Source organism: Elephantulus edwardii, unplaced genomic scaffold (assembly GCF_000299155.1).
Source record: "Elephantulus edwardii isolate Elephantulus edwardi_28Jun2011 unplaced genomic scaffold, EleEdw1.0 scaffold00030, whole genome shotgun sequence".
NCBI lineage: Eukaryota > Metazoa > Chordata > Mammalia > Macroscelidea > Macroscelididae > Elephantulus > Elephantulus edwardii.
This window is the reverse complement of record NW_006399780.1, coordinates 5154527-5213045: the sequence shown is the minus strand read 5'-3', so window position 1 is coordinate 5213045 and position 58519 is coordinate 5154527. Positions and strand designations below refer to the sequence as shown.

General features: G+C 39.7%; 2 protein-coding genes across 2 annotated transcripts in view; both read left to right on the top strand.

Moving 5' to 3' along the window:
- The window catches only part of DCUN1D2 (DCN1, defective in cullin neddylation 1, domain containing 2), a 43841-nt gene extending 39234 nt beyond the window's left edge, over nucleotides 1-4607 (top strand). Inside the window, exon 6 of the mRNA XM_006883959.1 lies at nucleotides 4528-4607. Within this exon, the coding sequence (XP_006884021.1) occupies nucleotides 4528-4607 (80 nt within the window). The remainder of the gene's footprint in view (nucleotides 1-4527) is intronic.
- A 4722-nt stretch (nucleotides 4608-9329) lies between these two features.
- ADPRHL1 (ADP-ribosylhydrolase like 1) lies at nucleotides 9330-42487 on the top strand. The gene is made up of 7 exons (XM_006883809.1): nucleotides 9330-9543; nucleotides 19520-19684; nucleotides 22832-22957; nucleotides 29036-29176; nucleotides 33976-34103; nucleotides 35486-35618; nucleotides 42330-42487. The coding sequence occupies exons 1-7, from the start codon at nucleotides 9330-9332 to the stop codon at nucleotides 42485-42487; spliced, it is 1065 nt and encodes a 354-aa protein (XP_006883871.1).
- The last annotated feature ends 16032 nt before the right edge of the window (nucleotides 42488-58519 follow it).

Sequence of the window (58519 nt, the reverse complement as noted above, 5' to 3'; positions counted from 1 at the left end):
CCCCAATCTAATCATAAATTAAGCAAAGGATTTGAATAACATTTCACCAAAGTGAACATTCAAATGGCCACCAGATATATGAAAGAGGATGTTCAACCTCATTACCTATTGGAAAGATGCAAATCAAAACCACAGGGAGACTCAGTATCACTCAAAGTCGCCTGGGGCACGGTGAGCTAGTGGCATAGTCTGTAGGGAATTGCATTGTTAACCCAAACGCTGTGCATCTCTTAACATTTCAAATTTAGTGATTCTTCTAGTGGAAGAAAGATGTATAGTCTTTTCCTGTCGCAGTTTACAGCCTCAGAAACTGGATGGTGGTTTGCTTTGAGTCAGAACAAACTCCAGGTGATGAATTTGAGTTTGAGTTTTGAGACTACATCCTTCAAATGGATTACACTTCAGCATAAAACAGAAAGAAATCAGCACAAGTAGACCAATAAATAACCTCATGATTGATGTTGTCAGTGATTTAATTATACTTGTATCCATAGCCAATACCAGTGGAAGCAGCAGTTGAGAAATAAAAAACCTTACTGCATTGGGAAGATCTGCTGTCGAGAGCCTCTTTAAAATCCTGACGAGCATAGGATGTAATTTTAAAGACTAAGGTGTGCCTGACTTAAGTCATGATCTTTTCAATTTGTTCTTAGCATTTGAGAGTTGGACAATGAATAAAGAAGACCAAAGAAACTCTCCTTACATGAAATTAGGGTTTGATGAGACTGATGGGTGTCATATTCCACCCTTAAAGCTTTTATAACTATTTGGTTTATCAGATCATAGGGAATCATATTCCACATTATATTATTACATACAAATAGTTTTAGAGGACACAATTCAACTGGTAACAATACCAAATGTTTTCAAGAATATGGAAAAATTAGAACCCTTATTTATCGCTGGAGAAATACAAATTAAACACCTATTTTGGAAAACTATGGCAGTTCTTTTAAAAAAACCACAAAAATAAAAATAACAAATGACACAGCCAGCCCATCTGTTCCTGTATGTCTAAAAGACTGGAAACGGAGATTCAAAGACTTGTATTCCAATATCCATTGCAGCACTAGTCACAGTAGTTAAAGTGTGGCAACAACTTAAATGCCCATCAGCAGATGAATGGGTGAACAAAATGTGGTACATATTTACAAGGAAATATTACACAAGAGAAATTAAGTCTTGATACATGTTACGATGTTGTTGTTGTTAATTGCTGTTGAGTCAAGCACAACTAATAGTGACCCTATTAACAAAAGACCTGAAGCCTTTCAGTAACTATTGTTTTTTCTCAAAGTTCATAGAGTTTCCAGAGGCATATGGTTTAGAAACTAGATGCCCCTCCTGCTTCCAAACCTGTCTTAAACTGGGAGCTCCACTAAAGACTGTCCACCATGGGCAACCATTAAGGTATTTGAGACCCCAGTGGCACAAGGTTCAGTGTAACAGCAAACCCAGATGACCTCAGCATGGCAAATTAACAGAACAGTTCTATACAATTTAGAAGAATGTTCCTCTAAAATATAATAACAGGGGATTAAAATATAACCCTAGGGCCCAACCAACTAGAAGAAGAATTCAATCACAAAATGAAAAATAATTATATGATCTCACTTATATAAAAAGACAAGAACAAGCAAGTATATGGAAACCAAAGTTTCTTAGTGGTTATCAAGGATAAAAGGGATTCTTGGGATTAGTTCCTCGCTTTGGAGATTAGGGTCATAGTTCATGGGACATCCTAGGTAATTGTCCTAATAAGGTACTTAGTGCGTTAGTGGCCTAGTGGTAAGAAGCTATGTTGCAATCCAGAAGGCGTAGGGTTCAAATCCACCAGCTCCTCCACAAGAGAAGGATGGACAGTCTCCTCTCATGCAATTAACTGCCTCTGAAAACCCACCGGTGGGTCAGCTATGGGTCGATTCCAACCTGACAGTAACAACAACAATCTGCCACTGGTTTAGTGGATGGTTTCTGGTGTTCAACAACTTGCACAAGGCCATTCAGATGACGTCTGTACACCTGAACAGAAGTGAAATGAGAAATCAGGGATAGGAATAGCATGTGTGACAATGAACAACCAGCTACGCATTCCTTTGAGTCATTACCTCCATGAACATCTTCCTCCTTTGTCATGTGACCAAAAGGACTGCATGGTACTTAATGACTTACTCGGCATTTTGATCGAAGTACTAAAGAAGAAAAGTAATTTTTTGCAATTCATCCTTTCTGGAGCCATGGTGTCTAGATAAACCTTGAAACTATTTCCCAAAGAAACCTTAAACCAAATATAGCCCCTACAGTATTTTAAAATCAAGTAGTTACATTTAACTCATAAAGATTGCCCGCCTTGAGCATTATATCCTTTTAAGATATATATTTATCATATGCGACTTGATGGATCAGGTAATACCCCTAGGGGATTTTATGTTTATGGCAGAAGAACAACAAAGAAGAGTGAAAATGGTTGTTCAGCTCAAATAGAATCAGTGTCACCTGATTTGTGTACAGTTTGTGAATTGTATATGTAGAAACTTGAATTTGGTTTCTCTTTTTACACGTAAATTCTCTATAATAAAAAAAAATATACTTTAAAAAAAGTAGCAAGTGTGTGGTAAGTACCCAACTGGGGAATCTCTATTTCTAGAACAAAGAAAAATGAATATTAAATCAGATCATTGATATCACATGCAAGCAAGATTCTGCTAAAGATTATCAATAATGGCTGGAATAGCACATCAGCAGAGAACTGCCAGAAGTCCAGGCTGGGCTTGGAAGGGGTCTGGTACTAGGGATATTGTACCTAATGTTAATTGGATCTTAGCTGAAAGCAGAGGATACCAGAGGAATATCTGTCTGTGTTTCATTGATTAAGCAAAGGCATTTGACTGTATAGATCATAACAAACTGTGGCTGACTCTGAGGAGAATGGGAATTCCAGAATACTTGCTTGTACTAATGCAAAACCTATACTTAGACCAAGAGGCAGTTGTTAGAACAGAGCAAGGAAACACTGCATGATTCAAAATTGGGAAGGGTGTATGCCAGGGATGCATCCTATCTCCATACCTTTTCAACCTATATGCAGAACCTATATGCAGATCATCCAGGAGGCTGGGCTCTATGAGGAGAAATGTGGCGTCAGGATTGGTGGAAGATCCATCAACAGTATGCATTATGCAGATGACACAACCCTGCTTGCTTAAACTGAGGAGGTCCTGAAGCACTTGTTTCAGAGAGTCAAGGATTGCAGCCTTCAATATGGATTAAGGCTCAACATAAAAATGACAAAGATTCTCACCATTGGGCCACTTGGCAGCATCAGTATGGATGGTTAAGAGATTGAGATTGTTCACAGCTTGAGTTTGCTTGGCTCCACAGTCAACACTCTTGGCACCAGCAGCCAAGAAATTAAAAGATGTATTGTGATGAGAAAGTCTGCTGTTAGGGACCTCTGCTAAGAAAACAAACAGGTTCATCCTAGAGAGGGTTAAACCAGGCTGCTCCTTGGAGGCAAGGATTCTGAGTCTTCATCTGACATACTTTGGACCAGTCCTTGGAGAGGAACATCATGCTTGGGAGGGTAGAGGGACAGCGCAGGAGAGGAAGACCCTCTATGAGGTAGATTGATTCAGAGACTGGGGTAATTGGGGTGGGTGTGTTGGAGACAGTGAGATTGGCATAGGACAGCAGGGTTTAGGGCTGTTGTATATAGGGTCGCTGTGAGTCACAAGCAGCTTGACAGCACATAACAACAACAAGGTGGGGAAGTGGACAGGCTAAGTAAGACATGGCTGTCTAGTAGTAATCTTTAAGTATTTCAAGAGCATAAATGTATCACTGAATTGGTGGGTTCGAATTGAGTCCTTGAGTGTGGCTTAAGAAACAAAAGAAGTGTGCATTCTGAACAAGAAAACAGCATCGACAGGAGCACTATGAAATAGTTCCTCAGATCAAAGAGTCCCCTGCCCCGAGTGGTGTAGTGTTTAAGCACTTGGATGCTACCCAAAAGGTCAGTGATGTGAACCCACCAGCAGCTCTGTGAGAAAAATATCTAGGGGCATGCTTCTATCCACCTGCAGCCTCAGACACTCAGTGGGACAGTACTGCTATGATCTGTCATGTCACTGTGAGTGGCAGTGGGTTTGCTCATCGGTCCAGCCGGGAAGTGTAGCTAGGTTCATTTCTCCCCATTCTTCTGTGATCAGTTGATTCGAAGTGCTCAGAGTTTAGGCTGAGGATTGTTAGGGCCTGTCAGGTCACTGTGAGGAAGAATGGGATCACGTACCGTTGTTACATGAGAAGAGCTTTATCAACACACACTCACGCCAGTATTGGTGACCACAGTTCTGCCAGAATGAAGAAATCAATAACTTCACCTAATTCATGCTGTGAGTCATGAAGTGTATAAACGTGAAATAATTTTGGTTCTTGAAATGTAAATGTTGGATTATCGAGTTAAAACGAAAGTGGATTGAATATGAAAACTCAGTATTAAAACTTTGTATTTTATTTGTTTTTCTTTAGGTGCGTGGCCTGTTCTTATAGATGACTTTGTAGAATATGCACGACCAGTAATCACAGGTGGAAAGCACAGCACTTTCTAAGCAGAAAAATGAAGCTAGATTAGGTTCTAATTGTGTCCTGTAAAGGAGACATTTTGGTCAGTTATTGTGTACATTTCTTGCTGATTCCAGAAGTCATCCTTAACCAGCCATGAAGTTAAAATAACCGTCTGATTCTGCTTAAAGGAAATGGTGACTTTTATGGACACCGTAAATTCCTCAGAAGATAGCTGCTTTGGATATTTGGACGTGAGGGTCATTGTAGCTGCTGTTTCAAGAGATTTCTGCATGATTTTTACGTTTAAGAAAAAAGTAACATAGAGCCCATTTTGCAGGACTACTTATGAGCATGCTATTTATTTTATGAGTTAAGATGAACACCAGCAGTTACCAAAAGTCCTGCTGAACTATGTTGTAATTACATTTAAAAGACAGTGTTTGTGTTCTCAAGTAGGATGTTGTATTTTTATACAAGTCAGAGGTGTTAAAAATGATCTTGTAATGGATTCTCACATTTTTTAAACTTGGTGCCAGGAATTTAAGATTTCTATTTTTCGAATTATCAGATATCTAGATTTGCCAAATCTATTTTTGTTTGTTTTAGTTTTCCTAGCTGCTCATCTGTAAAACATTTTTATAGTTTTTAATAGTCCATTACAGTTTGCACAGATGTGTGGTTTCAGGAAAGTTTTCCTTTAAACTGTTTACAAGTCAGCGAGCCTAATTTACTTTTAATAATGTTATTAGAACTTCCTAAGAAGTTTCTTAAAATGTTTTTTTAAAAAAATATTTTATTACATTTAAGAAAGACATTTTTCCATGGGAAAAATAGTTTCTTTTAATGAATGAATTACAGATTTAAAAATCAAGTGAGTGGGTTCCTCAAATGTCTTTAATAGCTATAATGTCTACCATCCATCCCTTTGAACTAATTGTACTAATTGTACAAATAGGAAGTTAAAATGTACAACATTGTGAAAAAACAAAAAGCAGAAACCTTTATCTTATGTAAGAGCTGAAATTTGTCTTCATATCATGTTATCTGTTTCTTCCAGTCTCTGCCTTGTCAAAGTGAACCCTCTATCTAATACAGGACAAAAATAAAGTATGTGTGAGCCAAAGGCTGAAAAGCTCAAGATGTTACCTTGCTCTTCTTTTGACAAAGCTCTTCTGCAGAGTTTTGAAAATCAGTCTGTATTGACCCTACCTCATATTTGGAAAAAAATCTAACATACTTGTTCTTCACTCTATAGGTTTCCTTTGCTGCCCTATATATATAATACAGTTTATGAAACAAACAAATTGGTAATTAATATACAGGTGAGAGAGAAATCAAAGAGCTTCACTTCATCTCAGTCTCATAGCTCCAGTAGAGTTTTGGAGGCTATAATTTGGCCAGGAGGACATTGGCCATCTTTCTCCTGAGAAGCTGCTTGTGGATTTGAACCACCAGGATTAGCAGCATAAGTGCCTCTTGACTACAACACAGTTCGTACTTCATAACTTTAAAATATAATGTATGCTTAACATTTATAGTTTTCCTTGACTCCTAAAAATATAATTGTTTTAGGAAATATCTACTTAAAATTTTAAGACACATTTTAAGGGTTTGAAGATACTTGCTAGATTCTGAGTTATATATTTATAGGTGTTTGTCTAGAAATATTAAAAGGGCAGCAGGGAATAGAGAAATGAAAATGGTTTCGGAGTTTGAAGACAAGATCTAGGTCTGAGTAGGCCACTGATTTCAGAATCTAGAGCAGGTCACTTAAGCTTCTGTTTCCATATCTACAAAAGGAAGGAATAGACAGCTCTACCTTCAGAAATCTGTGATTCCAAGAGAACATTTATTTCATACGACAAAAGCTCGCTTTAATGAAAACATCAGAAATTTAAAGGCATCCTTCTAGGCTTTATAAATTCTTGCCATGTAGGTATTCTGTTTAGAGAAGTGTGTAGAACTCAGATAATTATGAAGGTCTGCAATAGTTTTTTAAAAAACAAAACATGCAAAACTAAAAACAGAGACCTCTGGTGTTGTTTATCAATAGTTAATCAAAATATTAGTAATTGGACAATGGCTCTTCAAAACTTTGTGGGGGTTTTTTCCATAAATTATACATTTAAATTATGCATGTTATTAAAGTGCTAAAATCTTCAAAAACATTAAAATAAATTCTTTTCTCTGCTGGTTGTGGTGGTATCTTTAAGTTCCACTCGTAGTTACTTACCACTAGATGTCAGTGTCTTCGTCTTGAGTCATGAGGCAAATGGGAAATTTATAAGTAGTAAATATGCTCCAGTAGAAACATGAAACATTTTGTCCTAAAACAAATAATTTAATTTTCTTTTTCAGTATCACAGTGCTATTAAATATGATTTTTTCCATGTGAGAAATCATAGATCTCACATATTTAAGGTGAAAAGAATTTTCAGGAATTGGTAGGAATTATATATCAAAATACACAGTAATACAAATTATAAATTTTTGAAAATACACAAATAATCCACACATGAAAGCAAAAGAAATTCACATTATTGCCCTGTATCCTCATAGAGTACCTACCAAGAGTTTCTGGAATAAATTTCCTCCTCACCCTCAGTGACATGTGTAATTGTGTGTTGTTCTGTTATTTGTTTGGTTTTTACCTTAATAAAAGTTTATAATATTATATATATTCTAGACTTCAGATTCTGTAGAGTCAGTGGTAGCCTTTTTTCCTGTTATTTGTTGCTGTGTCCACAGTGTGACATAGAAACTCAGCAAATATTTGTTGAGTGAACAAATGAATGAATTTAATATTTGTTCTTAGGTCCGATAGTAGTTTCTCACTCGTGTGAAGGATTTTATAGCTCCAGAATCAGCAAGAAATCCCTTTCAAGTAGTATCCACTTGAAATAGGCACAGATAAAAATCAGTCACAAAATGAAGTTGAGGCTATGATAAAAAATTCACTGTATTTGTCAAATTTGGTCATAATATTTTTACTCAACAAATTATTTCTTCCAAAGTATACTGTTAAATCACTACCTAGGACAGTTAAATAAAACGATTGTACTTCATTTCTGACTTTTATTTTTATAGAAGTCCTACATAAATTGCAATGAAAAATCATCTGTAATGGTTTTGAAGGACTACTTGAGAAACTCAGAATTCTGCTTGCTACAGTATTATCTTTAAACCAGTTTGCTGGCATCTTACTACATGAGTATTTAAATTTATCTGACTACCTTGATGTACATTTAAAATGTTATCAGATGTCGTTTTTAAGCTCATGTGTTTCTACTACTCTTTCTGAGAGGACGAGAGGTCCCACTGGGAGACAGGAGAGGGAAGCATAACCTTGGCAGTTTGGATTCTCCAGCACTACGCATTACCGCTGCTCTTCTGGGCCTGAGGCTTAGGGAGATGGATTTCTTTTTATATTTTTTTTAAAGCAAGAGTCCTGGTTTTATATATTCTGTGTCTACTTTTCTCCAACCTTATCTTTGAGCATTCTTTGACAAGTGGTTGAGGATATTTTAAATACCATTCAGTTACTGAGAACAGAATCATACATTCTGGTAGGCTTTGCACATTTTACCACTTTTAAATCGAAAGTGTAGCTATCTGGACAGCCTCTTGCTGAACGTCAATTTGTAAGAAAACAATGTTTACACTGAAATCATATGCCAGTCCCCCTTCCCCTTGCACTTCTCTGTATTTTCCAAGTTTTCTGTCACAGACCCCTAATTTTATTTTTTTGCAGCTAAGACATTGTATATATTTAATAATAAGTGAAAGACCAAAATTAAAAGCCAGATCCACTGCTGCCAGGTGGATGCCAACTCCTGACAAACTGCCATTGGGTTTCCATAGCCATAAATCTCAAAGGGAGCCCACTTCTTTCTCCCACTGAGCAGCCATTGGGTTTGAACTGCTGACTTCTCCTTCAGCGCTCCAACATGCAATCCATTACACGAAGTCAAGTAGAAAAGACTATAATACGAGTTATTTCCTTGACATTTTTTAGAAACAAGTTCTGAGGAGGGAGCTCTGGTGCTCTAGTGGTAGGGAGCTGTGTTGCCCAACCCAAAGGCACACGGTTCGAATCCATCTGCTGCTGTGTGGGAGACCGGCACTGTCCTGAGCGATTCACAGCTTCTGAAAACCTACTAGAGGGTCAGCTGTGAGTCAGTTCCCACTCCATGTCATACAACAGGTCTGGGGGGTCAAATAGGCAAAGGGCTCTTTTAGGGTGATGATTCTACAAGAATACGCATTTACAAAAACTCACCAAAATGTACACCTAAAATGGATAGATTTTATGGTCTTTAACACTTTTCGTTTTAAAATGCACGTCTTTTGCAATTTCTTTTCCAACAAAGATTGGTTACTCAGAAGCTATTGCTTTTTAAAAGAATGGTCTGGATGTTGATTAATTAAAGATAGCAGTCTGCTCATTGAAAAGCTAGAGTCCGTGCGAAGGCTGAGGGAAATCGATACCGCACACTGGTGCCCAGGAGCCCTGCTTAGAGGGAACGTTGTGAGCTGTGGGGATCCAGAGGGGTTTTCTCATTGGTCCTTATATAAGAGGTGCCACCTGCAGGGACAGAAAAGGAGTGCCTGGCCATTTAGAGGAAGGTCCTGACAGTGATACAATGACCAATATAAATGTCAGCAGGGTTGACTGAAGGCAGCGACCAAGCGGAAGCAACAAAGGCTGAGGACTCTGAGCAGCTTTAACAGCAGGAGGAAACCGGCCAGCTGAAGGCCTTCCCAAGATGGAGAAATTTAAGGCTGCTATGCTGTTGGGGAGCGTTGGAGATGCTCTTGGGTACAGAAATGCCAGCAAAGAAAATAGTGCTTTAGGGACAAAGATCCAGGAGGAATTGAAACAGTCTGGAGGACTAGACCAGCTTGTGCTGTCCCCCGAAAAGTGGCCTGTGAGTGACAACACCATTATGCACATAGCAACCGCGGAGGCTCTCACCACAGGTAAGCCTTAGCCTCATGGGGCCGCATCGTTGCGTGTGGTGGTGGGAAAGAAACAGAAAACCGTATGGCAGTGTTTAAAAGTTCTCAAAATAAGTACCCAGAGCTTTGAAAGCAATGCAATCTTTGAACTCATGTTACCTGATGCCACTGCTAAAAGTGGCAATTTAATATTCACCAACGTCCCACAACACATTATATATGTGGTAGATCATATTTCTCTGTAGCATCTCTTGATGACAGTATTACCTTACTTTGTGGATTGCTAAGATTTCCTTTTTAAACAATGAGTTTTCATTTTTATTTAAAAATGTTTATTGGGGCAACTTACAAAAAGTTTAAAAATCTGCTTCTGGCAGAGTTGAAAGCAAAGCAGCCTTCTTGCCCTGGTGGTGTCTGGCAGGGAAAGGGTCACTTTTCACTTTAGAATCTTCTTGCTGTGAATCTACTTAAAAAGTATAAAATAAGCCAGTCTGATGTTCGGACCCATGAATGAAGACAGTCTGCAAGGATTACTTCCAAATTCTAATAAATTGGGAGTGAAATGCCAATCTCCCAAAGCATCGTGCTTGGGTAGTAGCTTATACACAAACACAGTTCTCAGAAATGGCTCTTAAAATTAAGTGGATTTGAGAGTTAGGACTTTTCTTGAAATTCTCTTTTAAGTAACAGGTTGATTTTAGGATGCACTGCTTGTATGTGAATATTCAGAGAAACTGTCAGTATTAATTATGTAGTATTTTCCTCCAAAAGTCATTTGTTTTTAAAAACTTGCACATATTATTAGTGTTTCTTTGTGAAATTGAAATCTGAGGGCAACTATTAAGTCAATAAAATTCTACTTATGCGTTCACATCAGCGTTCCATTTCTCTGCTGTGAAAATGCTAAATTTAGTCCTCTTGGTCATTATATAGGAATGCCATATACTTTGTGACCAGTAACTGAATCACCAGGGAGAGTTAAGGCATCATAGATAAGGCGTCACCGCTTGTTGAAAGTGGTGACACGTTATTCTGGATCTACACAAATCACAAAGTCCTAACACTTCTTGTTTCTAGTATTTTCCAGCAGGTTCTTGATAGTCATTATGTTCAGCAGTAATGAATAGTATCCTATCAGCCCATAACACTTTTAATAGTCACCCTAAGGTACCTGCTGTATTCCTGAGTTGTTACTGGGCCGAGTATATGAAACAAAAGCATAATTAGTTTTATCATACTGTCAAGTCAGACCCGACCCATAGCTGACCTTCTAGCAGGTTTTCAGATTGCACTGAAAAGCTTTTTGTCATATGGTCAAGTCAGACCCGACCCATAGTTGACCTTCCAGCAGGTTTTCAGATTGCACTGAAGGAGATTGCTCATCTTTCAGTTGACTGGTAGATTTGAACCATGTACCTTTGGGTTGCCAGTACAAACCTTTACTACTGGGTCCCCAGAACTCTCTGGTTTAGCTGTACAGATTTGTCGTTTATTTCTAAACTTTACTTAAGTTATAACTTGACTCTGTGCATATTTACACACATTCATCTGTCCTCCTGTTTGTCCTTGTCTTTGTGAGCATTTTGGTAAATTTTTTGTAAATCACCCAAACCAAACAAACAAAACCCAGTGCCATCAAGTTGATCCCACCTCATAGTGACTCTCCTTCAGGTTTCCAGACTGTAAATCTTCACAGATGGGGCTGGGAGTTTGAACTGCCAACTTTTTAATTATTACATGCTGTCGAGTTGGAACCAACTCATAGCTGACTCCAGATGGTTTTCAGAGGCTGTAAATCACAAGGGAGAAAACGACCCATCTTTCTCCCTCAGAGATACTGGTGGATTCGGACTGCCTGCTTTGTGCTGCTAGCACAACCCTTATTCACTAGGGCAGCAGAGTGCCCTTCCTGATAATGTTGCACACCATGCCACCAGAGCTCTTTCTGTATATGATAGAAGTTGATGATAATAATTATCTGTATATGACCAGAATGCACAAATCTGGAGAGGATAAAATTGATGAATGGAACCTTCTAAATATCCAATCCCTGTGCACATCAAAAACTTATTCCAACAGAGTGAAAAGAAAACCTACTGACTGGGAAAAACATTTGTCAATACCATTTCAGACAAGGATCTCATATAAAAAGTTTACAGAACCCTAAGGGCCTCCACAAGAAAAAGACTAAAAACACAATTACAAGATGGGCAAAAGACATTGGAGAACTTTTTGTAGAGGAAGATATTCGGATAGCCAACAGATATATGAAGAAATGTTCAAGATCACTGGCAATAAGAGAGATGCAGATCAAAACCACAATGAGATGCCATCTCACCCCAGTAGCAGTGACAAACTTTAACAGGACAACAAGTAATAAATGTTGGAGAGGATGTGGAGTGATAGGAACTCTTTTACATTATTGGTGGGATTCTAAAATGGTCCAACCACTCTGGAAGGCACTTTGTAATTTCCTCAAAGAGCTGAACATAGAAATTCCATATGACCCAGCTATTTCACCACTTGGAATATACCCCAAGAGAATGAGAACTGATGCACGAATGGAGGCTTGTACACCAATGTTCATAGTAGCATTATTCATCATTTTAAGAACATGGAAACAGTCCAGATGTCCAACCACAATTTAATGGATTGAGAAATTATGGTACATTCACACAATAGAATACTAGGTAGCATGCAGGAGCAAAGATTTTGTAAATTACTACCTAACTTGGCAGGGACTGGAGAGCATTATACTAAAGTGAACTCAGTCCCATAAGGACAAATATTGTATTAGACCATTATTGTAGAATGTGTATGAGGATCCAAGGGGGGTGGAGGGGATCGGAGGAGTAAGGATGAGTTGGGGGAGATTGGTTCACCATAGAGTTGTACAATTTGATGGGTGGAGGTAGGGGTGGGTAAGGAAATGGGAAAGATCTGGTATGAAAAACAATGTATATGAACTTTGTAAGTAAACCAGTATAAAATAAAAATTTTATTTTACATTTTAAAAAATGGAAAAAATATTTGTTATGATAGTATCTAAACAAGTGAGCATTTTCATGGAAGGTAAAACTATATCAGATGGTGGTGATGGTGCTATTGTGTGCCTTTGAGTCAGAACTGAACCACACCTGACTTTCAGTGAGTTTTCAGAGACAGTTAATTACACTAAAGATGGCCCATCTTTCAGTCGACCGGTGGATTTGAACTGCATACCTTTGTATTGCCAGTGCCACTTTACTACTAGGCCACCAGAGCTCCCTTGTCAGATGTTGTTGTTAGGTGCCCTTGAAACCAGTACAACTCATAGTGATGCTGTAAACAATAGATCTGAATCCCGCCTGTGCCAGGCACACATCTCTGACACACTTGAGCCCATTGCTGCAGTCACTATGTCAGTCCACCTGGTTGAGGGTCTTTGTCTTATCAGATACATTTAAATCCTTTTGCAGTAGTAGTGCACATATATATCATTGTTACCTGCCGCCACCTTGGCCCTCAACTCATGACAGTTCTGTGTACAGTGGGTGGAAGTGTGTGGGCCCTGTGCCATCCTGTGATTGGTTTGAAGGAAAAAAATTAGTTTCTGTCTTTTTTTTATATTTAATTTAGCAAAACAGATGGAAAAGATTTATTAAGGTAATGCCACAGAGGCCTGGCTTTTGACAGATTGGCCATGAAAAGAGTTACAGAGCAAAGACAAGAAAAGGAGGGGAGAAACACCCCTGAAAGTCAGAGATTGAGCCAAACCTTGGCTCCCTTCAAGTAGTCAAAGATGGCGACCCTCAGGTGGCTACTGCTTTTCTTGGCTCCCAGTCTCCGGACTGGTCATAGCCTAGCCCCACCCTAGGGGGCTGTGGTTTTCACTGGGATTTGACTCTCCTACATGGTTAGGGGGATTCTTCCTGATGTAACCCCCTTCCTGACTCCTGCTAGAGGTATTATTACATTCATGCAACTGCTTTTGCCATAACTTCCTAGTTCCTCTGAGAAACTTAGTTTATAGGCCTCTTCTCTGAGAATGAAAAAGAGATCAGCCAGGTAGCAATTCTATCCCTCAACATTCCCCCGCCTCCACCCGAGAGGTATTCAGCCCTGATTCTTCAGGGAATCAGATGACAGAAGTCTTTCTTGCTACTTTCTGTGACATTAGGCATAGGCTGGCCTGCTGCTTCAGGGCCGAGCCTCTCCTTCTCTGCCCCTGAAGGTGGCTGCTGCCTGGTCGATAGAGTGGAATGTGACAGGCCGATAACCATGAGTGATCATTATCTTGTTCTGAACTTGCTGCAGGCTAGAATAAACTTCCTCTTACGTGGTCACCACAACCGTAAGGCGTATAAAGTAGAATTTTAAATGATTTCTTTTGTGTCAAGAAGCAGTGCTGCAATTCCAAAGGTTCACAATTTGAGGCCACCAGCTGCTCCATGGGAGAGAACCAGGCAATCTCCTCCCATGTGATTAACTGCCTCTGCAAACTCGCAGGAGGATCAGCTATGGGCCAGTTCCACTCAATGGTACACAACGACAACTAGTAGTACACAATAGCTTGTGGGCTATGAATAAGTAATTATTAAAGATTACTCTCCCTTGAACCTATCCCTTATATAAAAATTAAAGCAGAACATGTTTTTTCAACATACTGAAAGCTTAAGTTGACATTTTATTAAAGTTTAATTATCAAAGGGCTCCTTTTCCTTCTTTAACTAGTCAATTAGAGCCTATTGAATATCCTAAGCTATGTTAATAATGGAAATTGCTAACTTTTACATAGCACTTAATGTGTGGCTGACACTATTATGTTTTATGTCTAATATAATTTAATTCTCACATTAGCTATGCAGGTTGACTATTATAATTTTATAGATAAAGAAACTGGTACACAGAGAAATTAAGTAATTTGCTCAGTGTCTATAGATTTGTGGGTTGGAATTCAATCTTGTTCCAAAGCCTAGGGTTATTAAATATGGAAATATTTCAAAAATTGCGATGTGTAACTATGTGTTACCCCCTTTACCCCCACACAAGTCAGGCTGGCTGCTACAAAGTGAATTCAGCTTGGAATAAGTTTCATTAATAAATCCTCCAACTCTGTAAATCTTATGGCTGTGTGTGGTGTGAATAACCATTTCTTCACTAGAGCAATCATGATGCAAAGATCAGATATAGGATGTTTGATGCGGCCTATTTACAAATGTGTCTTTAAAAGGACAGAGATGCAAATAATGATTTAGGAAATAATAAAAGGGGAAAAGATTGAAATTGTCAACCATTTCATATTACTTGGATCCACAATCAACTCCCTTGGTATCAGCAAGTTAAGAAATCAAAGGATGTGTTGCAATAAGAAAATATGCTGGCAAAGATCTTTCCAAAGTGCTGGAGAGCAGTGATGTCAGTTTAAAGACCAAGGTGCACCTGATACAAGCCATAATCATTTCAATTACTTGCTATGCAGCTACAAGTTGGGCAATGAACAAGGATGATGCCTTTGAAGAAGGAAGGCATCGATGCCTTTGAATTATGGTGTTGGAGAAGAGTACTGAATATTCCATCAATTGCCAAAAGAACAAGTAAATATGTTTTGGAGAAAGTAAAACCAGAGTGCTTCTTGGAGACAAGAATGATGAATCTTTATCTCACAGATTTAGGCATTTTGCTAGGAAAGGCCAGTTCTTGGAAAAGGATATCATGCTTGAAAGTGTGCAGGGTCAGCGTAGGAGAGGAAGACCCTGGACAAAATGAATTGACAATAACTGTAGCAATGGGCTCACATGTATAACTTCAGAGATGATGAGGTTGACTCAGGGTAGGGCAAGGTTCAGGTTTGTCGCTCACATGGTTACTGTGAGTTGTAGTTGACTCGATGGCACGTAACATAAACAACAGTATTCTGTATTCTCTAGAAGGTAGCTAAGTAAATCAGCATATATGGGAATTCCAGAACACCTGATTGTGCTCATGCGAAACCTATACATGGATCAGGAAGCAGTCCTCAGAACAGAAAAAGGAAACACTGCATCATTCAAAATCGAAAAATAGTGCGTCAGGGATGCATGCTTGTCTCCATAACCTTTCAATCTATATGCAGAACAGATTATTTAGAAGCTGGATTTTATGAGGAGGAATGTGGCATCAGGATTGGAGGAAGACTCATCAACAACTTGTATTATGCAGATGACACAGTCTTGTTTGCCAAAACTGAGGATTTGAAGCATTTACTGCAAAAGATCAAAGACCACAGTCTTCAATATGTTTTGAGCTCAACATCAGGAAAAGATTCTCACCACTGGGCCAGTTAACAGCACCATGACAGATTGAGAGCAGAGTGAAATTGTTAACAATTTCAACTTGCTCTGTTACACAATCAACTCTCTTGATACCAGCAGCCAGGAAATAAAAAAAAAAAATACTTTAAAAAACCAAGTTTCATTGGGAAAATCTGCTGTCAAGGAACTCTCCAGAGTGCTTAAGGTGTTAAACTTTTTTCCCTCAGGGTTATGTGAAAATTAAATGAGATGGCACAAATAAAGCATTAGTAATCAGTTATTAGGGAGTTCTGGTGTCATAGTCCCAGGGACATGCACTGCCAGCCCAACGGTTGTTCCATTTCACCAGCAGCTCCACAAAAGCAAGATGGAAATCTCCTCCCTTGGGATTTACAGCCTCCAAAAAGCCACTGGAGCATCAGCTATGAGTTGCTTCCAATTTGGTGTCAATGTGGTTTTTTCAAGTATTAAATTGTTATAATAAGGTAGCTCATGCCAATATAGTTAATGATTTGTCTTTGTAAAATTGGTTCTAGTCATGAGAGTCAGCAGCTTCAACTATTGTAGCCAAGTTGCTTCAGGCCCCAGAGAATGGGAGGAGATATTAGTTCAACATGGAAAGGGCCTGTAGGTAGAGTCCACTTATGTATCCACAGCCTGACAGAGGACTCACGTGTGCTTACCTAAGAATGAGCACAAGAGCCCTGCTTAAACTCAACTGCTTATTTATTTCCCTGTCAATAGCTTTGTGGAAGATTGAAAGTGGATTTTTTTGCTTGTACTGATAAACATTTTGTAACTGTTTTAAACTTGTATTTTTGCATTGCAAAATAGCTTGCTTTCCTTTTCTATTTTGACGATAATATTAGTTGGGAGTTTTAAAGACACTTTAAAAAATTGATAATCTTTTCTATTTTAGGGAACTGTAAGTAAGATAATGTTTAAATACTTGTGTCACAAATCACTGAAACTCAGCTGACAATTCCATAGACTGTGCAGCTTTGAAAAATTTCTTTCTAATTTAAATGCTAGCCTGAGAGGCCAAGGCTTTTTGTGGCCCTTTGATTTTTATGGATTTCCCCCCTCCAAACCCCCTTAACTACAGACCTGTTAATAGTATCTGGTTTAGGAATAAATGAAGTAACTCTATTACAGGACTCTGGAAAGATCAAGGAGGGACCAAGCTTGTTAACCTAGGGTTGGGTTAAGAAAGTTCGTTTGTAAATTGATAGTGCTGGTAACTGAGAACTAAGCACATTATCCATTTGCAAACAGACTCAACAGATCCAAATACTTCAGTGCTCCCAACAAGACGTCTTGGGCACATATACAGGTTAATTTTATTCTTGCACTATTATCAGTGTAACATTCCTTCCCATGTGACTTGTGAAGTCTATTCCTACCAAACTAAGGTCTTGTCATGTCCTCTCTTCCCCAGCTCAGAACTGTGGAAATGTGAAGTGCATCCAATATACAACAATACTAGTGAGACTGAGTCTTCTGAGGCCTTTCTCTGTTTAGGAGATCTCTCACTCTCTGTGAATGAGAAGGACTTTGAACCCCCAGCTCTTAGCACTCTGTTCTTACTCCAGAGGTTTATCATCCTAGCTTTATTAAAACAAAGGCCATGAGAGCACCAACAGCTCCTCCTGTAATTGTGGACAGAACCGAGGCTTTCCTGGTATGGGAGCAATGCTGTCGTGGATGGTTTCTAATCTCTCTTAACCCTTCTGTGTCCGAATACCTGATCTTCGAATGTGGCCTAAAAAGACCTTGCTCACATCAATAAGAAAGTTTTTGGTTTTTCATTTAAATATCAATTCAGTCCCCACTTGATACCCAGTTCCCACTCTGTACCGACTGCAGATCTTTGTCTTTTTGTTCCCTGCCCCTTCTTAAACATACACCCCACTCAAAGATAGAGGACTGCATCACCAATCAGAGAAGAGAAGAAAGAATAGTCACCTCCCAATATCAATGTTGCCGCTCTAAAAAAAATTTAGTGCATAATATGAATTTGTGGTAGACCATAGAAACTGGCATTGAAAGGTGCACCTTACCCTCTGCTGGACCTCACCTGGCTCCCTCCATGTAGTCACAGCTCTGCTGTCTGATATTATCAGGCACTTTAAGCCCTAACGTTGGAAGATGTGTGGACACTTGATCACTCTTCTCATGATAATTTAATGACACAAATGCTCAGGTTTTGGACTGCTCTAACACTGTTCTAATAGCCTCTCTGAGCTTTAGCACATAATCTTCTCCAAAACAATATGAGATTGCTCTCTTTCTCTCTTTCCTTTTTTCTCTCTGTGATAATAAGATCCTTGAATGATGTAAATGATTTATACTGTGGCATCAAACAAAAAAGATTGATAGTTCAAATTCACACAGCATTGCCGTATAAGGAAGACCTGATGATGGATAAAGATCCATAACGATTCTGTTGCAGTTCTGCTCCAAGACACGTGAACTTACCCTGAGTTGGAATTGACTCAAAGGCAATAAAGTAATATAATATATTGTTGTTTTCTGTGCCTTTAAGCCAGAACCGACCCATAGCTGCCCTCCAGCAGATTTTCAGAGAGATAATCTTACAGGAGAAGACTGTCAATTCTTCTGTGGAGCAGTTGGTGGATCTGCACTATGTGGCTTCGGGATTGAACTATAGCTTCTTACCACTAGGACACCAATGTTCCCCATGAAATAATATAAGATGCATAACATAGTGTCTGACATATCATAGGTGTTTAATGTTATGTTATTTCCCTTTGTCTTTTGTGCCCTATAATCTTCTCCTAAAACCATGCTTATTCCTAAAACACATTCCACATTTCTGAGCATATACTTTGAGAAAATCGCACTAGATGCTCATTTGCTCCTTCACCTGTTGTTGTGTACCGTTGAGTTGGAACCGATCCACAGCTGACCCTCCAGTGAGTTTTCAGACGCAGTTAATCGGGAGGAGATTTCCCATCCTTCTCCTGTGTAGCGACCGGTGGCCTCGAACCCCGTGCCCTTAGGATTGCCAGGAGGGCCACCAGAGATCTTTCACCTGTAGAAGAAAAGGAGTTGGGAAATTGGAGAGAATTATGCTTCTTTTATCTTAGAAACGTCTGCTGTATAAGCCCAAAGAATGAGCAGATTCCAGCTATTTTAGTTACATGTTTCGAAGAATGCACCGTTAGTAGAAAATGAGAATCATGGGGTTTTTCTTAAACTCTCATTTGTAACCAGAATAACGAAACACACTGTCTAAAACCTAAAATAAATTCTTTGGCTACATTTTAAGTATCTCTCAGTAGAATGACTAAAATCTTTCCCCAGCTCGTGAAAATAAAAATTGTTGGGCTCTTAACTTAGAAGCAGTCACTGCTGCTATTTCTGTTGACACTGCTTCAGTATGGCATTTATTAAGTAGTAATTATACTCTATGTTTGAATTCCGGATTCAAGGAGGTAATTGAAATGACTCATAGTCCCAGTGGAATCTCGCTGCTAACCTAGAGGCCACGCCTCTGTGAATCAAACCCCCCCCAACCCCCCCCCTCCCCCGCAGCCCTGCGGGAGGAAAAGTGGGCCATCTCCTCCCAGGCAGTTTACTGCCTTGGAAGCCCAAAGGAGAGTCAGCTGTGAGTCAATTCCGAATCAACAGCAATGAGTTTATTTGTTTGGTTTTCTGTCTCCTGCTTGCACTGATTTTGTCCATTCTCTTCTTCCACTCAGACTACTGGTGTCTGGATGACCTATACCGAGAGATGGTGAAGCACTATGTGGAAATAGTTGAGAAGCTTCCAGGGCATCGACCAGACCCAGCGACCACTGAGGGTTGCTTGCAGCTGAAGCCAGATAATTATCTCCTCGCTTGGCACACACCTTTCAATGAAAAGGGTCAGAGAAAATAATATATTTTCCTTTTAAAGCTGTGCAGTGTTCTCCTCTGTCATAGTCATCAATCTTTTCTGTCCTTCTTCCTAACTATGACTTACACTTCCAGATTTACTTGAAGTGACAAGGGATTTGCCAAAAATTCTTTTGTAGGGCAGCCTGTCCTTTTGAAAGTCAATACTGCCCTCTTTGGCATCTATTTAAAGAGAGCCTGTCCACTGGGCACTGGAGGTCCCTCACAGGATTTTGTCATCAAATTCTTGGTTTATTTTAAAAAATCTTTCCCACTACTGTTCCTTTAAGTTTGTGAGGTTCCCCCTCCATAACATCAAAGAAAACATGACTACATGTCTCTATGAAGTTTTAATGTGCCATGGTGGGGCTATTGTTTACATAATTGCAGTCCCTGTCTCTTAAAAATTCCCTCTCTCCTCAAGGTCCTGCACTTATTCCCTCTGTGTTTTATCTTGGGAGGTTAAAAGGCTGCCGAGATGTTATGTTGTTTAGGATGGCCATCATTAGCTTCTCTGCTTCTGTACAAACAAGTAAAAATAAATAAGCCAACAGCTTTTGAGTCCATTAGGATTTATAGCAGCCCTCCATCAGGTTTCTGAGGCTATCAGCCTTCACAAATGGAGACTATCCAGCTTCCTCCCTCAGAACAGCTGATGGGCTGACCTTCTGGTTAGCAGTGTTAACAAGTACCATGCACATTAATAGTTGCCTAAATACTTCTTTCAGGCTAGAGAAATTGCATGTTTATTTCCCAGGCAGGAGAAGAAAACAAATATAGACTAAAAATTGTTTTCCTGAGATGAAGAGCCTTCTCTGAAAACTTAGTTCTCCGTGAGAACCCAGCAAGTGAGATAGCGAGGAAACGTTGGGGGAAGCACTACTGCAGTCAAATGTGAGCAAACTGAAAATAAGTGGGGCCCACTAGAAGTGTGTGCAGGTGTGGACTGATGGCCGACCTGACACACCCTCACTGCAGAGTTCTGTCTTCAGTGGGGTCCAAAAGGCCCGTAACTGCATACAGAATGGGTGTAAACGTGATACCACTTCTTCAAAGAGAAACTTGAGATTATCTAGCAAAACACTTAAATGCATGTATCCTTTGATCTGGCAAACTCCCCGAAGTCATAATGTATTATATGTTGTTGCTTATGTGCCGCCGAGTAGCCTGTGACTCATAGTACAACAGCCCTAAACCCCACTCTATTTCTTGCCAATCTTATTGTCTCCAACACATCAGTACTCTTCTCCAACACCGCAGCTCAAAGGCATCAATTCTCCTATCATCCCTACTCATTGTCCAGCTCTCTGTCGAATAGCAAGTGATTGCAAAGACCATGGCCTGTCTGGCACACCTTAGTCTCCAGAGTGGCACCATTGCACTTAGTACTTTGGAGAGGTCTCTGACAGCAGACTTTGCCATCGCAATATGTCTTTTAATTTCCTGGTTACTGATGTCAAGAGTGTTGATGTGGAGCCAAGCAAACTAAAGCTGTTAACAATCTCACTCTCTTCACCTTCTATCATGCATGATGCTGCCAATTGGCTCAGTGGTGAGAATCTTTGTTTTCTTGATAAAGCCTCAATCCATATTGAAGGCTGCAGTACAGTATATATATAGTATACTATATAGTATCTATATTCTAATATACACTATAAAGCACAAAAACAGGTATAAAAAAAGATGTCCTTTGTGGCATTATTTGTATATATAAGAATATTCTTGCATTGTAAATAGTCTACACGTCAGTAATAGAATGGTGATATTAATTATGTTATATCTATAAAATGAGGGCATTCTGGTAGCTTAGTGGTAATGACTTGCACTGCCAATGCAAAGGTGTGTGATTTGAATCCACTAGCTGCTTCACAGGAGAAAGATGGACAGTTTCCTCCCATGAGATTTACTTCCTCTGAAAACCTATCAGAAGGTCAGCTATGAGTAGTTCTTACTCAGTGGTCCCTAATATCAACAAAATCATACAATAGAATACTATGCAGCCATTGAAGAGTATGGTAGGGTTATGTATATAGTTATATAAAAAGCTCTTTAAAATAGATCCTAAGAACCAAACCAGAGACAAACTGCCTCACCTTTCTCTTGAAGAGTAACTGATGGATTTGAACCACTGACCTTTTGATTAGCAGCAAAGTGCCTTAATCAATGTGCCACCAGGACCCAGTGTTTATCAAATGCTTACTGTTTATCAGGATTGTGATGATGATGCTTTATGTCATCATCTAACAGTGTCATGAAGTCATTATTGTCACCACACCAATTACACAGGTGAGATAAAGGAGACTTGCAGGAGTTTAGTGACTGGCCTAAAATTGCCATACAATCTGAAGGTTGGAGCTAAGATTTAAACCCAAGCCTCTCAGTAGATATTCTTCCACAAGAAATTTGAAAGGAGATAGAAATTATTGATGTTACAACTTGTTCATTTCACTGAGCATCTTGTTATATTATTCTTTGATGCTTTTTTCTGTATTTTATAGTGTATCCCCACAACCACCAAGTAAATTACAACCCCTAGTGACTTTATATGAGGTTTCTTAGGCTGTAAATCTTCATAGGAGGAGACTGTTCATCTTTTTTCTGTGGACCTTTTAGTGGGTTTGAAATACTAACCTTTGCATTAGGAGCCCAATACATTTGGCACTGTATTACCAGAATTCCTTATATATTGTATTGTTGCTGTTAGATGCTATTGAGGCAACTATGAAGGATAACAGATCTGAACCATGCCCTACCTTGTGCCATCCTCATCATCGCTGACATGGATCTTGTTTTGGGGGTTGTCCCTCCCCACCTTGATACAGTCACTGTGTCAATCCATGAAAGTATAAATCTACTTGTCTCCCTCAAAATTTAGTAACAAGGATTCTGTCTCTTCTACCCTTGTATCTGACATAACTAAAGAGAAAGCACCAAAGCATGTGAAGCCCTGTGAGATAAGTTCTGCCATGTGGGGCTGGAATCAACACACTAATGCACAACACACAACACCAAAACATGCACATGTTAATTTATGTTTTGGTATGTTTCTCTTTTCTGTTATTTATGAATGACACGTTGGTTACCAGAGGTGAAATTATCCAAAGTTCTAAATTCAAGTTTGTTTTTTTCTTCTACAGGATCAGGATTTGGTGCTGCCACCAAAGCAATGTGCATCGGCATGCGGTACTGGAAGCCTGAGCGGTTGGAAACCCTTATTGAAGTTAGCATCGAGTGTGGAAGAATGACTCATAACCATCCTACAGGTAACAGTGGGGGAGGAGCAAATGTCAGGCCTTGTGACCTAAAATGGTGTGAATGTCTTCGTAACAAGAACAGAACTACCAACCTGTGCTTTCCCACTGCCTGTTTTGTCCTTTGAAAGAGTTCTTTCAAGCAGTGGGTTCAGCATTGGGCAGCTATTTGAAAGGTCAGCTATTTGAACCTACTAGCCCCTCTGCAGGATGAAGATATCTGCCTGCTTCTGTAACGATTTGTGGCAGTTCTTAGTCTGGATCAACTCAAAAACAGTGGGTTTGGGGTTAAGATTCTATTTCATAATTCTTCACCGCATATGTTCTCACTCTCTCACTCTTATTAACCAGTATCATTGCCATCAAGTTGGGACTAACTCAGCAGACCTTCCAATTGTTTTCCAAAAGCTACAAATTGCACAGAAAAAGATTATACACCATTCTCCCTCGGAGCAACTTGTTGGTATTTTGTTGCTGTGTACTGTCAAGTTATACCACGTGATTATTTCATTCATAGTGGCCAAAGCTAGTCCACCTCGTCTCACCAGTTCCTAGTATGTTGATGTTCATGGTTCCATTTCATCTTTCACAAGTTCTGCTTTTCCAACAGTCAATCTATGTACATTCTGTGTTCCAATTATTAAAGGATGTTTGTCATTATTTTTGGTTCATTTCAACTGACTTCCAATCTGGGCTCTACCAATACTGCTATAACTATCTGCATTCTTCTGCTATTAATAGGGTTTTCAGAGGCTGTAAACTGCTTTGGAGAAGAGTGTCTGTCACTTGACCCCAGAGAAGTTGGTAGATTTGAACCACAGGCTTGGAGTTGGCAGCACAGCTCCTTAACACTAGGCCCCCACAGCTCCCTCTTGTAGCAGTTAGTGGGTTCACCTCTGTGTTAACAGTACAATTCCTCACCCACTAGACCACCAGAGCTCTCTGGTTTAACCAATATACTGGACTAAAAAGTAATGAAATAAAATAAATGTTTTTGTTTGTTTATTTGTTAAGGAATTTGGAGAGAATTTTTTGCTTGTTTAATCTCCAGCTTGCTTAAATTCTGTTTTTAGTCTAAAAGCAAGATCGGTGATAACAAAGATAGTATTAGAGAATTACGCAAATAAGGTAATTCTTATTGTTTTTATCCTTTTCACACACATCAGAAAAAAAGAAAAAGAAAAGCATTCATTGTCTGAAATGAAACTAGATTTGAAGTAATGAAATTAGAATGTAAATTAAATTTGCAAGAATGAAACCAAATCCAAGAGTTCATGGCCATGTCCTTGCTACATGCTACACACTAGGCCTGGGAGCTTCTGTGTCACCTCTGGTGTGATAACTAGAGGCATAAGCTCTGCACCAGACTGACTGGGTTCTTATCCCAGCTCCACCACTTGTACTAACTATGTGAGATAGAATATACTTTAACACCCCGGGGCTCAGTTTCCTCATAAGTAGTAGAGGAGTGATTATGATCATAGTCATAACTACTTTTTGGATTTCCTCCATGTGAAGCTGAAATGAGTGAAAGGATAAATCAGATCTATTAAAATCTTCTTACCATGCTGTATGTCTTAACGTAGGTCAGCTATGTTCTGCTATTTCTCTCATTCTCCACATGTCTGTCATAGAGAAAAAAGCAAGGTCTTCCACATGACAGGACAAATGGGTGAGTGACTTTGGGACATGACTTAGACACTTTAAGGTGGTGGCTAGTCAGCTCATAATTTAAGAAAAGAAAAAAACGACTTGAAACCCTAACACCTGTAGCCAGCCCTTAAATCATGGCAAAACAGATGGGCGTGCTCCACCCTCGTTCCACACATAGTCCAAAGGCTGCCAACTGCTCTCCAGAGGCCTGTTTCTCTCTTTCAAGGTTACCCCTTCATGCTCATTTCAACTGGATGTCACTCACTGGGAGAAGAGGGGCCGCTCTGTCCCCTCCTAGAAAGCAGCTCTTACGCCGAGGAGGAGAGTTGTCACTGAAAAGGCATTTGCTAAAACTAGGGCAGTGTTTATGGTGAGGCCGTTCTGCTGAGGAAATGTGACAAAATATACCAAATGAGCTCACCCCTGCTGATGGCAACCTAAGCCATAAACTCAGCAAATACATTTGTTGAGCCCTTAAAATTTAAGAGGAAAGTTATATAATTCAGCCTACTGGCAACATCTCAGAGAATTAAGAATGAGTTTACATGGGACATCTGTTAACTGGTTCAAATAAAAGTAAACTAAAAATAAAAAAACTTCCAAACATGAAAATGCAGAATGTTAAAAAATGGTGTAAATGAGTTTAAGAACTTGGGTTGATGACTTAAATTTCTAACAAACTTACTACTATATTGTCCACTTTTACTAAAGTAGTGAGTGAATGAGTACTAAAGAAATGTTATTTTGTGTGCTTATGAATTAAATCATTTACATCTGTCTGTAATCCTGAAGGCACACCATTCGAGGCCACCATTTGCTCCATGGGAGAAGGATGGGCAATCTCCACTCATGAGATTAACCGGCTCTGAAAACCCACTGACCCACTGAGGAGTCAGCTAGGGGTCGGTTCCAACTCTGTGGCTCACAATGACAAGGACAGTGATGGAAAATATTTTAAAAGTACAGTTTTATTCAGTTAATATTTGAAGTTGCTTTTTATTAAAAACTTCAATTCCTCTTTTCTATTTTCTATTTTCAAAGAACCTTTTAACAGCAAGTGTCACTGTTTTTAATTACAGCGTGTATTTGACCAGGACACTAGAGCTGAAGTATTCTATAAGAGGAAGCAAAGCAATACGTCAGGGCAATAAGTAGAACCCTGGATCTGAAAACCAGATGATTTTTGGTCCATTAACCTGAGTCCCTTAGCATTAGAAATGTTTGATAATTGATTTTTCTAGTAGTGGTAAAAAAAAATTAGCAATGATTTTCAGTCATATATTAAAACCCTTCTACTGGACGAGCTGGAGACTTATGCAGTTGCTGCATGTGAAGTTGCACCAGGCCCTTTATTAGATACTTTCAAAGGTTAAATTATTTAGTCCTTAAATCACCATTGCAAAGTAGGTATAGCTGTCCCGGTTTTATTGATAGTTGAACTTCAAAATGCCCTAAATAACTTGTCCATGGTTTTACACCTGGTAAATGGCAAAGTCAGGATTTGAACACAGATTCAAAGCTGATTTTATTTCCTTTACAAACATCTACTCAATTCTACTTCATTTGTTTCTCACAGACCAAATCGACATGGTAATTTGAAAACCTTTCCTTTTCCAAAACTATGTTTGTAATGGAATGACATAATCTTCCCGTGCCTTTTCATCCTGGTTCTTGACGATTGTTGATCATAAAGCCCACCTCATAAGAATGTGGTGAGAAAGAAAGGTGTTAACACACAAGTAAAGCACTTAGAACAGTGCCCAACACAGATGTCTTAACTCTCTGGTGCTACCAGACCAAAATATCACAATTGCATGGCTATAACAAATATATTATCTTTGTGTTTAGGAAGCCTAGACGTCTGGATTTAGGGCAACAGCTCTGGGCTCTGGAGGAAGGAAGGCTTTCTCTCTAAAAGATCCAGGGGAAAGTCTTTGTCCTGTTGCCACATCTGGGGGTCCAGCAGTTCTTTGAGTTTTCCATGTATCTTGACTTCAGTCTTCTCCTGAATGTGAGAGGTTCTCAATGCAGGGACCCCAGATCCAAAGGACAAGTTCCACTCCCATCCTTTCTTTTTGGTGGTGAAGGTCCCTCATTATCTACTTCCTTCTCTCTCCTTTCATTTCTTGTAATATAACAAACAAAGCAAGCTTCACCCCGGTGTAAGTGCCTTTACCTGGGATCAGTGCTGTAAACTGAGTAAAAGTATTGCATCCCATCCTAATCCCTTGTGACTACTTGGCTGATGACATCTGATCACATTATAAGGGATGGTTCCATCATTACATTAACTGCCAAACCACTGAGAAAGAAGCATGGCCTGGCAAAAGCTACACATATTTCCAAAGAAAACATTTCAGTCCATGACATAACACCATATTTTCTGCTTTTACTACAAAAACCAAAATGCCTTTGATTCCTTGAAAACAGGCAGATTCTTCACGGCAGATAGTGCCATCAAGATTTCTAAGATGCCCTGCTAGCCCTCTTGTTATTGCCAGGATAATGATGAATAATTTAAATTGACCTTATTCAAAGTTTGTGTTTGATGTATTTATTCCACAGTAGCTTCAAATAAAGCCAGAGCAGCTGGAATGTGCCTGATGAAGGATGTTAGCTTGGTTCTGTTCTATGAGAACTGACTAACGCTGTAAAGCTCCCAACCAGCTTGCTAATTAATATGTGTCAGTAATTGTGTTGACTACAAGGCAAGAACTCAATACAAACCCAGTCACCAAAACAACTTTAAGTACCTGTCCACAGAAATACTAGGGAAAATAATGTCCTGCCCTGTAATGGGCAAAAGTGACAAATTGTAACTAACATTTGAAGAGTAAAAATATGATACACTTTCCACTAGTTTCTTCATTAGTTTGTTGGGGGAAATATTTAGGCTCTCACTGTATACTTCTTTCTCACACACTTTGGGCATGTTTTTAGGAGGGATCAATCCTTGGAGAAGGACATTATGCTTAGAAGGTTAGAGGGTCAGGAGGAGAAGACTCTAGGCAAGATGGATTGGCACAGTGACTGTGGCAATGTGGCCACGTGTGTCAAAGACAATGAAATTGGCTTAAAATAGGACAAGGTTCAGAGCTATTGTTTGAAGAGTCATTATGAGTTGTAGTCGACTGATAGCATATAACAATGACAACAACCAACTATATACCTGGAATGTTGACAATGATACAACTTTGAGGTTTAAATCATTCCTTAACAATGTTGCTACTGGGTGGGGTGGAGAGTTTGTTTGCTTGTTTGGGATTCTTTTAAGTCATGGTTTTTGTTCAGTAAATGTAATTTTTTAATTTGACATGCCAAAGGGGGGGGGGAAGGAAAAAAAGAAGCTCAATCATTTGAATCCAAGATGAACACTTATTAAAGAAATGTATCTATTACTAGTGGAAGCAGGAGCGGCATCCACTTCCAAAATGGCTTGCCTCCGGAAACTCGATGTACGAACAGTGCTCAGGCCTTTCGTTCATAGGGTCGCTATGAGTCGTCTACGACTAGATGGCACCTAACAACAACAACAGTGGCAACTCCAAGATCAAAATGAGAACAAACCCCAACACCAAATTTAATAGCATGAGTTGAGTTCACTAGAGAGAACTATTGGAGGAATGTTATTGCTGTTGGGTATTGTCAAGTTGATTACTGTTCATGGTGACTTACAGGATAATGTAGGATTACCTCTCCATAGGATTTCCTAGGTTATCATTTTTACAGGTGCAGATTATCAGTTTTTCTTACCTATGGAACTGCCGGGTGGGCTCAGACCATTACCATTTTTGGTTAGCAGCTCAGAACTTAACCACTGTGCCACCAGGGATCCTTTGAGGAATTATCATTCCTCTAAGTTTTCATCCACCTTAAATTATAACTTCTCTGTGGTTACTGATCGAGCCGGTTGCTCCATGGGAGAAGGGTGGGCAATCTCCTGCCTGTGATTACCTGCCTCTGGAGGGTCAGGTACAGCTTGGTTCCAACTCTGTAGTACACACCAACAGCAAGGTGACTGATCACGTGTTTAAAACGCAAATGAATATATTATCATACATCTTAGACATATGGCTAAGTATTGGGCTTTTAACTGAAAGGTTGGTGTTTTGAATCCACTAAACACTCCGTGGAGGAGGGATAGGCGGTCTCTTCCCTCTAAGATTTCAGCTTCAAAACCTGATAAAGTGTTGTCAGCAGTCAGAATCAACTCAACAGCAATGAATTAGACTTACTAAATTATCATCACCAATTTAATGAAGTTTACTAAAATTTCTGCATGGCTTACTGCTTCACAAAATACCCTGGCAACAATGTAGACCTTCTCAGACATGCGTGTTTTACTCAGAATTCAGGATGTTTTGTAGAGTTAAGTGGTTGATGAGCAAGGTGCCAATGTTGTCTCTCTCCTTCTTACCACCCTCCTTGCTTCTCCAGGATTCCTCGGGTCTCTATGCACGGCCCTGTTTGTGTCTTACGCCATTCAAGGAAAGCCACTTGCACAGTGGGGGAGAGAGATGATGAAAGTGGTCCCACAGGCGGAAGAATACTGTAAAAAGACCATTCGGCATATGGCAGGTGAGTCAGGCTTCCTTCTCCATCACAATCTCAAAGCATTATCACCTGGAAGGAGGTTGCTCTTAATTAATACTCAAAGCAGATTTGGTAACCTATTGTTCACCTCCCAAATAGTTCATGGTATGTTTGCCCCAACATGGAACTAAGAGAATACCCACTGGGTCAGCGTGGACAGTCTTGAATCCACGAAGAGCACAATCTCACTGAAGATGGGATCCACAAGTGCAAGGAAATCCAAAGCAATGCCAGATATTTCATCGTTAGAACCGCTGAGAGAGAGCTTTCTAGCTTTAAGACTTGAGTCTCATCAGAGGTTCTTCCATCCCCACCTCTACTTTTGATAACAACATTAAAAAAACCAACAACAATAAAACCCCCACTCCAAACCAACATAGACAAATAGAGGAAGGAGCTGGCATGGATTTTTACATTTAACTTTCCAAGTTATGTTCATAATGTGAAGTAACCCATTTGTTAAGGGAGAAATCAAGCCTGCCGTCCTACATTAGCCCTAGGACCTACTGGGAAGATGTGCCCTGATGTGAATGTTTCCTAGCCTCAAGGCCATGAAACCAAGGTGAAATCTGTGCCTATTAATTCTTGTACCCAAGAATTTCCATCTGTCCCAAGAAACATCCAATTGAATGCTTTACATCCTTTCTGACTTCTACCCCTTTGCGGGCACAGTATTAGGTATTAACCAGTCTATCAACCAAAAGTCCTAAAGGAGTAATGTTGTTAATGGATTAGGCAGGTAAGTTGGTTTGTGGCAACTCATATTTTCCCCTTTTGTTGTTGTTGTCGTCATGTGCATTTGGGTCAGACCTACTCATAACTGACCCCCCTGGGAGTTTTTAGTGGCAGTGAATCACATGAGAGAAGATTGTTCATCTTTCTCCTGCAGAGCAGATGGTGGCTCCAAACCACAAGCCTTTGGACAGGCAAAGCAGCTCATGACCTTCTAGTCCACTAAAGCTCCCTTTAGCCCTTTCTCAATAAATTCCCCAAGGGAGACTAGACACTGGTACAGCCAGTAAAAGGATGAAGGAGTCCATGCATTACCTTCTCCTTCAATGGAAGATCATGTCACTCTTCATCAGCTCTCACAGGAACATATACCATCTGAGTAACTCAGGCAGCTTCATGCTGCCTTTGACATTCTTGAGTTGTTGAGGAAGTTTTCCAACATAATTTACTTGATTGGCCTGTAGGACAGAGAAGGTAAAGAATATAAATACCGCAGAAGGCCTGTTTATTTTTCCAAAATGCAAAACAATCTGATGCTAGTCTTCTTTAAGCAGAAAATCCCTTGTATTAATTTATCAAATTTATGCTCGAAGATGTTTGGAATTACATTTAAAACTCTGGAGGTTTTGAAACAAACTTCACAAAGAAACATACATCCATTTTTGCCTGGATACAGCATGGAGAAACTTCAGACAGGAAGTGAGAACCAATAGAGCTAATATTTTCCATAGCACTGGTCCCCTATTTCCGTATAACCATCCCTCGGTAAATTTAATTGTAGAACATGCTTGGCAGCGCTTGCTTTATTTGTGCCTGGTGTAAGGCACTGCTAACTCTCACCTTCTCACTCTCAGATAGTGCAGGCACAGTCACAGCAAGCAATGGGTCAGTGGAGGAATGCTAAGTAGATGACTTCCTGGGATTCTTTCCTGCAGCCCTGAAAGTCATTGGTCTGCTGTCATCTGCTTAATAATCCCCCTAAGCCAAGGTGGAAACACACATAAACCATCTGAAAGAGAAATGTGAACACTAGAGTATGAAACTACACAGTTACTGAATTCTACTTATACTGATGAGCATTTTTTCCAGAATTGTTGGTATTCTGTAGCCTTTCTCCCCAATGACTTCTTTCTGAAGAATAGTAGTCAAAGAAGATATTCTGAGCTTTGTAGATAGATACGAAGTTTTTTACGAATTGAAACTTTGCTGGAGCCCTACATTAGGCAAGTCTGTAGGTGCCATTTCCCCAGCAGCACATGCTGACTTTCCATCTCTTTCATATCTTGGCAATTCTTAAAACATTCCAAACTTTTTCAGAATGTTTCTGCATACTTAGTAGACTACCAAACAAAAACACTGTCATTGAGTCAAAGCCGACGCATAGCAATCAATGCTCCATAGTGTTTCCAAGCTCATGTATAAATCTTTACCAGAAAGGGGGTGGGGGGAGACTGCCAACCCTCTGGACACGCAGTACCTGGTACGTTTGAATCACTGAACTTGCAGTCAGCAGCTTGTGGCTACCAGCAAGTCTTCTTAATAGACTACAGTGTAGGATAAACATACTTTCTGTATGTAGGAGGAAACCAGAAAAAAAAAACCCACTTGTGACTAGCTTTATTGTAATGTTTGCTTTATTGTGTTGCTATGGAAACAAACCAAAAAAAAACACCTTTTGTTACTGTGTACCATCAAGTCAGAACCACCTATAGCTAACTCTCCGGGGAGTTTTCAAAGGCAGTTAATTGCCTGGAAGGAAATGGCTCAACCTTCTCTCATCGACCAGCTAGTACATTTGAACCTTTGGATCTGAAGTGCAGATTCTTACCACTAGGCCAGCAGAGCACCCTTAAGGTGTGCTTCTAAGTCAGTTTAAAACTTGGGAAATACTCCTATAAATAAATCTGTTTCATTTTAAATTTATTTAACCCACAGTTTTAGAAACTTAAATAACACAGAATCCTTTTCAACAGAACAACTAAAATTATCCAGAAAAAAAGAATGGTCCATAGACCATATTCAGGAAGTATCCTCCTAGAACCTTTCCATTAGTTTATATGCTAAAGTCCCTAGGTAGTTAAGAACAATTGGAACATTAGTTAAATGTCTTAATGTTTTCCTATACATATCCAAAGTTGACCAATCTTATGACTGAGTAGAAGGCTATGTTTTGATTTTTTTTAATCATACCTAAATATAAGTAGATTTAGAGCTGTGATGGCATAGAGAGTTGCACTGCTAAGCCAGAAGTCATGTCTCTCTGGAGGTTCAAGTCCACCAGCAGCTTCATGGGAGAAAGATGAACAATCTCCTCCCAGGCCATTTCGGGCCTCTGAAACCCAACAGAGTCAGCTCGGATTGGGTCTGACACAATGACAATGGGTTAGGAGGCAACTGTATTTGCAAAGCTAACAGGGTGTTTGTTTATATGTTTTGGTCCTTGTTATTTCTTAAACTTTCACTTTCAATCTTATTTCACTGAACCTTAATAGGATTTGCTTTTACTTTAAAAAAAAAAAAAATCCAAGCTTTCCAGAATGAAAATCTAGCTTTTCATTAAAATCATAATTATAATAAAAATTTTATTTTAGGAGATAAAACCATACCAATAATTCCCAAGGGTCTATGATGCCTTCATGAACTGTGATGGTTTAGTGGTAGAGTTATGCTGCCAGCCCTAAGGGGTTTTGAACCCACCAGCTGCTCCTTAGGAGAAAGATGGGGAGCCTCCTCTCGCATAATTTACTGCCCATGAAAACGCAGTGGAGTATCAGCTATAAGTGAATTACAACTAGATGGTTCATAACACCACCATGATTCCTTCAGTACCCTAGATCTAGCCTAGAGGATATGTAACATGAATTTTTTGGCATGACTGATTATGAAATCAACAACAGAAACACTAATTCTAGTTTTTAAGCCTTTTGCATTTTACCCCTTTCAGCCTTTGAGTCTCCTTGTATCTAACTTGCCCTCAGCTCCAGTTCCCCTCATATTAATTGCTCTATTCTCTAGCACCCTCTCAGTCTTTCCAGTAATACATTGGAATTCAGGGACTGTGATTATTGTGTGATTTCCATGACGTCCTGAAGTAGCCACCAATCTCCCTGCCTGGTACATGCTCCTCTGTGGCAAAATGGAGACAAAGTGGAGAAGAACAAAAACCTAGCAGGCTGTTGTTTGTCTCAAATACTAAGTAATTGTAGCTGCTGTGTGCTGTTGAGTTGGGATCCAACCCATAGCCAGTCCTCCAATAAGTTTCAGATCTTGTTTAATTTCACAGGAGGAGATTGTCCAGTCTTCTCCTGAAGAGCAGCAAGTGGATTCGAACTACATGCCTTTCAGATTGAAGTACAAACATTCTTACCCTTAGGCCACTAGAGCTCCTAAATACTAAGCATGAGATATTGATCTCATTTATGTATGGCAGGCAGCTTGTATCAATAAAGACCTAATTTGTCTCTTTATTATCCTAAAGATCTGGCATTTATTGAGTGAATAGAGTCAGTTTTTCAGACTCATTTCTAAGTTAATGTCTTCTTTGCCAAATGACCTTAGATAAAACATTACAATGTATCTGAGACTGGATTTCAAACCTTTAATTGGGGATAACTAAAAACTTTATGTCTCTCCATTTCACAGGCATACTGTTTAAAATTAATGACAATATATAGGCTCTGAATTTTCAGAAAAATCCACTTAAGACTAACATTGCTATTGTGGTTTTAGAATATACTTAACCAATTTTTAGTAACTCTGGCCTCCTTCTATTTCCACCTTTCCTGTTATTCTCCCCAAATAGTCACAAATGTAAGCCATTTTCAAATCTCAGGTACAATTGCTAGATGGTTACTCATAGTATGGAGTGCTAAGGTTGGCCGGCCTTCTCCACATGGTGTGCATGACTGATTGTCCTCCACCTTCCCTCCTTTCCCTTTCCCCACTAACAGCTTCTCTAGCCCATCTTCTCACTGCTCCCCCTGCACCCCTTAGCTGGATGCTAATCATGTAACTGCCACCTACACTAGACTTACCTTGTGCTTTTCATTCAGAATACCAGGAGCACTGGTTTTACTTTGAAGCTAAGTGGCAGTTCTACTTAGAGGAGAGAAAAATCACTGAAGAAAAAGAAAATAAAGCCACTTTCCCTGATAATTATGATGCAGAGGAAAGAGAGAAGGTAAATTTGCTGCCACATGAGCATTTAAGCTGTTTGCACCTTTTGGCTGTTTTGAGAAGTGCTGCAATGGACGTTGTATAAATGTTTCTGTTTGCATTCATGTTTTCAAATCTTTGGGCTATAGACCTAGGACTGGAATTGCTCAGACATGTAGTCATTGTTTCAACTTTTTTTCTTTTTTCTTAAAAATTTTATATTGGTTTGCTTACAAAAGTCATATACATTGTGTTTCATGCATTCCTCCATTCATTCTGTTTCACATGAGTATTCCCATACATTGTGTTTTATAAAATTAATCACCATTGATCCATCCCCACTGTGTTCAATTTTTTTAAGAACTGCCAAACTGCATTCCACAGAGAATGCCCGATTTTGCATTCCCACCAGTGCTGGGTTGATGTTCTACCACACCTTCCCTTTCAAAGTGACTCCTACAACCCCTTGGTTTACCTCTCCTGCACCTTTTTTTCCTAGGGCAGGGAAAGCTGGCTCAGAAATAGCTCTTTAGATGGAGACACCATGGCACTAAGCAAATTCTGAGTTTGTTATAGGAAATAGGAGAGTGTGAGATTGTGGTTTGCAGCTACCTGTGTCTACCTCTTCTTTTTCCCTCTCTTGAGTCTTACCTCCCCTCAGTCTATTCTTCTCCAGCCACAGTGACTATTTTAAAATTGAAATGACACTATATCATTATCTTGTTCAAACCACTTCTTTGGGTTCCCATCACACTAAGAATAAAATTCAAAGTCTCTCTCTCTCTCTCTCTCTCTCTCTAAGATATCCAAGATCTCCTGTGATCCAGGCCCTTTTGGCTGTTCTAACCACATGAACCAGCACCCCCCTTCCTCCCTGTACGCCAGCCATGCTCACTCCTGGCTCTTCCTTGGTCCTATCAAATATCCTCCTCTCTCAGGACCTTAAAACTTGCTGTTATCTTTATCTAAATCACTCCCCTCTTAGATAGTGACAGTTCATTGCCTCGCTTTATTCAGATCTCTCTTGAATATCACCTATTCAAAGATACATTTCCTGATTGTTCCGCCTCTAATATCCTCCTCAGTACTCTATCTCTTTCCCCTGCTTTATCTTTCTTCACAGAAGTTACAGAATTGTCTATCATATATATTTGTTTTATGTCTGTTTTGGTGATTAGAATATAAGAGCCATGAGAACTGAGTCATCTTCTGTTTTTCTCACTGTCTCTTGCTGCCTCTAGAATAAAACCTGGTATAGAGTTGATGTTCAAGAAATGTATAGTGAATAAATGGATAAATGAATTAATTTATAGTCCAGTACAAATTGTTTTTAATGTATTTGCTTTATTACCAACTAACATAGCTCAATTTGGGGGACATACTTTTCACATACGATTCTTTCATCAGACTTACAAGAAATGGAGCTCAGAAGGTCGAGGAGGAAGAAGAGGCCATGATGCTCCCATGATTGCATATGACGCTCTTTTAGGAGCGGGGGATAATTGGACCGAGCTCTGTAACCGAGCCATGTTTCATGGAGGTGAGCTCTTCCTTCTTTCATGGTTCTGGGCTTCAAGGTAGCCAGGTGTCCCTTTCTCACTCAGAATGTCCCTCTCAAGATGTCCTCAAATTGCAGTCACTGAGGAAAGACAGTCTCCAATATACTCCAGACCATGTTATATCCTCTTCTGAAAATCACCCCTGGAAGAAGTTGGTTCTTCTGCCCATCCACTGGCCGAAGTGTGTGCAGACATGGGTGTAAATGATGTATACAAAACATCAGGCAAGGTCATACACCCCCTTGCCTAAGGAGAGACCCACCGTCCATGCTTGGGTCTTCCAGACTAGTGCATTGAACTCAATGAAGGAGAAGTTAACATGTGGCATGACTGCAATTTAGAGGGCTCCCTTCTCTAATAGCTACTGATTCAAGGGCAAGGCTGATTTCACTAGCACTGTTGACCATGCTAGAGTTCTGTTTCTCTACAATTAATCATTATCTAATCATTTCATTCTTGCAAAGGCAGAAAAGGTTGCACTTTAGATTCAGGAAGGGTCTGGGTTGGAATCCTGACTCTGCCCCTCATGTCAGCTGCATGATCCCCTGAGCTTTTCTCTCTCCATGTGAAGGGGACAGTCATACTCACCTTGTCAGGGTTGCTGTGATGGTTCAAAATGCCTACAGACTTAACATAGTGCTTTTAAAAAAGTGGATGCTCAATAAATAGCCACTGTTAATATTCCATAAGACTGGAATCACTGCTTCACTTCATGATACACATTTTTCTCATGGGATCATCTATGCCATAGGACAATTGTGACAAATAAGCGACAGCAAGCAAACTGTTTTAATCTGTGCTTGGCACAAAGTCCTTATAAGAACTGAGTTTCTGCTATTAGAGCCATGGGTTATTTCTCAGTGTCAGAAATACCCTCACGAGCTCATCTGAAATGCATTACCAAGTGATTGCAGATGCTACCATGTTCCACAGTAGAACCCAATTATTATTTTTCTTCAGAAAGAGAATAGGAACTCACAGTTATCCTAGATAGTTAAAAAGAAGCTCTTAGGAGGAGCGAAGGAGCTAAGGGAAAGACCAGTTGGGGGATGAGCTTGAGAAAGAAATGGGGTAGGAAAGTTATTTTACAAAGACCCCAAAACCCCCTGGATGGTGAAGTACGAGATTCCAACTTGAAAACAGTGAGTTGACTTTGAGTAAAGAGATGGTGATTGGGGAAGGATCCTGGGAAGTGGAGGTATTTTTGTACAGACTGGATGGAAGACTAATCTAGACAGCTCTATCTTCTTGATAGCTTTGGCATCCTGAGATGGAGAGCAGGAGTAACCTAAGCAGAACATGTGAGGGAGGTGTTGACAACATAAGTAGACAGACGTACTGGACAAAAAAGAGATAAGGAAGGAGATGCCTGCACTGGTGTGTGACCAAATGTGGCAGGGGAATGAGATGTGGAATTCAGGGAAGCCCAGCAAAGGCTGGAGGAAAAGTTTGTTCCTGAATGTAAGGTCACATTGACTACCAATCTGACTGGTCACCCTCCACTAGACAGTAAATGAATGCATTTACATACATTTATGTTTAAATTGCAAGAATCCCTATATGAACTTTCATTCCATAAGTCAAGATGGAATTAAAGGAAAAATACTCCCATAGCACATGTTGGCTATAGTTTACATTATTAAGTTTGAACTGACTCAAGGTACCTAACATCACTAACAATATGTATTTCATTGGATTGTGATGGGATCAGATGTCATGCAAAGTGTTTGGAACACAATGTCTAGGACATCACTTACTCACTTCCATCGAGTAATAGACCCATCTCATAGGGGACCTTTCAGCAGGTTTTCAGAAGTTATGGGTTTTACAGGAGGAGACTGCCCAGTTATCTCCCTCAGAACAGCTGGTAGATTTGAAACACCCATGTTTGGGTTGGTAGCACAACTGCCTACCTCCTAGGTCATGAGGATATGACAAATGCTTAATAGGTATGTGTGTGCGTGTATGTATGTTGTTGTTGTTATGTGCCATCAAGTCGTTTGTGACTCATAGCGACCCTATGTACAAGAGTTCTAAACACCGTTCTATCCTGTGCCAACCTCGCTGCCTCAAATACACTCATTCTACTCACAGGATCGATCCATCTCATCGAGGATTTTCCTCTCCTGCACCGTCCCTCCACTCTCCCAAATATGATGTCCCTCTCCAAGGACCAGTACCTCCTTGCAACATGCCCAAAGTATGTCAGACGAAGCTTCAGAATCCTTGACTCCAGGGAACATTCTGGCTTCACCCTTTCCAGGACAAACCTGTTTGTTCTCCTAGCAGTCCATGGTATACACTCTTCTCCAGCACCACAACTCAAAGGCATCAATTCTCTTTCTAGCATCTCTATTCATTGTCCAACTCTCCAATGCATAGCATGTAATTGCAAAGACTATAGCCTGGATCAGGTGCATCTTAGTCTCCAGCCTGATGTCGTTACACTTCAGTACTCTTGAGAGGTCCCTAACAGCTGACTTTCCCAATGCAATTTGTCTCCTGATTTCCTGGCTGCTGTCACCAAAGTGTTGACTGTGGAGCCAAGCAAACTAAAACTGTTAACTATCTCAATCTCTTCATCATCCATACTGATGCTACCAATTGGCCCAGTGGTGAGAATCTTTGTTTTCTTGATATTAAGCTTCAATCCATACTGAAGACTGCAGTCCTTGACCTTCTGCAGCAAGCACTTCAGGTCCTCCCCAGTTTCAGCAAGCAGGGTTGTGTCATCTGCATAAGGCAGGTTATTGATGATTCTTCCACCAATCCTGATGCCACATTCCTCCTCGTACAGCCTAGTGTCTTGGATGATCTGAAAATGTTTAGCATTATCAGTTATGGAGGAGATACAAAGAGAAAAAAAATCAGTGGTGATTCCAAGGTTTCAGGTCTCAGAGATGATAAAGTAACTTAAAGGTTGGAAGTTTCCAGTTTTTCTCCAGTGCTAGTAAGTATCTAAAGCCTACAAAAGATGTCATAAATATTTAATCAAACCTCTTTTATTAATTAAAAAAACCCCAAGATCAAGGTAAACAAAATAACTTGGATGAGTTATAAAATTTTAGACAGTCAGAATTTAAATTCTGGTCTTTGACCAGTATTAATCCAGTATTCCACTCACTTATCAGTGTTAAATAAAGACAATGAAGTTTAGAAGGATCATGGGGCGGGGGGGCAATGAATGAATGTGGGTTTTTTTTGTTTTTTTAATTTTATTATTATTATTATTATTTTGTGTGCGTGTACCATCAAATCAGATCTGACTGGTACAGGAGGAGATTGTCCCTCCTTCCCCAGCAGAGCATCTGGTGGGTTCGAACCATGCACCTCTGGGATTGTAGTTGCAGTTCCTTGCCACTAGGCCACCAGAGCTCCCCTATGAATGTGTTTTGAAACTGTCTAATGATGGGAAAACTGGCCATGGGGACACAGAGCTGTGAGCAGCTCTCTGAAAGGGCCAGAGTGAGTAAGAATAACAACCCAGCCCTCACTGCCCCAGGAAAAAAAGCAGATAAAGAGTCTATAGCCCAGCCCCATGATGCCTCTAGAGCCACATCAACAGGAAGAGATTCTTTTATTCATTGATGACTGGCAGTTATGGTACCAACAATGGGGTTTACTAGACAAAGAATTTGGAGAGTGGAGGAAGCAAAGAATATCACCCAAAACAAGCCGAGGCTTTAGCCCAACAGTTAGTTCTGAGGCACAATTTCTCAATAAGTCTAGGCTCAAATTTCTGTTCAGCAGTCAAATCCAAATCATCCAGCAAGGTTTGCCTCAGAGTAGTTAGAACCAAATCATCCAGCAAACTTTTCCTTAGAGCAATTATAAGTCAGCTTCTTCTCCAAACGTCTGGCAAGATAACTGTGGCAGGCACAGATGCAAGAAGCCTCAGGTTGTATCTTGCACTGTTTGTCCACAATGATGCCACAGTCTCCCCACCACCAGGGTCTCACTCTCACTACAGTCTTGCTGCCCTAAGTCTTGCGTCACGTCTTGCTGCTCAGTATGGGAAGCACTCTTTCTCTTATCTTATTGCCACAGCTGATGCTGATTTGCAAGAACATACTGATTTTCAAGAGCATGTGCCTGCAGTTAAGGTACCTTGTGACCAGAAACAGCTAACAGCTAAAAGAAAAGAAAAAAAAAATCCAACTTTTAGGCTAACACCACAGGAACATAGTAATCTATATCTATATCATCTATATATCTGTCTCTATATCTGTCTCTATCTATATCTATTTATAGTGAGTGAAGACATCATGGGGAAAATGGATAAAAAAAAAAAAGGATACAACTGGTAAAACAAAATTAAAGTACACATGTCAAAACCCAAAAACTAAACTTGTTGCTGTCAAGTCATTTGGATTCACAATTACCTCATATGTTATAGAGTAGAACTGCTCAGCAGGATTTTCTTAGCTGTGGTCCACAGAAAAAGGATGGGCAACCTCCTCCTGTGTGATACACTGCCTCTGAACAGCTGCAAGAGGGTCAGTTGGATCGGTTCCAACTCGATGGCACACAAGTCTTTACAGAAGGAGCTCTGTTGGCATTTCCATGGAGAGTTGTGCTGTCAACGCAAAGGCAACACCTCTCTGGCAGTTTAAGTCCACCAGTGGCTCCTGGGGAGAAAGATGGACAACCTTCTCCCATGAGATTTGCAGCCTCTTGAAAACCCACTGGAGAAAGCGCCAGATTGCCTTCCATAGTGGCTATACCATTTTATATACCTATCAGCAGTGAAAACGAGTTCCAATCTCTCTAAAACCTTTCCAGCATTTTATTATTTGCTGCCCTGTTTGTTGAACTTTGCTATTGTGGCTGTGAGTAAAAATCATTTTAATGATGATGAATAATAAGACCAAAAAATCAAACTTATTGCCTTGGAGGAAGTTCAAGTTGCTCTGAAGAAATTGGCAAGAAACAAGGCTTTATGTGTTGATGGCATACCAATTGACATATTTCAACAAACAGACATTGCGCTGGATGTGCTCACTAAGTTCTGTCAAGAAATCTGGAAAACAGCCAGCTGGCCTACTGACTGGAAGAGATCGATATTGTTCCCATTCCAAAGAAAGGTGACCCAACAGAGTGTAGAAATTATCGAACAATATCATTAATATCATATGCAAGCAAGATTCTTCTGAAAACGATCCAAAAATGTTTGGAACAATATGTTAACAGAGAACTGCCAGATGTGCAGGCTGGATTTAGAAGAGGTCGTAGTACTTGGGATATTATAGCTAATGTTAGATGGATCTTGGCAGAAAGCAAATACCAGAAGAGTGTCTATCTGTGCTTCATTGACTATGCAAAGGCTTTTGACTGTGTGGATCACAACAAGCTGTGGATGACTCTGAGATGAATGGGAAACCCAGAACATTTGATTGTGCTAATGTGAAACCTATACTTGGACCAAGAGGCAGTGGTCAGAACAGAGCAGGGAGACAATGAATGGTTCAAAATCAAGACAGGGGTCCGTCAGGGATGTATTTTGTCTCCATACCTTTTAAATCTGTATGCAGAACAGATCATCCGAGACAAGACGCTGGGCTGTACGAGGAGGAATGTGGCATCAGGATTGGTGGAAGAATCATCAACAACCTGCGTTATGCAGATGACACAACCCTGCTTGCTGAAACTGAGGAGGAACTGAAGTGCTTCCTGCAGAAGATCAAGGACTGCAGCCTCCTATATGGACTGAAGCTCAACATCAAGAAAACAAAGATTCTCACCACTGGGCCAATTGGCAGCATCAGTATGGATGGTGAAGAGATTGAGATAGTTAACAGTTTTAGTTTACTTGGCTCTACAATCAACATTCTTGATAACAGCAGCCAGGAAATCAGGAGATGAATTGCATTGGGAAAGTCGGCTGTTAGGGACCTCTCAAGAGTACTGAAGAGCAATGACATCAGATTGGAAAATAAGATGCGCCTGATCTGGGCTATAGTCTTTGCAATTATGTGCTATGCATCAGAGAGTTTGACAGTGAATAGGGATGATAGAGAATTGATGTCTTTGAGTTGTGGTGCTGGAGAAGAGTGTTGAATATACCATGGACTGCTAGGAGAACAAACAGGTTTGTCCTAGAGAAGGTGAAACCAGAATGCTTCTTAGAATTAAGGATTCTGAAGCTTCGTCTGACATACTTTGGGCATGTTGCAAGGAGGGACTGGTCCTTGGAGAGGGATATCATGTTTGGCAGAGTGGAAGGGCGGCGAAGAAGAGGAAGACCTTCAATGAGATGGATCAATTCTGTGACTGGAGCGGTAGGAATAAGAGCATTTGAGATGGCTAGGTTGGCACAGGACATAACAGCGTTTAGAGCTCTTGGTCATAGGGTCGCTATGAGTCGCATGCGATTTGATGGCACATAACAACAACAACAACATTGCCTTTGAGTCTATGACACATGAAAACAATTATTACTGGGTAAAGTTGTGCCATGTGGCTTCTTTGGCTGTAATATTTATGGGGTCAAATCACCAAGCCTTTCTTCTCCATCACTCCTTGATTAGCTAGAACCACCAGCCTTGTAATTAGTGTCTGATGCAAACTATTCATACTACCTGAGGAGCTGGTGACGTTCAAAAGACACTGGTAACTTTTCAAGTTTACGGTCATTGATTCTTTGCTCTGGCACTGTGGAACTCCACTAAGGATCCTTGTATTTTCTGTTTCAGGTGAGAGTGGAGCCACTGGAATGATCGCGGGTTGCCTATTTGGATTGCTTTATGGCCTGAACAATATCCCCAAAGGCTTGTACCAGGACCTCGAGCACAAGGAGAAATTAGAGAACTTGGGTGAAGCTCTTTACCGCCTATCCACAGAAGAAAAGTAAAGCTAATTTCCCTTTCTATAGAGACCATACTGAATACTGGGCCCCATTAGTGTTCACTTGCAACTTAACAGATTGTACTCGGCTAACTTTGCATTTGTGCCACTTCCAGCTAGCAAAGAATCCATGCATAATTGGCCATAACTCAGGTTTAACATTTTCTTCCAAATTTCAGAATTCTAATTGCTCTATAAAATACATTATTTGTCCTATGAGCATAGTTTTTTCTGGTTCCTAACCCAAACACCATGCATTATTAGCATTATGTTAAATTTGCTGTACTCAAGTCACCAATAACAATGGTTATAAGTGGTTGATTGGACAATTGGTGTATTTTATTCTAGTGCAAAGCTAATGCTATCAGCTCACTTACGTCAAAACTAACTACACTGGCTCTCCTTGGACATGCCTCCTCTTATTTGTAAACCACCACTGTATTTTTCTACCTTAGACTTGTATCTTGACAACTGGTAAACCTGTTACTTCTTCATTCATTCATTGAGTCATTCATTAATGATATATCAGTTTGGTCTCTTCTTGGAAGTACAATATATTTGTATTATCACTGCAGATGTTTCTAAAAATGAAAGAAATCAATACTGGGTGCATTCACTGTACAGCCAAAATAGCACTGCATCTAACCTCTCCAGCCTTTGTTTTTAATCACACTAGATCTTTTGAACAAAACAAACCTCTTTGGAACATCTTATTGAGGAAGTCAGGCAATAAATGACTGTCATGCCCAGAACAAGCATGCATCTTCTCTCTGGTCTGGATTTGTCACATACCAGTGGGTCAGTGCCCAGCTTGCCGAGGTCTTCAACTCCCAGCAGTCCTGCTCTCTCCAGGCTCCCTGATAGGGAAGCAGTTGTTCCCTGAAGCCAAGATTCCTTTCTGAGAGTCTTGAAAAAGAGAACAGTTGCCTGATGGTTAAAAATAACTTAACTTTGGACAAGTTTTCTTTAAAAGTGGCATCTGGTGTGAATAAAACAAGCAGTTGATGATTGACGTTTGACGCTCTGCTTTGGCAGCTTGGCTAAGTCTATCTTGTTTGTTGCCATATAGTTCTTATTGAAAAGCTTGCCTCTGACTACAGGCAAGTGAGGTCCATAGAACATACCAGAGGATGCCAGCCCACAGGATGAATCTGTGTAGAAACAGGATTCCTGCAGCAGAGCTTCTGCAGAGAAAATAAGTCAAAGACACAAAGAACTGATTTGCTCTGATTTGGGACCACATCCAAAATATTACTCCCATAGATTTTGTTTCTTTTCTTTCATAGAGTCATTCAGATAGCCAGAGTGGCTTAGAGCTTTAAGAACTTTCTATAAGTGGACAGCTAGATAAGATGGACTGGTGGACTTTCAACCTATCTTCTGTGGCTATGTGAGAAATGCAAAGACCACGCACAGAAGAGTGTTGGTTGAAGTTTCCTAAAATTGCCTTGTGTTTATCTTCCAGGACCCTTTGTTATCTTCTTCCTATTCTGCTGGTAGAAACTGCCACTGAATTCTGTGTGACAAGCAAAAGTATTCTTGGGCTTGGGAAGTGGGAGGGAGTGTTTGGTTTCTTTGCTAGAACATTCACTTTTAGTTTTTAAAGATAATGGAAGAGGTCCTTAAGTCTTCAAGCTGTGCTCATGAAAGAACCTGGGGCCCATTATGCATTAAGGTGATTGAAGCAAAGAGGTTTGCATTATTTATTTTTTAGTAACTTAACTAATGCTTGCTTTTCTACCCAAAGAATTAGAAAGACACACAAAGGTTTTCATAGCATTCCAGATTTATTCTGCATAGTCAGTCGCCAAAATAAGATTTGTAGGAATACAGACATTTAATTGAGAATTATCTTTCAGGCAAAGAAATCAAATTCAGGTAAGTTCAAACTTCTTGTAACATCATCATATTTCACCAACTTTCCCTAAAAGTAGGCCAGTTCTCTTCAACTCTAGGTAAGAGACGGCTAGCCTCAAAGTGGAGAGCAATTGAATTAGAATAAGGACTTACTTGTTCTCTACTTTTTTTACAATTTAGAGGATTTAAATCTGTTCTTAACAATGAGAAGTTTGTTCTGTTTATAAATGGGGTGGTTTTTAAAGCCCATTGCCACTGAGTCAATTCAACTTACAGCAACCCCATGGTCTACTTGTTAGAACGTTCACAGGGTTTCGTGGCTGTAACTTTACAAAAGCTGATTGTCAAACCTTTCTTCCAAGGAACCACTGGAGGAGTTGGAACTGTCAACCTTAAATAAGCAAGGGAATGAAAGGGTTTACACCACTAGGGGATCTTTAAAATACATGAAATAGAATAAAATTCCTAAGCATATAAAGTAAAACTGAAACCTATGCAGTAAATTGTAAAAGTTGAAAAAGAAAACCAAAACATAACAGTAATGAACATTATTCCTGTGAAATATTTGCTTAAATTTATAATTCACTGATTTTGTTGTGATTATGCTGATAATATGTACATAATAGTCAGGAATTAAAATACCATAAAATGATGAAATATGGAAATTAAAATTCTTCCCAGTTCTCAGACTAAGTTTACCAGTCACCAGGAAATTGCTGTACATGCACAATCAAGGGAGGGTATATCTGTGTATTGCATATTTGTATTTGTGTATTATACACTAAGTTCATGTTTTCCAACTACTGATCCTTTTTCCCTGTTTGCAACTTTTGCATTCCAGTCATCCATTATTATTAATGCATCTTGGTTGCATGTTCGATCGCTGATGGAAATCTTCCTGTTTCTTCCTCTTTAGCTCTGGTTGTCAGTGCATGATAGTGGTATTCACTGGACTTTCTTGTGTACATACAGATATTATCCTATAACTTACACACTGTATTTCAAGAGGGATCTAGAAGTAACCTTTCTAATTATGAAAGCAACCTCATTTTTTCCTCACTTTTTATCTCTGGCATAGTAGATCATATGATCATCTGATTCAAAATGTCCCATGCCAAGCCATCTCACTTTGCCAACACCTAGTATATCAATATTTATGCGTTCCATTTCTTTCTTAACAATGTCCAATTTTCCTACCTTTATGCTTTTCACATTCCACATTCCAATCACTAGTGTCTGCTTACAAATTGGAATTATATTACATATAATGATTTTTCTTTCTGCCTTTTTCACGTTAAAAATCTTTTCAATATTACCTCCAGTCTTTTTTGCTCTTTCATTGTACTGGTGTGTCATAATTTATGTAGTTAGACCTCCAATCATATTACTTTTGGCTGTTCCTATTTTTTTATCCCTTTTTTCCTTTTTTTTTTTTGTTCTTTAGTAAGAAGTTGGCAGAGTAAAAGAGTCCCTCATTCAAAAATTTGCACATAAAGTGTTCCATGGCATTGGTCACATTACCCACCACATGGCAATCCTGTCTCAGAACGCCCTGGGTTTTCCATCTCCTTTTACCCCAGGTTTCTGCTCCTCCCTGTCTTCCCATCTCTGCTTTTGGGGAAAATGTCCCTTTGATCTCATAGAATTGATTTTTCTAAGGCATACATTCCCCTAATGTTATTTAATCTTACAGACCTGTCTACCATTTGGCTGAAAGGTTTTAATGGCATTTTAAAATACTTATTCTTAAGCAACTTAAAAATGTTACTTGTCCCTATCTTCTGAGAAGAAATCTTAATCAATGGCATAATACCATATTTCATTCTTAAATGTATTGGAGTTTTGCACTTAATGTTTCTGAAATTGGGATACATCTTGTGTTTTATTGTATCAGTTTAATTGACAGATTTTTTTGTTATAACTTAAAATCAATAACATTTTACAGTTAAAGAAATATGGACTGTTAGATAGGGTTCTTCTCCTAGGACACTAAAATTGAACTTCCTACTATGAATCTACAACATGTACGAAACACTGGTTACTTTCACAGTAATATTACCTCTTATTTCCTCTTGGTAAATAGGATGATTAAAAAGGTAGGTATGGGTGCAGAGATGTAATCTACCTTACTCATATATATCTGTAGGCAAAAATCATTTTTTCTGATGGTCTCATTTCTGAAATAGGACATGAGAATGTGAGGTCTGAAGCTGGAACTTGGGATAAATAGTGGTGATCATTGCTAAGAAAATGTGCTTTAGTAAGAAAGATTTGGACCCTGGAGCTAATTGTCTTTTCATAAATACACAAAGACTCCTGTCTTCTCTGGATCCTGCTCTAGAATCACAGAGAATATTCCCCTTACATATAGTCCATAGGGCACACATTTAGAAAGCACATTTTCAGACAATGTGCAATGTGTCTCAGTAAGATAGTGTAGGAAAGACACACATTTTTACACATGGAGTTGATTTAGATCAATCCATTTTCCAAACTCTTCAGTTAAGAGATGTTTCTATTTTGAATAATTATGTCTCCTTGTTTTCATATCTAAACACCATGTAAGAAGTGAATTTGACAGATATTGTCATTACTTTCTGACAGTAGGTCCAGAGAGAGTAGATATCTTGGCAAGAGAAGTCCACTCTGGGAGGGTTAGATTCAGGGGAACCCTCTTGGTGTGGTTTTTAGGTACTGTCGAATCAGCTATGGCTCACAGCAACCCCTATCCTGCACCATCCTCATACTCTCTGCCCTGCTCGAGTCTACTGTGGTAATTGCTGTATTGATTACATCCACCTTCTTTAGGGTCTTTCTGTCTTCCTCTGACCCTCCACATCTCCCAGAATGATGTCCCTCTTCAAAGATTGGTTCCTCCTAAGAATGCCCAAAACACGTGAGATGAAGTTCCCTCTTCTTGCCTCTAAGGAAAACTCTGATTGCACTTTCTTCAGCACATATCTGTTTGTTTGTTTGTTGGTTGGTTTTTTGGGGAAGTCCAGGGGATATTCAGTATTCTTTGCCAATACCATGATTCAAAGACATGAATTCTTCATTGGTCTTTTTTATTCATCGTTCAACTTTCAGATGCACAGGAAACAACTGAAAAGACTGCAGCTTGGATCAGGGGCATCCTAGTCTTTAAACTGACAACCTTGCTCTTTGGCACTTTGGAGAGGTCTCTGACAGAAGATTTCCACAATGAAACATTTTTTCTTATTTATTGACTGCTAGTACCATTGATGTTGATTGTGGATCCAAGTGAAACGAAATAATTGACAAGTTCATTCTTTTCTCTGCCACTCATGATGTTATGTATTGGTCAAAGTGGTGAAGATTTTTATTTTCTTCATATTGAGGTATAACCCGTATTAAAGGCTAAGTAATCTTTGTACTTATTGCAGAAGATCACAGACTGCAGGGGAAATCTAGCAGAATATAAAAGGCTTAAACACAATCACACTTAAATTACAGAATTGAGTTAATGTCCAAGTTTCCTAACTACTACAATATATAGTGGTAATAATATTGACTCTCATCTGTCTTTCACTATATGCTGTAAACTTTTACTTTCTTATAAAGTCTAGGTGACGTAAGTTGTTTCTGACTTGTAGTGACTATGTACAATAGAACAAAACATTGGTGAGCCCTGTACCATTCTCAAAATCATTGCTACGTTTCAGTCCATTGTTGTAGTCATTGTGACAATCCTTGAAGTTCTTCCTTTTTTTCTCGGATCCTCTACTTTCCCAATATAATGTCCATCTCCAGAGTCTCTCTTGAAATCATGTCCAAAGTATAGGAGTCAAGGTCTCACAATCTTCATTCTAGTTGTCCTTCCTTCTATTTGATCTTCTAGAAGTTTGTTCTGTATTCTTCACCACCACCGTAATTTAAATGATCAGTTCTTTTTAAGTGTTTCTTAAACATTATCCTGCTTTCACATGCATATGTTGTTGTTGTTGTTGGGTGCCATCACATAGAGTACCATTCATAGCGACCCTGTGAGAAGCAGATCTGAACCCTGACCTATCCTGTGCCATTGCCACAATCTCTGACATAATTGAGCCCATTGCTGCAGTCACTGTGTCAATCCATCTAGTTGAGGATCTTTCACTGTACCTCTGTCCCTTTCCATGGAATAACCTCTCCCAGAAATAGGCTTAAAGTGTGAAGATGAAGCTTTATCTTTGCCTCCAAGGATCACTCTGGTGGCCATTTTCTCCAAGATATATCTGTTTGTCCTTTTGGCAGTCCATGGGATACTCAGTACTCTTCTCCAACATCACAACTCGAAGGCATCAATTCTTCTTCTGTCACACTTAGTCATTCTATAGGCATAACAAGTGATTGAAATGATTATTGCCCAAATCAGGCACACCTTAGTCCTCAAACTGACATCATTATGCCTAAATAATTTGGAGAAATTTCAGACTGCAGAATTTCCTGGTGTGGTTCATCTTCTGATTTCCTAACTGCTGGTACCAAGTGTATTATTTATTATGGATCCAAGTAAGATGAAGTCCTTGGCAGTTTCAATCTTTTCTTCATCTGTCTTCATGTTGCCTATTGGTCCAGTGGTGACAATTTTTCATTTTCTTAACATTGAGGTTTAATCCGTACTGAAGGCTGTAATTTTTTATCTTCTGCAGTAAGGGCTTCAAGTCCTCCTCATTTTTAACAAGCAAGGTTCTGTCATCTGCATAGCAAAGGTTATTGATAAGTCTTCCTCCAAATCTGATTTATATTCCTCCTCATAAAGTCCAGCTTCTCAAATAATTTTCTCAGCCTACATATTGAACAGATATGGAGAAAAGGTACAACCTTGATACATGTTGTTGTTGTTGTTATGTGCCGTTGAGTCACTTGCAACTCATAGCAACCTTATGTACAACAGACCTAAACCCTGCTCTATCCTGTGCCAATCACACTGCCTCCAATACACCCACCCCGATTACCTCAGTCACTGAATCAATCCACCTCATAGAGGGTCTTCCCCTCCTGCGCTGTCCCTCCACCCTCCCAAGCTTGATGTCCCTCTCCAAGGACCGGTCCCTCCTTACAACATGTCCAAAGTATGTCAAACAAAGCCCCAGAACCCTTGCCTCCAAGGAATAGCCCAGTTTAACCCTTTCAAGGGTGAATCTGTTTTCTTGGCAGTCCATGGTACATTCAATACTCTTCTCCAGCACCTCAAAGATATCAAGCTCAAAGGCATCAACGTACCTTTCATAATTTAAAACCATCTTTAAGTGTTTTCACAATTTTGCTATGCATCAGAGAGCTGGACAAGGACTAAAGAGGAAAGAAGGATTGGTACCTTTGAGTTGTGGTGCTGGAGAAGAATACGGACCATTCCATGGTCTGCCAAGAACAAACAGGTCTATCCTGGAGAGGGTGAAACCAGGCTTGTCCTCGGAGGCAAAGATTTTGAAGCTCTGTCTCACATATTTTTGGCATGTGGCCAGGAGGGTCCAGTCCGTGGAGAAGCCTATCATGCTTGGAAGGGTAGAGGGACAGACAGCACAGGAGAAGACCCTGGATGAGATAGATTGTCTCAGTAACCAGGGTAATGGGGATAGGTGTGTTGGAGACAGCAAGACTAACTTGGGATTGGGCAGGATTCAGTGCTATTGGACATAGAGTCTCAGGCAACTCCATGGCACATAACAACAGCAACAATTTTTCTTTGTTCTGTTTGCACAACAGTCTTTTGGTCTGCATATATGTTTCTTGTGAACACAATTAAGTGTTCTGGGACTCCCATTCTTCTTCATGTTAGCCATAGCTTGTTATGATCCACACAGTCAAATGGTTTGCATAGTCAGTAAAACACAAACTGAAATTCTTCTGGAATTCTTTGCTGTCAGCCAGGATCCATCTGACATTGGCAATATCCCTAGTATTATGTCATCTTCTAAATGCAGCTTGAACTTTTGACAATTCTCTGTCTGTGTTTTGGCCTAGCCATTTTTCCCCCTGCTGTCTTCAGCGGTATTTTGCTTGTACATGCATATGTCGTCATCATCATTGTTGTTGTTGGGTGCCATTGAGTTGGGTACAACTCATAGTGACCCTATGAACAGTTGACCTGAACCCTGACCTATCCTGTGCCATTCTCATCATCTCTGACACACTAGACTCCATTGCTGAAGTCACTGTGTCATTCTATCTCATTGGGGGTCTTCCTCTCCTTTGCTGGCCCTCCATCTTTCCAAGCATGATGTTATTTCCCAGGAAAAGCCTTGCCTAGCTATGTGTCCAAAGTATGAAAGATGAAGCTTGCCCTTTTTTCCTCCCATGGGTTTGGTCAAGCACATCTTAGTCTTAAAAGTGACATCTTTGCTTTTTGAACAGTGTAAAGAGGTCTTTTGTAACACATTTGCAACTTATTTTCAATTCACTATTTTATTTCTTTACTGCCACTTCCATGGACAATTATTGTGGATTCAAGTAAAATGAAATCCTTGAGAACTTGTATATTTTCTCCATTTATCATGTTACTTACAGCTACAATTGTGAGAATTTTATTTTCTTTGGATTGAGGTGTAAAACCATACTGAAAGCACTAGTCTTTGATCTTCATCAGTCTTCTTCACTTTCAGAAGCAAGGTTATATCAGCTGCATATCATAGCTTAATACAAGACTCATTTAAGTTAATATAAGATTAATAATATTTGTTCTAGTTTTACCTGAGGAGCTCTGGTGGCCTGGTGGTGAGAAGTTATACCGCAACTTTTAAAGGCACACAGTTAAATTCTACCAGTTTCTCCCCAGGAGAAGGATGGACAATCTCCTCTGACACGATTTACTGTGCCTAAAAACCCACTAAAGGGTCAGCTGTGAGTTGGTTCTGACTTCATGGCACCCACAACAACAGTTTTATCTAGAAAAAACAGACCCAGAAGACTTGAGTATCTTACCCAAACTCAAGCAACTAGTGAGTAGCAGAGTTGCAACTTAAATCTAGATTTTTCTGACTATTAAATTCATACTTCTTAACCTATACTAAGTACTGTATCTCTTAGGATAGAACAAGGTTCAGATCTATTGTTTATAGGATCACTATGCTGTTAGGGACCTCTCTAAAGTACTCAGGAGCAACGGTGTCTCTCTGGAGACTAAGGTGTGCCTGATACAGGCCATGGTCTTTGCAATCGCTTGTTATGCATCAGAGAGTTGGACAATGACTAGGGAGGACAGAAGGAGAGTGGATGCTTTTGAGCTGGAGAAGAGTACTGAATGTACCATGGACTGCCAGGAAAACAAACAGATTCATCTTGGAGAGGATTAAACCAAGCTACTCCTTGGAGGCAAGGATTCTGGGGCTTCATCTGACATACTTTGGACATGTTGCAAGGAGGGATGGGTCCTTGGAGAGGGACATCATGCTTGGGAGGGTGGAGGGACAGCGCAGGAAGGGAAGACCCTCTATGAGATGGATTGATTCGGTGACTGGGGTAATCGGGATGGGTGTGTCAGAGGCAGTGCGGTTGGCGCAGGATAGAGCAGGGTTTAGGGCTGTTGTACATAGGGTCACTATGAGTCGCAAACGACTCGACGGCATGTAACAACAACAACAACATGAGTCATAAAGGACACCAAACTATAGCAAAAACGACTTTCTAATTTGGTGCATTTATCACTACATTCTGTGAATTCTAGTAACAAAATTTTTTAACAGAATATATAACTACATGAACTGGCAATAAAAATGTCATACATCTTGGTTATAAATGGATAAAGTTACACCAGGAATTAACATTAATTTACTCACAATGCCACTCCACTCCTCTTTATTAAGGAAAATGTAGGGTACAGACCAAGAATTTGCTTTAATTAAACAAATACTATATAAGTGCCTAATAGATACTATTTAAGTTCTTAACCTTGTATTAAATGTTCAATTTTACAAAAAATTAATGAGGCAGGGTTTCTGTCCTGAAGGAACTTACTCGTAGTGGAGACAACAACTAATATAAGCAAATACAAAATGTGGTATGAGTAATACAGAGAAAGAAGAATTTGAATTTGAGAAAGTATCAAGGCAGACTTTACCCTTTAAGGGTTTTGGAGAGTGAATAGGAGTTTTCTAAGTGGTCACAGACATTACAAGAATTGTACTGGTTATGAAGAAATGGAGGGAGATGAGGTATAATCCCTAAGCCAGTCAGATGGTCAGAATATGATATATGCAAGAACTGGTTTTTATGCTCCAAGCCAAAGGCTCTTAACCATAAAGACCCATTGGAATGTCCTGTGATGCTTTTTCTGAATCAAAATCCCTGAGAGGAAGCCTGGTCATTTCCAACCACATTCTCCCAAGTGATTCGTAAACAGGCTCTGTGGTTCCAGGACTGACATTTGGGATTTGAAGCCTGGCAAAGAGTGTGCTCCAACTCATGCCATCTACTGAGAATGGGGAGAGAGAAAAGGTAGCTCCTCTTGGTTTTAAAGAACTCAAATATCCATTGATAACACTGTGATAACCATGTTAAGATTCAGTTCAGATTTCTGGAAAATCCCACCTTTAGAATTCAGTCAAGTCCCTTTAAGATAGAAATTAACTTTTAAATAATAGTACAGACAACTCTAAGTACTCTTGTAGTTTAAAAAGGAAAAAAAAAGAAGTGAGATTGACAAGAACATGCCAGTCATACTCTGAACATGTTATCAGGGTGGGAGTGGTTGGGATGACAGTTCCTGGAGAAAACTTTGTGCTTGGCAAAGTAGAGGCTAAAGAAAAAGAGAAAGACCCTCATCGAGATGGCCTGACCCAGTAGCTGCAATAATGGCTCGAAGACAGAAATGGGCATTCAGACAGCAGAGAGCCAGGAAGTGTTTGGTTGTCTGTCTACAGATTTGCTGTCACTTAGAACCTATTTAATAGTAGCAAACAAGATATGCTTGAAGTCTTTTTACATTGGCCAAAGTCAAAGAATATTGAATGGCAGATTTAGCACACACTGCTCCCTTTGGGGATGCACAAGAAGATGAAGGCGAGGGATGATTATGGGGTAAAAGGGAAAGAAGAGAGAAACACCATCTTATTTAATAAGTTTGACCTAGGAAAAACTGCCTTTCTAATACTGATTGTCCCTTCCCCTAAAAATGATTATTTGTAAATTTTTGGAGCAAAGTAAAAATGAATCATACAGTGAAAAAAAAAAAAAAAACCAAACCAGCAAAACAGATGTATTAGCTTACTTCAATTCAACAAAAATAAATTTGAAACATACATAAACTGTGCCAAGAAAAAACAGCAACAGAGAGTGTAAAATGATAGTCTTAAGCCTTTTTGGGGGTTCAGTGTACCACAGCCCACTGCACAGGGATCAATTTAAACAAGTGCAACAAAAACAATAATTGTTGTTGTTATGTGCCGACTCATAGCGACCCTATGCACAACAGCTCTAAACCCTGCTCTATCCTGTTTATTATTGTATCAGGCACTATGCTAAGTATTTAACAGTTTCTCATTTAATCATCACAACAGGTTCTGTTATTATGCTCATTTCATAAAGAAATGAAGTTTCTTTGAGCAACATCCCTCTGCCTTTAATCATTATTCTAATCACCCTGTCACTAGTGCAGCAGGTGACTGGAAACACAGGGAATTGGAAGGGGGGTTGGGAACCCTAGACGACCTTGGGCTTTGGCTCAGCAGCTGTGGTGTATTTAGAGAAGAATCCTCTCTCAGAGCCTCTGCTCCTCCGCTGGTAAAATGGAGCCTGCCCTCTCCCCTGGGGTGGGGCGGTGATGCACCAAGGCCAGACAAACTGGTGCCAGTGCCAAACGCACACAAAGCAAGCATTGCCTCAGCACCAGTCACATTCTGACGACAGTGACTAGAAATTGTGGCCAGCCCTGCAGGTCATCCCCCAAAATAAACTCGTCGCCCTGTTCTTAACACAACTTCTGAAGGAACCTCACCGACATCAAGGGAATATTTAGAGAGTTTTTGAGAAATATGAAGCTCTTCACTTTGCTGTCAAGCCTGATGAGTTCATTTTCAAAATAAACTCCTGAGGGTTTAGTCAGTTGAGGAGCCTGGCCAGATGTCATGACTTATCTGCAACCTAGACCTAGGCTTTCAGGCTCTTTAAAAACCATGTGTAACACCATGACAGATCTGCTTTTTCTTTCTTCTATTTTAGCTTTTTGTTTTTTAAATACTTTATTCAGTGTCTTTGTATTTAGGTGAAGGATTCTAAATCATATTCATTTTTCATATAATCATTTATAGACATTTTGTTTTATAACATTAATTGCCATAGATTAATGGAATTAATTAACTAGCATTCTAATCAACTCCTGATTGTGTAAAAACATTTAAACATTTAAAAAGTCACAAAAAGAATTCAAAAGGTTTTCTTATTTCCTTATTCTTATTTTCCAACTGTTAATATTATGCTACATTTGCTTTATCCATCTCTCAAAAACATTTGATATTATATAATATATGCTTATATTAATAAATCATATTACACATGTTAGAATGTGTTATATAATATTATATATCTATGAACACATATTAATGCTACACACTATTGTTTTTCTCAACCATTTGAGAATGAATTGTAGTTGCAAACATCATAACATTTTTACCCACAAGTATTTCAGTGGAATATACCAAGATGTTGTTGTTGTTATGTGCCGTCGAGTTGTTTGCGACTCATAGCGACCCTATGTACAACAGCCCTAAACCCTGCTCTATCCTGTGCCAATCTCATTGCCTCCGACACACCCATCCCGATTACCCCAGTCACTGAATCAATCCACCTCATAGAGGGTCCTCCCCTCCTGTGCTGTCCCTCCACTCTGCCCAGCATGATGTCCCTCTCTAAAGACCTGTCCCTCCTTACAACATGTCCAAAGTATGTCAGACGAAGCCCCAGAATCCTTGCCTCCAGGGAGCAGCCTGGTTTAACCCTCTCTAGAATGAATCTGTTTGTTTTCTTGGCAGTCCATGGTACATTCAATATGGTTATATCTGTAGAGTTATTTTTAAATCAGGAAATTTAGCATTGATATTATACAACTATCCAATGTTGTTGTTGTTATGTGCCTTCGAGTTGTTTGTGACTCATAGCGACCCTATGTACAACAGCCCTAAACCCTGCTCTATCCTGTGCCAATTGCACTGCCTCTGAAACACCCATCCCGATTACCCCAGTCACTGAATCAATCCACCTCATAAATGGTCTTCCCCTCCTACGCCGTCCCTCCACCCTCCCAAGCATGATGTCCCTCTCCAAGGATCTGTCCCTCCTTACAATATATCGAAAGTATGTCAGACGAAGCCCCAGCATCCTTGCCTCCAAGGAGCAGCCTGGTTTGACCCTTTCTAGGATGAATCTGTTTGTTTTCTTGGCAGCCCATGGTACATTCAATACTGTTCTCCAGCACCACAGCTCAAAGGCATCAATTCTCCTTCTATCCTCCCTAGTCATTGTCCAACTCTCTGATGCATAACAAGTGATTGCAAAACTATCCAATAGAATAGCATATTATTCTTTATTCAAATTGTGCTAATTGCTTCATCTGTGTTCTTTTTTTAATAGTTATTTAAAAAAATTCAAAAAAAAAATAGTTATTTAAAAAAATTCATCCTCAGAAATTCACTAAATCCTAATTCCCACACATCCTAGCATACTCTTTACACCCACCACAGTTTCTATAAAGGAAGAAATGAGTTAAAAATACTCATGGTTGAGTGTGAGAGGGTTGGTCTCCAATATTTATATCTTGTCTCTGGAAGAGCAAGTATCACACAGGATCTGAACTCTGAACTCATTGCCATCTAGTCAGAATTGACTCCTAGCTGGCCCTCCGATGAGTTTGCAGAGCTTCTACATCACACATGAGGAAATTTCCCAGCTCTCTTCTGAGTTACTGCTGGTGGACTTGAATGACCTGCCATTGAGATGGGCCACAGAGCTCCACTGAACTGCACAGAAATTCTTTTACCAGTCAGTATGTTTACTCCAGGACTCCAGAACATTTCAGATAAGATGAGCTGCTTATTTCTTTAACCAGACTTATTTCTAACACAATATGTATATTTAAGTTCTCTGTTTAATTAGCACAGTTTCAATTGTAAGTTACTTAACTTTATATGCAAGTATATATATTAATCGCACAGTCAAATGCCTTTACATAGTTGATAAAGCACATATAGACATTCTTCTGATATTCTCTGCTTTCAGCCAGGATCAGTCTGATAACAGCAATGATATCTCTAGTACCATGGCCTCTTCTAAACCCAGATTGAACTTCTGGCAGTTCCAAAGAGAGCAAAGGCATACTTTTTATGTACCATCAAGTTGGGACTGACCCATAGCAAAACCTCCAGCATGCTTTCAGAGGCAATAAATTACACAGGAGGCAATTGTCCATCTTTCTCCCTCAGAGCAGCTGGTGGATACAAATCATGTGCCTTCGAGTTGACAGCTCAATCCCTTATCAAAAAGCTGCCAGAGCTCCAACAGAATACGAAATAATTTAAATTAAGAAAGATGTGCACCAGGGCTGTATCCTCTCTATGCCAATCTGTATGCTGAGAAAATCATTCAAGAAGCTGGGCTCCATGAAGAAGACTGTGGCATCAGGATCTGACTCATCAACAACCTATGTTACGAAGATGATCTTGCTTGCTGAATGTGAGGAGGACTTGAAGTGCTTGCTGCAGATGAGCAAAGTCTACAGCCTTCAATATGGATTACATCTCAATATCAAGAAAACAAAACTCTTCACCACTGTATCAATAGGCAGTAGCATGATAGATGAAGAAAAGACTGAAATTGTCCACAACTTTATCTTATGTGGATCGGTACAAGCCGTTAGGAGATCAAGGAGACATAGTGCTTTGGCAAAGTCTGCAGTCAGGGGTCTCTCCAAATTACTGAGGGGCAATGATATTCTTTTGAGTATTAAGGTGTACCAGATTCAGTCTATGTTATTTCCAATCATTTGCTAAGCAGCTGAGAGCTAGACAATCAATAAGCATGACAAAAAAAGAATTGATGCTTTGGGGCTGTGGTCTAAGAGAAGAGTATTGAGTATCCCATGAATTGTCAAAGGAACAGACAGATATATCTTGGAGAAGGTAAAGCCAGATTGTTCCCTGGAGGCAAAGATGACAAAGCTTTGTCTCATCTACTTTGGGCATGTTGTTAGGAGAGGCTATTCCTTGGAGAGGGACATCATGCTTGGAAAGATGGAAAGCAGGTGAGAGAGGAAGACCCTCAACAAGATGGACTGACACAGTGACTGCTGCAATGGGCTTGAGTATGTCATAAATGATGAGGATGGCACAGAATAGGACAGGGTTCAGATCTGTTCTTCCTAGGTCATTATGAGCCATGCTTGACTCAATAGTACCTAATAACAACTTCATATATCTTTATATTTGGGTGGTTTGTGAGTTAGGAGTTGCAATACAAGGTAACTCCAAGGCAGACAGTTCTACTCCACCAGCTTCTTCATGGGAGAAAACGGGCAATCTCCTCACAAGTTATTTACAACCTCTGAAAACTTGCTAGAGGATCAGCTATGAGTTGATTCTGACTCAATAACATATTTATACACAGAGGTAAGGAGTTTCACTGGCAATCCAAAGGTAATTGTTGAGTACCATATATAGGGAGCTTTGGTGGCCTAGACGTAAGAAGTTTCAACAACCACCCAAAGGTAAACCAGTCTACTAGTTGTTCCACAGGAGAAAGACAGATGATATTCTGTGGGATTAACTGCCTCTGAAAACCCACTGGTGGGTTAGCTATGGATTGGTTCAGACTCAATGGTACACAACAGCATTTGCGTGTATATCTATATGTGTGTGTGTGTATACACAAAACCAAACAAAATATATGCATACACTAAAAAAAATGCAAACTCATTGCCATAGTCAGAACTAAATTCTAATTGACCCTTTAGCATCTTTGACAGAGCTCTGATGGATTCAAACTACCAGAGGTAGGAGGATTCTCTAGTAGTTCGAATCCATCTCCCTGTACAAATCCCTATAGTCTATGACAGGAGAATGTATATATTTATTTTACATATACGATAATCAAAAGGGCTGAACTCGCTCAGCATTTCTTAAGCTCAAGGAACTGAAGAACAAATTCAAACCTAGAGTTGCTGTAATCAAGGATGCTTTGGGCAGAATATTAAATG

Coding starts and splice junctions, on each gene's coding strand:
- ADPRHL1 (XM_006883809.1), top strand. CDS start 9,330: ATGGAGAAATTTAAGGCTGCTATGCTGTTGGGGAGCGTTGGAGATGCT. Junction 19,685..22,831: donor CACACCTTTCAATGAAAAGG/GTCAGAGAAAAT, acceptor TTTCTTCTACAG/GATCAGGATTTGGTGCTGCC. Junction 22,958..29,035: donor GACTCATAACCATCCTACAG/GTAACAGTGGGG, acceptor TTGCTTCTCCAG/GATTCCTCGGGTCTCTATGC.